Raw genomic sequence first — 65,823 nt, forward strand, 5'->3', positions numbered from 1 at the left:
CAACTCTTCAAAAGCAAAATCAGTGAAAAACTCAAATTTGTTTTTCTTTGATTAAAACTAAGTTGTTGTTTGTTACAAAATCTGAACAAACTATTTATTGCATTCAAAGACTGGTCAAAGCATTTAAAATTGGAGCGTAATCAGTTATAAAATCATGTAATGCTCAGTTAAAGAACAAAATAATTTTCTGTTATGGTCCCAAAACAAACAATCGGTTGAATGCTCGAATCAATCGGTTGTTTTGGTTTGACAGCTAGTCAACCATCAAAAACAGTTTTCAACCTTTCTAAAAACACCTAAGTATAAAACAATTGGTTGTTTCGACAAAACAACAGGTTGTTTTTCACTTAGTTTAAAAAACACTTTTCTTTTAAAAGGTTTGAGAATGCTTAAGCTTTGGATTCAATCAAGAATGGATTTACATACATAAAATCTACCTCAGATCCTATCTAAAGACAGCTCAGCAACAACAAGCACATCCATCCTTCCATCATCCTTCAAAAGGTTTGGATTCTTCAAAGCTTGAACACACTTGATTCAACAGTAGTGACCTTGAACCCTTCAAGAAAGACACTCCCTTTGGCAAAACACACCAAGAGTATTAGTCTTGACCACCTCAAGAGCACACAACACTCCTTGGCAACACAACACTAGAAATACAGTAGATTGGGATAGGATTACACTTGTTCACAGTACAAACTGAAATCAAATACAATTGCAATCCTATTCCACTCTCTTTGAAAACCCAAAGATTGATGTGAATGTTCAAATCTTAGAATCAACTTTGTCACAACTGAAAAACTCAAATTTGTTTTTTCTTGCTTGTTTGAAAACATAAACAAACCATTTTTATTTTCCAAAGATTGGTCAAAGCAATTAATGAAGGAGCGTATGCAGTTGAAAATCATTTAAAGCACATTCAACAACCAAAACAGAATTCTATTAGGATTTTCAAAGAAACAATCGGTTGAAACCACGAAACAACCGATTGTTTGGTTTGACAGTTAAGTCAACCAAACTAAAACAATTTTCAACCTTTTCAAAACTCCGAAGAGTAAAACAACCGGTTGATTCGACAAAACAACATGTTGTTTTTCATTTAGTTATAAAAACACTTGATTTCAAAAAGATTTTAAATCACATCAGTTTCAAATTCAACAAAGGAGTGGATCACATTCTATTCTACCTAGATCCCTCCCAAACACAACAACAACACCAGCCTTGCATCAAACACTTTGGATTTGGATTCTACAAAGCACTTGATCACTCTTGATCAAAACTTACCACCCTTTATCTAGGTTGTAACTAGGTCAACTTCCTGTCCCACAAGGATCTTTCCTTAAGTGGAATTAGGGTTACTGGTGAGGAATCCTGTGACGCGTTGCACAAGCTTAGCGCAATCACTACACAAGACTTGCCTCTTTTGGAGTGCATAATCTTAACAATATGGTTGTCAGGGTACCAAGTCATGCATCAACTCTGTGGGGCCACTTGTTCTGTGGGTGCCTTAAGTATTCATGTGCCATGCATGTAGTCTTTCCTTGGAAACCCTAACCCTTACAGGCCTTAGCGCCTCCAAGGATTATTTACTTGTGTTAGACCTGAACGTACTATACACACCACATGCATGAACCCTCTCGTGACTTAGGTCCTTCTTACGTCTGGATGACAACTTGTTATTATTTCTGAGGCCCACTTACGTGGCCCTCTAGGACGATCAGACCACCGAGGTCCGATGTCACGTCTGATGCCAATCTCTGCAGTTGATGTCTAAGGTCTGGCCAGTACAATTTCTAACCATAGAATAAGGAACTTAGGGTCTTTAGAAAAATGATTTTAAGTTTTGGATGATAAATTTTATATTAAGAAAGAGAAATTTTTGAAAGAAAGAGATAATAAAATTGCAATTATTGATGAAGAACTTAGAATTTTAAGGTAAAAAGAAAAGATAAAAGAGCTTGTAGAAAAAAGGAAGAAAATTTATAAAAGGATAAAAAATTATCTTAGAAGAAAAAAGAATTTAAAGAAGAATTACAAGCTTTTAAAGAAAGAAAGAAAGATGCAGGAAAGAAGGGAGAGTGAAGAAAAGGAAATAAAGGAAAATCCTTTGTTTGGAGCTGAACCAAACATTGACATAAACTATCCTTCTTTAGAAATATTTTATGAGGAGTTGACCAAAGAAGAACAATTCTATCTAGAGTTGAACCCGGCCATGATATAAACTTCTCTAGAGAAAAATCTTGTAAAGAGTTGATTGAAACAAAATGATCCTGCCTGTTGACCAAGACGCAAGAGCCTTGCCTCGTCAAATATGGATCGACTTTGCGCCGTGTTAGCTTCCGTCCTTCGCTTTGATTCACCTTAAGAACCTGCAAAAGACAGAACGGCGCCGCTGCGGCCGATCACGCTCCGACGCCCAAGTCAGCGACTGAACCACCAAAATACTAAGAGAAAACTAAGAACTTTCAGGAACCGTGCAAAATTCTCTCTCAGCGTACTCAAGTTCTCGCAAGCGTAAAAGAAGTGTTCTAAAACGCGCGTACCTCAGAAGTTCGTTAGAATCTCTTATATACCTGTGCACTTTCTCTCTCCTGACAGTTAGACATCTGGACACGTGGCTCGCATCCAGTTGTACACGTGTCACCATCTGGAGCATCCTTGACTTGGGCGTCACTTCTTACTCTTCAGGCTTTCAGCTAAGTTACTTATGCAGGAAACAACTCAGCGCATAACTGCCTTGGAGTGTGATCTCTTCTACGTGGCGAGTACGGGTGGCTTCATACACACCTTCCCTGTGGTCTCGCCGGCCGCCTTCATGATCTACTTTACTTGCTTCATCGTGCATGCTCGGGTAAGCTTTCCTCGACCTCAACCTCTGGCTAGCTAGGGAATGACCATCTGACGACTTCATCCTCTGCCTCGAAAGCCTGGGACAAGCCTCCCTGATCCTTCGGCAATGTCCTCCTTTCGGCGATCTCTGATCACATGGTCGTCTAGGTTCGCATCCGGCGACTTCATCATAAACCTAGTGACCGCCGGTTTAGGTATGCTAGAGATCGGAGCACGCCAACTTAAGGACTGGCGACTACACGAGCCCCCCGACTTCCTTCCCTTCTGCCAGCCAGGAGCCCTGCTCAACACGCCTACATAATAGCTTGCTGCCACGTCATCACTTCCGACTACCTGGGCGGTACACAAGCCCCCCAGTCTTAAGCGAAGACTTGTCCAGCGAAAAGACTAAGAGGTCACGTCACTGCCGATCTGCGTGGTGTTGGCACAGAATTCCAAACGCTCGTACCCTCTGCTTCTCTGACGCTCCACCAAACACCTTTTCCAATCGCTCGACACGTGGCTTCATCAACGGTCATCTTTAGCTGTCATTTGTGCTTCCAAAAACGATTGAAAAACCCTTAAACCCTTTCATTTTTACTGTTTCATCATCTCTCTGCCTTCTCAAAACACTCTGAGTTTTCTCTGCAAACCCACAACGCTCTTTAACTCTCTCAATCCCCAACTCCCTTCAACGCTCGTCTGATCATCGAAAGGTACCCCTTTTACTTCCTCTGTTGATATTTGCTGCATTTTAACCGATTCGCATCATCCATTATCTGTCTGGTGCATACGCTGTGGGTTGTTTCTTCTTCTTCACCCTTTTCGTAACTTAGGGCTTCGTCTTCCATTACTTTCATCACAACGAACTCTCGTTCGTTCGTTTTTCATCCTTCGTCCACAATCGAGTCGATCTCTACAACCTTCGTTCATCTTTTTTTTTTATTTTTCCTTTGCAGTTCCCGCGATGGCTCGTACAAAGACCACCGCGAATCCTCCTCCTTCATCACGAAACCCTCCATCCCAAGCGCATAACCTACCACGAGCATCTGGTGCTCCTTCTTCCCAAGCTGAGAGGCCTGCAACCTCTCGTCCCAACCTCGCCCAGGCAACTCCACCAGTCGCCGGAGGAGCCTCCATTCCCACACCAGATTACAAGAAACTCTACCCATGGGCCACCCCAACTTTGCTGAAGGAGACTTCTTCAGTAAACTCTGCGTTGGCGTTGCTACGGTTGAAGAAAGGGGACGAACCCAACCTCTCGTTCCACAAGGAGCACGACGACAAACTGATGGTGCTGCCTTGCCCTCCTGACGTGCCAATCTGCGCGGATGACAAGGGGAACAACGGCGAGTTGTTCTGCTTCATTTACACTACTCTCTTCAAGAAGGTGAAACTCAGGCTTCCCTTCACCCGTTTTGAACGGGAACTATTAACCGAGCTCAACATCGCCGCTGCCCAGCTCCATCCTAACAGCTGGGCATTCGTGCGGGCATTCCAAATTATGTGCGCGCATTTGGGACTACCGGCCTCGGTAGACGTTTTCCTTTTCTTGTTCGAGGCTAAGAACCCTGGAGACCGCCCCTGGGTGAGCTTAAACGGAATTGCTGGGAGATCGATCCTCTCTATCTTCCAGCAATCTTACAAAGATTGGAAGGGAAAGTTCGTCCAAGTGCGCCAAAATGATCAAGACCCTTCGTTGCTCGATGGCTTTCCCTTGTACTGGGTGAACAAGGGAAATAAGGACTCCAAAGAAAACTTCAGAAGGCCAAGAAGTCCTGACAACATGGGCGAGTTGGACAAGGACCTTTGCCTTTTCTGGAAAAGCGTGGCAGCCGCTAACATCACCTTTCCCACCTCTGCAATAATCTCCTTCGAGTTCCTCGAGGGCCAACTCGAAGCTCACATAGGTTAGCACTTACCTCGAGATTTTAGGTTTTCGTCTTGTGCTGCATCTCTGTTATCTATTATTGGGCATCCTGCTTGTTGCGCACTAGACCTGGTTTTTATTTCCTGCACCATTTGTTTGTATCATTCGCACCCGTACTCGTATATTTTACCTTTGCCTTCGCGCTTACTTGTATATTTTTGCACTGTGCAGATCTCATGTTGGGCAAAGGCAAATTGGTTGAACTGAGGGCCCTCGCCCGAACCCACAAATTGGCGTCGGGTTCTCAAACCGTGCCAAACTCGGTGGTGGAGATCGCCGCTGTCTCCAGCACCCTCTATAGCTGGATCCTGGTCTGGGCACGTGGCCTAGCGGGGGCCATGCTCCCTCTCTTCTCGGCGACCTCACTCTCATCGGCGATGTGGGCCACCGCAAGTCGCCTAACCTCAGTGAACGTGGCGGGGTGAGCCCTGATCAGTGCCTCGCAGAAAGGTCCCGGCAGCACGCCCTTTTTGAAGGCGTATACCAGCATCTCTTCGTCCTTGGCCGGCGAGCGGACCATCTCCGCTCCGAAGCGATTCAAGTAGTCCCTGAGGGACTCTCCCTGGTACTGCCTTATGTCGAACAGATCATAAGACACCCTAGGCAGCGCCTTGTTCACTATGTACTGCTCGACGAAAAGCTTCGAAAACTGCTGGAAATTGGTTATGTGACTTGTAGGCAGGCTCACAAACCATTCCAACGCTGTTCCCTGGAGCGTGCTCACAAACATCTTGCAATACACAGCATCCGAGCCTCCTGACAGCATCATCTGCGTGTGGAACGTGGTGAGATGCGCTTCAGGATCCTCCACGCCGGTGAAAGTAGCCTTCACGGGTACCACACTCGCAGGGATAGGCGTGTCTGTGATCGCCTGAGCAAATGGAATGGGGAAAACGCGAGGTGGCGACGACGGTGCGACCTCTTCAGCGACTGGGCGCCCTCTCTGCTCCTGAAGAGCTTGGCGCAATTCCTCAATCACTTTGTTGAGCTCTACATTCCTAGCCTGAGAGGCGACTAGGTCCTCATGCATCTTTGCCTGCTCTATGCGCGAGGCTTCCACATTCGCCTGCAGCGCACGCATGATCTCCACAATCTGCGCCATAGTCATGGCGCCTTCAGCAGCAACTGGCACAACTGGACTTGAACGGTTGCTTCTCATCTTTCTCATGAAAACTTTAGCAGACCACAACGATCGGCGAACAAAACCTCCTTCAGCAATGATCGATCCAGCAATCAATCGGTCAGAACTTCGTAAACTCCAAAGAACTTCAAGAACGCAATCTCAACAGCAAAGACCTTCGCAGAAACTTGCAATCTCAGCACGAACCTACCACTCCTCCACCAAAACTTCTGATTCACCGGTTAAAAGTCCGAACGAACGTCGAAGCTTCGATTCCACCGATTAAAATTCGCGTAAACAGCGAAAAACTTCTCCTCACCGAACAAGAACTCAAACAAACAGGGAAAAACCTCAATCCTCTGAACAAAACCTCGAATGAACGGTGGAAAACACGAATCTACCGAACAAAGCTTGAATGAACGGCGGAAAATGGTTGCACCAGCACACAACCACACAGAAACTGCAGAAACTCCAAGAACTCACGTTGTGGATGGGGACAGGTTTTACACGGCCCCACGGTGGGCGCCTGATGATCCTGCCTGTTGACCAAGACGCAAGAGCCTTGCCTCGTCAAATCTGGATCGACTTTGCGCCGTGTTAGCTTCCGTCCTTCGCTTTGATTCACCTCAAGAACCTGCAAAAGACAGAACGGCGCCGCTGCGGCCGATCACGCTCCGACGCCCAAGTCAGCGACTGAACCACCAAAATACTAAGAGAAAACTAAGAACTTTCAGGAACCGTGCAAAATTCTCTCTTAGCGTACTCAAGTTCTCGCAAGCGTAAAAGAAGTGTTCTAAAACGCGCGTACCTCAGAAGTTCGTTAGAATCTCTTATATACTTGTGCACTTTCTCTCTCCTGACAGTTAGACATCTGGAAACGTGGCTCGCATCCAGCTGTACACGTGTCACCATCTGGAGCATCCTTGACTTGGGCGTCACTTCTTACTCTTTAGGCTTTCAGCTAAGTTACTTATGCAGGAAACAACTCAGCGCATAACTGCCTTGGAGTGTGATCTCTTCTACGTGGCGAGTACGGGTGGCTTCATACACACCTTCCCCGTGGTCTCACCGGCCGCCTTCATGATCTACTTTACTTGCTTCATCGTGCATGCTCGGGTAAGCTTTCCTCGACCTCAACCTCTGGCTAGCTAGGGAATGACCATCTGACGACTTCATCCTCTGCCTCGAAAGCCTGGGACAAGCCTCCCTGATCCTTCGACGATCTCTGATCACATGGTCGTCTAGGTTCGCATCCGGCAACTTCATCATAAACCTGGTGACCGCCGGTTTAGGTATGCTAGAGATCGGAGCACGCCAACTTAAGGACTGGCGACTACACGAGCCCCCCGACTTCCTTCCCTTCTGCCAGCCAGGACCCTGCTCAACACGCCTACATAATAGCTTGCTGCCACGTCATCACTTCCGACTACCTGGGCGGTACACAAAACATGAAGATTTTAAGATTAGGCAACTTCATAAGGTGGAAAAGAGGAAAAATAAAGATAAAAATAAAAGTACTCATTGGGTCAACTATATCTATCTTTCAACAGTTAAGGGGTATAATGACCTTGGAAGAAGGTTTTGTCTTACGTTGACCTTGAAAGAAAGGTCATTTTTTTATTTGTATTATTGTACATATATCGTTTGTTTTACTGTTTAATTGTTGTTATAGGATGGTGTTTGGTCCTGGAGGATAAGCATAAGTCCCAGGAAATAATAAGGTTGTTGTCCAAAACCAACCCTATAGATCTGTCTGTTGAACTTGTAGCTTCAATGTCTCCAAATCCATGAAAATCGCTTGAAGACTAGGTTGCTGCTTGTGGGCATGGGTTCTGGGTAGATTAGAATTTGTCAATCCACTCTTAGTTTAATCCAAAACTGAATCAATCAAGTTCTTTAAAAGAAAAGTGTTTTTGAAAGTGAAAAACAACTTGTTGATTTGTCGTTTCAATAGGTTGTTTTACACTTGGTGGTTTTGAAAGGATTTGAAAAAGCTAAAATTGGTTGACCTACCAGTCAAAGCCAATTTAATCGGTTGATTCGTGCTTTTAATAGATTGTTTTTTAAAAACTTAACAAAAGTGGTTAAATCTGTTTTTCCTTGATTCAAATTTGTTTTGGCACCTGATTGAAAGTCTAAAATGACTATTTTTTAGGCTATATAACTGGTTTTTAAATCTCTAAAAAGATAGAGAGATCAGATTACAAAAGATTAAAATTTTTAACAAGATTGTAAGATTTCTTAAGGCTTTGCATTGGTTAAGAGTGGAATAGGATATGATGTATTCGTTTTGTATCAGGTGTGATCCTTCCTGTTCTCACTTGTTTTTCAATTAATATTTGTAAAATTATAAGATACTGGTGCCTACATTTAGAGGGTGTACTGACTTGTAGTGTTTGTGTTTCAAAGAGGGTGAGTGTTCTTGAAGGGTTCAAGATCACCTCTTTGGTGTTTATGTTGTGTAATTTGTGGTTGATTACCTAGTGGAATACACAAGGGTTTATGGGGACTGGATGTAGCTCAAGTTAAGAGTGAACCAATATCAACTTTGTGTGTTGAATCTATATATCCCTCACTACTATTAAAACTGTATGATTTGTGTTTTTGCAAAGTGCTGATAAAAACAATCGGTTGATTCGCATAAACAACCGATTGATTTTCTGGAATCAATTTAAAACAATTTTGTTTCTTGGCTGATCTAATTGCTTCTCCTGTGATTCTACATTAATATTCATCCTTGTCCAGAATTTTCGAAAATCTTTCATTAAACAATTTACTTCCCTCTTGTTTAAAGCCTTTAATTCTAACATTGATGAAAAATCTTCTCAAGAAGGATGGGATGATACCAACCATCTAGCCACACACAAGGAGGATGAAGACGTAAAGTTTGTTTATGGACTTACTTACAAATATGGGCCTAATTGGGTTTTTTGTTTATCTTTTGTAGGTGCACCAAAGAGGACAACTATAGGATGAAGGAAAATATAAAACATATTCAAGAAGTGCTCGAAACATCAACTAGAGTGTGGTCACAAGAATTCAAGAAGAGTGGTACTCAACAAAGACTGGTAAAGAGAAACTCTTCTATATTTTTAGGCCCTGATCTAGTTGTAAATAATTAAAATATGCTTTCCTTTCTTATAAATAAATTGGACCTAAATATTGGACCAAGTAGCATATGTTATTGGGTTTGTATTTGAGTCAATAGTAGAATAGGTCTAGTTAGAGTTAGAAGTGACTAGTTAGGGTTACATAAGCTCAATTGTAACCCTAAAACATCTAGGGTATAATATGGGACAAAAATTGCCTTGGACAGGAGCATATGGATGTCCACATGGAAGCATAGGACTGGAGAGGATTTAGCACGGAATGTGTAAGCTACACTTGGAAAGCATGAGTCCATATGACACCTTCTCATTGGAGATTTTTTTTTCAATTTTCAAATTTTGACTCCAAAATGTTCAACCTCTTACACTATAAATAAGTGGGCATATTACATGTAAATAAGCTTATGAATAGAGAGTGTTATGCTGTTAAATTGTAGCAAAAATACTTGCCTAAGCTCCCTCTATTAAGCCAACCCAACCTTCTTGGAGCATAACCAGGAACATGACACAAGACTCAGTGCTTGGCCAAGCACATCCCATTATTCCTCAAAGGATCCTCAAGAGAAGAACACCTGAGCATGCACCAAAATATCAAGTGTTCTTTCTTTTATTCTTTTTATACGACATGATTAAATGTAATAAATGTTAGAATGTATGGCTTTAAACTAGAGGGGGGGTGAATGGTTTAAAGAGGATTTTCGCAAACTTTTAAGTCTAGAATGAAATTACTTCGAGAAAACCTTCAATCAGAATTCAGTTTGCCAAAACACAAAGCAAATAAGCACAGCACCAGAAAAAACAATCGGTTGTTTCGCAGAAACAATCGGTTGTTTATACCAGTTCACAAATATAAAACTGAAATTAAAGAGTTTAAGGATAGAGAGAATGCACACAGAGGTTTATACTGGTTCACTCTTAACCAAAAGCTACATCCAGTCTTCCCAGAAACCACTGGGGAATCCACTAAGCAATCAACCCTAGATTACTTACAACACCACCAAAGAAGTGACCTTGATCCCCTCAAGACACACACTTCCTTTGGCTCAGCACAACACCACTAAGAATGTTGATCTAGACAACCTCAAGAATACACAGCACTTCTCAGTTATACACACAGAGTTTCTTTCAAAGTACAAAGGATTACACTAGTTACAGAACAGATTTGAAATCAATACAAGATGAAAATCCTATATCACACTCTCTCTTTGATCTAAGCAATCTCAAAGCAATCTCTAACTCTTTCAAAAGCAAAATCAGTGAAAAACTCAAATATGTTTTTCTTTGATTAAAACTTAGTTGTTTATTACAAAATCTGAACAAACTATTTATTGCATTCAAAGCCTGGTCAAAGCAATTAAAACTGTAGCGTATTCAGTTATAAAATCATTTAATGATAAGTCAAAGCACAAAACAGTTTTCTGTTATGGTCCCAAAACAAACAATCGGTTATTTTCACGAATCAATCGGTTGTTTTGGTTTGACAACAAGTCAACCATCAAAAACAGTTTTCAACCTTTCTAAAAACATCTAAGTATAAAACAATCGGTTGTTTCGAGAAAACAACAGGTTGTTTTTCACTTAGTTTGAAAAAAACTTTTAAATTAAAAGGTTTTGAGAATGCTAATGCTTTGGATTCAATCAAGAGTGAATTTATACATAAATTCTACCCCAGATCCTATCTAAAGACAGCTCAGCAACAACAAGCACATCCAGCCTTTCATCAACCTTCAAAGGGTTTGGATTCTTCAAAGCTTGAACACACTTGATTCAACAGTAGTGACCTTGAACCCTTCAAGAAAGACACTCCCTTTGGCAAAACACACCAAGAGTATAATTGGGCTCACATTGGTCTAAGAAAAATAACCTAGCTTAGGCTTCTAGAAACCCTAGCTAGAGGGGTACATGTGGTCACACTTCCCACATTAAACACATGCTTAATGTGAAAAACATGACCCTCCTAGATCCACTTTTAGTGGCACTAAATTAGGGACATAAACATGTTGAATTTTAATTTTGAATTTCCCTCCATACACTAAGAACATGGCACCTCATGCTATAAATAGGTGGCCTTACTTGTACACTAGATTTTGAGTAAAGAAACTCTGTTGGAGTGAATTGCTGAGTGAATGTTTTCCTCTGAGTCTTATCTTGGTAGAGAATGCTACAAGTGGTGACTCCCTTTCTCTCTCATCTTGAGCTCTCCTCCCCCAAGTGGCATGATTCCTTCCATCATTCCATCTCTATGAATGCTACAACCGCATAAGCTTTCCTTTCTCTTATCTCTTTCAATTATCTTCCACTTTTGTCAATTCTCTTGCAATTTTAATGTGTAATTTCGTTTTCATTGTTCTTTGTGTGTGTCTTTTCTTTTTGCTCTTTGAAAAGAACATTCACACTTACTTAACTACTTGATTAAGTTCGTGTCCAGTGGCAATCCTCACTAAGTCTTCACCATATTTTGCATTCAAAATCCTAATCCAAGAAAAATGAAAAACTTAATGTTTGTGTTTACTAAACTAACCCACATTACATTATTGGGCTAAAAAAAGCCCAATTGTAACCCGAAGTAGTCACTTCTAACCATAACTAGATCTATTATACTATTGGCCCAAATACAAGTCCAATTTATTTACAAGAAAAGAAATCATATTCTAGTTATTTACAAGTAGATCAATTCCTAAAAACATAGAAAACTTTTTTTTTGCCAGTCTCTGTAAAGTTCCACTCTTCTTGAATTCTTGTGACCAACACTCTAACTGATGCTTGGAGGTTTTCTTGAATATGTTTTATATCTTCCTTCATCCTAAAGTTTTCCTCTGTAGTGGGCCTACAAAGGATTAAGAAAAAGCTCAATTAGGCTCATATTTGCAAGTAAGTCCATAAACAGACTCTAGGTCTTCATCCTCCATATTTTGTTGTTGTGTGGTTGGATGGTTGCCATCACAAACTCCTCATCTAGTTCCCTATTGCTACCCTGTACACTTGATGCATGCATATGATTACTTATTTTGAATTAAAATGAAATGGTTTTCACACATAATTTGATTCAACGATGAATGATAAAAAAAATTCACAAATAGGTTTTAGAGTTGGAAGTCTCTGTCAAGGTCAAATAGTGATGCGAGTTGATTTTAGGATTGCACATTTTATGGTGACACTTTGTTTATGAGTTTTTGTTTTAGGCAAAATATGGTGAGAAACCCAAAGAATATTTCCATTAGACACAAATTTAACCAAGTGGTTAAGTAAGTGTGAAGGTTCATTTCTAAAGGGCAAAGAGAAAAACACAATTTATATGGTGAGATGATGGTGTGAAAATTTAAAACAATATAAGAGAAGTAGCAACAAGATGATGATTGAAGGTGAAAGAGGAAAACAAGAACATGAAAGGAAAGGTAAATGCGAAATTGAATAAATGGAAAAGTGAAGAGATTAAGAAATGTTTATGGGTAAGGAATCACGTCACTTGGAGGGGGAGGGGACTCCAAGATGAGTGGTGAAGAGCCGCCACTTGAATTGCACAATCCCAAGATAAGACCCAATTTCTAGGAGACAAATCTCACTAAACACTCCTACATAGTTTCCTTTCTATTTCAAAATTCAATTTGTAAATTACATGTGGCAAGACACCCTTTATATAAGATAGAGTGACTTGGGGAGCAAGAGTGAGAGGGGTAGAGGAGTCATTTGTGAAAAAACTTCTAGAAGGTAGGTCAAAGAAACCCTAAACCTAGGTGCACATGTCATGAAAGGTGGGTTTGACTGAAGTCCAAATTACAAAGCACACCTTACTCAAATTACTAAGCACACCCTAATCTATCTTATTCTTCTATTTGGACCTCCACAGTGAGCTCAATTTATTTACATAAACTTGTCTTTTTAAAAAGACCAGAAGAAAAAACATCTGATGCTTTGGCCTATGTCTATTTCTTCTTCTGTTGTGGTTCGTTTGAAGTTTGGTGGGGCCTTATCTTGGATGTTGAGATGACTGACTTAATTGTTTCTCTAGTCACCTGTTTGTCGAGATGGTTTATATCAAATAGTCAAGGTTTCTCTGATTTAACTCACAGGAAAGAGTGGTCAGTCACTTGGACCGCTTAAGTACCATTGTCTTTCCTAGCCAGAAATTTCTCAAATAAACTTAACTAGTTTCCCTCAAAAGAAACTTCAAAACATTTTTTTTAAATGTGTGTGCAAGGTTTCCTTGACACCAAAGAAAGGTCAACTACAAATTTTGAGAGAAAAACCTAAGTATCACGAAGACTTAGAGAATAAAAAAAAATAAAAGCAAGAAAATATTAAAAGTAAACTAGATGTGTCCTATGCGAAAGAGCAAGTTTTGAGCCCTTTGAAACACTTTCACTTACTAATCCATGGTTAATATTACAAAGTTATTAATGGAATTGCTTTGAAAGAATTTTCCCAAACAAAGAAAATAAGCAAAGAAGTAAAGTTTGAACACAAAAGTTATGTGATACAAGCCAAATTACAAAATAAAAATAAAAATTGCATTAAACTCTTTCACTTGTCAATTATTGAATAGAAAAAGCTCAAGTGGCACATGTCATCTTTTTGAAGCAAGCCTTATATCTTGGCATAACAAGAAACAAGTTTGTGTGGTTCTCTCGACTGCAGAAGTTGAATACATAGTTGTTGGTAGTTGTTGTGCACAAATTCTATGGATCAAACAACAACTAGAAGACTCTGGTTTGAAGCTAAATAATGTGCCTTTGCTTTGTGATAACACAAGTACAATAAACCTCACTCTATTAAGTCATTTACCCAGGGTTGCAGATTCTCCCGCGCTAAACCATCCCTGAAGAACATGTTCCTAGGGGTTTTTTTAAACCTCAGGGAAAGCCTTTCAGAACCTTTGTTAAATACCATGGATTTAAGAACCTTCGTAAAATACCATGGGTTTCAAAACCTTCGTTAAATATCATGGATTTAAAACCCTCTGTAAAATACCATGGGTTTAAGAACCTCAGTAAAATACCATGTGTTTTGAATTTTTTTTCGTAAAATGACTTACTGTTTGAAATAACCTTCACCCCATTTTCCATCATCTCTAACAATCCTCTTGACTTTCTCTTCCACTGTAGACACACCGCTCTCCGACACTAGCTTAATGGTTGCCGACGACAATCCTAACAAGGAATCACAATTCAGTTTCACTTATGTCTATGATATTTAAGGAGAAGAAACACTAAATAAGGCATTATCTTCTTCTTACTCCAATATTGCTTCTTCCATCACCTTATTGCCACTACTAGGATCATAAGCCACTGTTACCTACTCGACAACAACGAGTGTTTACCACTGCTTTATATATCTTAAATAATTGCATTATCTATCTGATGTAGGCTTCAAAGCCATGTGTGTTCTTCACTAAAGATTGTAAGAACATATTGCAAGGAGAAATTAACTTTATCACTTCTCACTTTCACAGTTAATTAATTATTATATGCATTTTAAAACAAAGGCCTTAATTTAAAGTATTTCAAAATTATGAGAATTAAATATGAACAATTATAACTAAAACTAAAATTTCACATAAAATATACGTACATCAAAAGCTAAAACAAAATAAGTGAAGTTTTTTGAAATATGAGCTCTTAAAAAAAAACTAGGAATTATATAAACCAACTACCATCAATCATAAAAATTATGCAAATGCTATTGAAATACTTATTATCCAAGATTAGTTGTTGATATACTTATTATCCAAAGTTATTTTGCTGAGTTTTTAAAATAAATTTTTGAAACTTTAAAATTTTTATTTGTAATGTAAAGTTAGTTTCAAAATTTTAGATAATTTAGTTATAAAATATAAAAATATATTAAAACTACGTATTTTTTAATTATTTATTAATAAATAGATTTAATTATATTTATTTATTGAAGTTTGAAAAATCTGAAGTGTTTTATTGAGATTTTACAATAAATCTTTGGAATTTAATGAATTTTAAAAAAACCTCCATTATTTTGCTGAGGTTTTGGAATAAAACTTTGAAATTTAACGAAGGTAAAAAAAAACCTCTGTTATTTGCTGAGGTTTTAAAATAAACCTTTGAAATTTAATGAAGGTTAAAAAACCTCCGTTATTTTGCTGAGGTTTTTGAACCTTTGGAACTTAACGAAGGTTAAAAAAAATCCGTTAATTAAATCAATTCCTGGGTTATATTAACCTCTGCTAAATAACTTCCGGTAAAATATTTTTTTTCTTGTAGTGATATATGCTTGTATATACTTTTATTTTTTCTTGTTATCTATACTTATATATAAAGGGGATTCCCCACCTTAACTGCTCTTAATGTTTTATTCCTATTTTATCCTTAGATTAATATTTTATTTTATTTCAGTATTTTGGGAATTACGCCATTTCTTTTTTTTAAAAAAAATATTTGAAATAAATGGAGCAACCGTTTTGAATTGAAAGATATAATTTATTTTAAAAATTAATTGAATAATGAGAGGGAGTGTCTGTTTTATGCGAGAGAAATAAATATTAGGAAACATGAGTAGTGGCCAAACGTGAGCAATTTTGAAAATTCTTGAGTATATTGTCATTTTGTCATTTTCCATTATTACTAAGCGGTTACAGAGGAGTAGCGGTTTTCAATCTGAAAAGGACCTGTTACATCCACTTCCTTTTCTCTTTTATATGCAGACTCTAGAAAAAAAAAACGAAAGAGTAGTTTTCATCAATTACATCCACTTCCTTACGAAGGAGTAGTTTTCACCAGTTACATCCACTTCCTTTTCTCTTATATTTCGACTCCAAAGAAAAAAATGTTCATAAATTTTGACACATCTTGAACCCTCTTCCTTCACGCTCCATGTTCTTCTCCTACTTTCACCTGTCTTAGTCCCTCTTCAATCACCACTGTACAACAACAACAACAACAACAATTGCTTCCTTCTCCTCACACTTCCCAAAGCGTCGAAGCAGAGATGACTTCTAGTTTATAAGGTAACTAAGAGGAGAGGAAGCCAATGAGAGATCCAGGATGCAAGAAGGCACCGCGAGTTCAATAGTGTTTAGACCAAGAAAGAGATAATTCACATATATATTATTATCATTTCATTGTCAACATGGAAACAATCAAATTGAAACCACAAATACTCATGAAAGAGTTTAACAGTGTCCCTCAGAGTTAGAGAATACCTAAAGTTAAAGATAAAGGAGAACCCAAAGAGAGAGGAACTACCGAAACAAATGGTTGTAAGTGCGAGAGAAAGAAAAAGGATATGAGCAAGTTATGCCCACTTTTTGTTCAAATTTGGTTACTTTTTAATTTTTATTATTGAAAAATAATATTATTTAATAGAAGGTTGTTTTTATTAGTCCCAGTGCACATATCTGGAAGAGTGATTCACGTGGGACACGTAAAGAGTTGAGTCGTTGATTGAATGAGGTGGATGCGAGAGAAGAAAGCGCATGGCATGCAATGAAGGTGGTTTGTATGGTGCAATGTTTCGAAGGCATGGTGGCAGGAATAGTGTGAGAGATTCTGGAGTATGCGAGGAAGAGAGAAAGGAGGATGTAACAGAGGGTTGTGTAGTAAAGTTAACCACTATATTCATGCATGTTTTTTGTATTTAAGGGTTGGAGCATAGGTGATTTAAAGTAAATTTTATTATTTGTCTCTCTACGTACGGTCAAAGCAACAACTTAATAAATTATTACTGGTGCCACCCACATTCCTAGAATGCATTTTCACCATTTTTCAGTGATCCTCACCTTTTTTATTGTTTGTCTCTCTGGTTGAATACAAACAGATGTTATCAAAACAACAACACATATTCTTAGATCTTAAGTGCTTCAACGTATGAATTTGCTCAACGGTTGATTATTGCCCCTGGACATAACGTATTTTACATCAAGATTTTTTTTTTTATAATTGTGATACTATTTAAATAAAATTGTTTTTTTAAAAAAAAATTAGTTGTAAATACGGTTTTTCTTATTAAATTTTCAAGTAAAATCTAATATGTTTAAAGGAATCTTTCATATATTTTTTATATTTTTATTATATTAAAGAATATATAACTTTAATATGTTATCTATACCTGTCTATACCTATATATAAAGGGGTTTCTCCACTTTAACTGTTCTAAATTCTTTTTCTATTTTATCCTTACTTTATATTTTATTTTGCTAATTAATTTTGGTTATTTGGACATTTTATAATTTCAAAAGTTAATAAAACAGTTTTAAATTTTAAATTTTTATTTTATTTATTGTCATTTAACTGGCAGGAGAGTAGAGAGATTGATACGTTACTTTTTGTTTTAAAGTGATCTCTTTTTCTATTAAATAAAAAATTCAAGATATTTTCTAAATTCTTTTCTTATTTTATCCTTACTTCATATTTTATTTTATTAATTTTGTTTTGGTTATTTGGACATTTTATAATTTCAAAAATTAATAAAACAGTTTTTAATTTTAAAATTTTATTTTATTTGTTGTCATTTAACTGAAAGGAGAGTGAAAAGATTGATAGTTACTTTCTGTTTTAAAGTGATCTCCTTTTCTATTAAATAAAAAATTAAAGATATTTTCTAAATTATTTTCCTATTTTATCCTTACTTTTTATTTTATTTTATTAATTTATTTTGATTACGTTACTTTTTGTTTTAAAGTGATTTCCTTTTCTATTAAATAAATAAAAAATCAAGATATGCTCTAAATTCTTTTCTTATTTATCCTTATTTCATATTTTGTTTTATTAATTTATTTTGGTAATGTTTTGATAAAATTTATGTGTCTTTTTAGATGAGTTCGTATTCATAATAAACTATAAATTTATACGGATAATATAAGTGTGTAGAAATAAAAAATTGAATACATGATAATAATAAAAAAAATACAAATACATGTTAATAAGAAAAATAAAAAATAATTGGATTTATCTTATATATTTATTTTAATTTTGTACTTTTAAGTAATTTGATTCTTCAATTTCAAAGTTTTAATTTATAATGATCTTTTGAAATTGAGAAAAATATGTTAGGTTTTATATTCGATATTACATTTTATTTGGATTGTGTTTAAATAATTTATCTTTGATATAAACTTTTGAATTAGGTTTGAACTTCATTTGTATTTGAACAATGTACTTTAGTAAGTAATAATGTGTTACTAACGTATAGTACTTATATGTAATATTATGATGAATGTTGTATTATATGATAAATTCGCATTTAATCTGTCGAAAATTAGAATTTTTTTTTTAAAAGATTAAAAAAGTGAACCTGACGTGAATCGAACACGCAACCTTCTGATCTGGAGTCAGACGCGCTACCATTGCGCCACAGATCCAAACTTAATAATTGAAATCTGTAACTACAATACCAAACAAATATTTATCGATATTATAGAACCAGCATTATTAGGTATCCATCAAGAGACATAAATGTTGACTCATTTTAGAAAACTTTCTCAACAGCATAAGCATGACAATCAACATTAATACTCACCTAATCTATAATGAAATTATCATCAGATGAATCTCAATAAAAGCTTGAAAGGAAAAAATGAAACACTTATCACAAATTTAAAAATAAAAAGAATGAAGACTTTTTATTCTTATTTATAGTGTGTTTGGATCAAAGGGGTGTACTATTCACACAGATGGATGTGAGGGTGCACTCCTGTTTGTATCCGTTGTAAGGGTGTCAAAAGATAAAGATATCTCATTTTCTTTGCCTTGCACCACTGTGGAGAAACATGAAAGAAGAGAAGAAAAAAACACGTAGAATATGTGATTTTATTTAGGTGCCTTTTTAGTATATGCATTTTTTTTGTGAATTGATCACTCACTCCTAGCCAGTGCAAAATGCCACTGTAGCTACAAACCTTCTTTATTCATCCAAGGAGAGATTCCTTATATTTCAGAGAATCTTGTTGACTAAGTGTGTTGAATGCATTGATTACTAGGTTAATATCATAAATACATCAGTAAATACACTCATTTACACTCAAGTTAGTCATTTTCAAGATTTTTCACGGTGTCTAATCGATTATGCATGAAACAATACACAGGACTTAATCTTATATTGATAATCGATTAAGCATACAACATAATCAATTAGCCTAAATTTTTAGGAGGGTAATCAATTATGTGGTGTGTGTTAAATGGACCTAATCGATTATATTATTCAGATATTTTACATAATCGATTAGGTTTATTTTTTAAGGGAAGGCATAGTCGGTTAGGCTCCTAAAAACAATGGATAATTGGTTATGTTGCCTTTTAAAGGCAAATCATAATCGGTTATGTTCATCTTTTTTTTTTCTCCAGGTTTTCCAAATTTTTTAATGATTTTTCCTTTGGTTTTTCAAGTGTTTTTGTTTATGTTTTTTTTTTCTGTTCTAATTTAATATTTTGTTTGTATTTATCTTTCGAAATATTAAAATATTTTTTTTTCTTATTAATCAGAATCAATAAAATACATTATTTGAAATTATAGGCTATTATTTTAGTAATTTTATTTAAATTATATTTTTCAGAATTCATTAATGAGAATAGAGAATCTATTTAAATATTTAAATTCTAAAAATATAAATAATAGAATTCAACTAATATATTATAGTAATTCTGATTTTGATTTATTAATGAGAATAGAGAATCCATTTAAATATTTAAATTCTAAAAATATAAATAATAGAATTGAATTGATTTATTATAATAATTCAGATTTTGATTTATTAATGAGAATACAAAATTCATTTAAATATTTAAATTCTAAAAATAGAAAAATAATATAATTATTTTATTAATGTAATTATTATTTTTTTTTATTAATAAGTATTCATTTTAATATTGAAAATTTAAATAATTATATTTTTTATATTACATTATTCATTTGAGATACTCATTTAAATTAAAAATATTTATATAATTATTTTTTATGAATATTTTAGTAATGAGAATCCATTTTATTGATTCAAATTTAAAAATTATAAATATTTGTTGTCATGAACATTTTTTTATACTAGGTTATAATTGTATTATTCATGACATTGTAATCCATGAAAAGGCATAAAACCCATAAAGGTAAAGGTCCAACACATAATGATGCAGTTCCTCCTACCTAAAGAATGGAGATTGAAGATGCTTTTGATTATTCACGATATTTTAGTATAAAACGTTAGATGGTGGTCTATGAGAGAAGGTTTCACGGCTATCACTGAAAGCCATGCATTTTCCATTTTTTGTCGCACCAGGGTTTCAATTTCAAAACCATTTAAATTTCCAAGGATTACAACCATTCCTTGAAATGAAACTTCCATATTATGAGGATTTGGTGAGAGTTTTTTTACACAAATCTTAAGTTCACACTTATTGGTGACCTTTCTATTGAGATTTGCTCAAAACAAATTGAAATAAGACAAATGGATTGAATGAATGTGGAAAATCTGAGTTGTGATGACATTAAGTTAACCCCTGGAACCATCCTTGAGGGAGCAAATTTTGATAGAACAATGACGCTATCATCTATGATTCGTGAAAAGGTAGAAGGTGAAAATATCATAAATACAAGTAGTCTGAATATGAATGACAGACTACTACATTACACATGTGTGCACATGTTGTGCCCTCGAGGTAGCAATTCCGTACAACTATTGAATGAACATATTTTCATGTTATGATGCATAAAAAAATGACATATTGATTAATTGGCCTCATTACATCATGCAACACATCATGAAATGTCGGGATAACATGATGTGATTCCAATAGCCACATAGAACAAGATTCTTGACATTCTTAGGAATCACCTTGAGCTGGAAAATATATAGGCACTTTTCTTAGAGTTGGATCATTGTTCTAAGACAAGAACTCACCAAAAACTAGTACCAAATCCCAAACTCATTTGGTTGAACCAAATATTGTCAAATTGAATCAACAAAGAGAATGAAAGCTGGAATGACCGAACAGAATTAAGCAACTAATCATATGAACCGAACAGAATTAAAAACAAAACAGAACATAGTGCTGGAAAATAGAAAAACCGAAACTAAACAACTCAAGAACACAAGGCAACATGAACAATTGAAGAAGAAGAAAGGAAGGAGAAGAGAATGCTCATGAAGATGGAAGGAGGATGGATGATCTCGCCACTAGAAGTGTGGAATGCTCCTAGATGAGAGTGATGCCGCCACTTGAGGACTCCATTGATCCATCAAGATAAGACTAGAGAAGAAGGCTCCAAAAGCTCTCCAAAGGTCACTCAAAATTTGAGTAGAGTTTTCTTAGATTAATTCCAATCTCAATTTTACAAAGAGAGCACCTCTATTTATAGCCTAAGGTGCTGAAAATGAAAGCTAAAACAAATTCAAAATTCCCTCCCAAATCATTCTAGAACCGGCGCCTATTCTATGCATGAGGAAGGTGTGACCCTTTCCTTCACTTTGGCACCTCCTATTCTACTTCTACACCTATCTACTAATACACCCCCCCAAAGCTCCTAACTAAAGCCTACAAGATGCTAAAACAAAAGAGGTTTCTAATGTTTCCTCTAAGCACCTTCAACTAAAGAAATTACAAAAAGAGAAAATAAATGTTCTCTAGCTCCCAAAGCTTTGAACATGCTTCTTGTAATCCTTTGAGGTGAACTTTGACCTCCATGGGCGTCTTCTATTTGTGCCTCCACCTCATATTGATCTTGTTGATTGGCCTCCATGTCCTCTTGAGCTTGATCTCCATCATACTCCCCGAGTTGGAGAGAATTCGACCACGAATTCTGGAGACCTACAGAAAAAGGAGTTAGATTGCTGATATTAAAAGTATGACTACCTAAGAATGTATCAGGCATATCTAACTCATAAGCATTGTCATTAATCCTCTTGAGGACTTGGAAAGGTCCATCCCCTCGAGGCATTAGTTTGGACTTCCTTTGAGTAGGAAAACGATCCTTCCTCAAGTGAAGCCAAACCCAATCGCCCTCATCAAACAACAATGCTTTTCTCCTTTTATTGGCAAGTTCAGCATACTTGCCAACCTTCTTCTCAATTCTCTTCTTGATGTCTTTATGCAAAGTTTTCACAAAAGAAGCCTTTTCGTCCCCATCTTTGCACAAGACATCTCCAAGAAGGGGAATAGGAAGAAGATCAAGAGGTGTTAGGGGATTAAACCCATAGACCACCTCAAAAGGAGAATGGGAGGTGGTAGAATTTACTACTCGGTTATATGCAAACTCAACATGGGGTAGTAAATTCTCCCACACTCTAGGATTCCCCGAAATAAAGCATCTCAATAGTTGTCCCAAAGTTCTATTCACCACCTCGGTTTGACCATCAGTTTGTGGGTGGCAAGTGGTAGAAAATAAAAGCTTAGTTCCAAGCTTGCCCCACAAGGTCTTCCAAAAGTGACTCAAGAACTTAGGATCTCTATTGGACACTATAGACCTAGGAATCCCATGCAAGCGAACCACTTCTTGGAAGAAGAGGTTTGCAATGTGGCATGCATCATCCACTTTGTGGCAAGGAATAAAGTGAGCCATCTTTGAAAAACGATCCACTACCACAAAAATGGAGTCCTTGCCCTTTGATGTCTTGGGTAAGCCTAAGATGAAATCCATAGATATATCTACCCAAGGCATTGAAGGGATAGGAAGAGGAGTATAAAGACCATGGGGATGCATTTTAGACTTAGCTTTGCGACAAGCTATGCATTTATCACACAAACTATGAACATGTTTATGCATATGAGGCCAAAAGAAATGTTCATGCAACACATCCAAAGTTTTAGCAACCCCAAAATGTCCCATTAAACCCCCCTCATGAGCTTCTCTAACAAGAGATAATCTAATAGAGCATTGGGGAACACAAAGACGTTTTCCTTTAAAAAGAAAGCCATCTTGAATAAAAAAATCTTTGTGTCCTCCTTTAAGACACTCTTGATAGATGAGAGAAAAATCAAGGTCATCATGATAGAGTTCCTTAATGTGATCAAAACCAAGATATTGAGAGGTTAAAAGATTTAGCAAGGTGTATCTTCTAGAAAGAGCATCCGCCACAATATTTATTTTGCCTTGCTTGTGTTTGATCACATAAGGAAATTGCTCAATGAATTCCACCCACTTAGCATGCCTCTTGTTAAGTTTGTTTTGGCTTTTCAAATATTTAAGAGATTCATGATCACTATGTATCACAAACTCTTTGGGAAAAAGATAGTGTTGCCAAGTAAACAAAGCCCTAACAAGTGCATATAATTCCTTATCATAGGTGGAATAGTTGAGATGACTTCCCTTCAATTTCTCACTAAAATAGGCTATGGGGTGGCCCTCTTGAAGGAGAACAGCCCCAATACCTATGCTTGAAGCATCACACTCAATCTCAAATGTCTTAGTGAAATTAGGAAGGGCCAAGATGGGAGCATTAGTCAATTTTTCTTTCAAAGTATCAAAAGCATTTTGTTGTGCTTCTCCCCAATGAAAGACCACATCCTTTTTCACTATGTCATTGAGTGGTGCGGCAATGGTACCAAAGTTTGGGACAAATCTTCTATAGAAAGAAGCAAGCCCATGAAAACTTCGGACCTCATTCAAAGATTTCGGTGTAGGCCAATTTTGAATGGCCACCACCTTTGTTTTGTCCACATGGACCCCTTTACAACTCACAACAAACCCTAAGAATTCTATATGATCAAGAGCAAACATACATTTAGCAAGGTTAGCATACAAATGTTCCTTCCTAAGGGTTTCCAAAACTTGCCTAACATGCAACCTATGGTCATTCAAAGATAAGCTATAAATGAGAATGTCATCAAAGTAAACCACAACAAACTTACCAATGAAAGGTCTAAGAACATGATGCATGAGGCGCATGAAGGTACTTGGTGCATTAGTTAAACCAAAAGGCATAACTAACCACTCATATAAACCAAAGTTGGTCTTAAAAGCCGTCTTCCATTCATCACCCGGTTTGATACGGATTTGATTGTAGCCGCTTTTAAGATCAATCTTTGAAAAGATTTTAGAACCATGTAATTCATCCAACAAATCATCTAGTCTAGGTATGGGATGCCTATACTTAATGGTTATGTTATTTATGGCCCTACAATCCGAACACATGCGCCATGTGCCATCCTTTTTTGGCACTAAGATGATAGGCATAGCACAAGGACTCATGCTATCTTGCACCCACCCTTTCTCAATCAAAGCCTCAACTTGTTGGCGAATTTCCTTGAATTCACTTGGATTGGTCCTATATGCTGGACGATTTGGTAAAGAAGAGCCCGGTATCAAATCAATTTGGTGTTCAATCCCTCTCAAAGGTGGAAGTCCATTTGGAGGATTTTGAAACACATCTTTGAACTCTTCTACCAAATTTTCCAAGCAATGAGGACTATCAACAGTGATTCTACTCTAAGAGTTCTAGGGATGGCTAAGAAAAGAGGATGATGAGCCACTATTTCCCTTTCAATGTCACGCCTAGACACTAGGAGTGTAGGCTTAGAACTCTTATCTTTTTTATCTTTTTCACTCTCCCTCTTTTTCTTCATGATAATTTGGTCCTCATGGACTTCTCTTGGAGAGAGAGATTTTAAAGTAACCTTGTGACCATGGAATTCAAAAGATAGTTTGTTGGTAAAGCCATCATGTAAAACTTTTCTATCAAATTGCCAAGGCCTTCCCAAAAGAACATGAGTGGCTTCCATGGGCACAACATCACATAATACCTCATCTTTGTATTTTCCAATGGAGAAATGGATGAGGACTTGTTTATTAACAATTATTTCTCCTACTTCACTAAGCCATTGTAATTTGTAGGGCTTTGTATGAGAGATAGTAGGCAATCCAAGCTTATCTACTACTCTTGTACTAGCCACATTTGCACAACTACCCCCATCCACTATCAAGGAACAAATGTTGTTTTGAATAAGACATCTTGTATGGAAAATATTTTCCCTTTGACTTTCATCAAAAGGTTGTGAAACTTGTCCAAGAAGTCTTCTCACAACTAACAAGTCCCCTTCAAGTGGACATTCGCTCTCTTCCTCACTAGATGCATGAGAATGCAATGAATGCTTTGGAGAATCCGAATCATGCTCACTAACTACAATGCCCTCATGCATGTACATACTTCGTTTGGAAGGACAATTTGCAGCAATATGACCATAACCCATACATTTAAAGCATTTATTGTTAGATGTTCTAGTGGGAGACTTAGGTCTAGAAGTAGATGGCTTAGATTCCTTGGGTTTGAAAGAAGAATCTTTGGAAGGATGTTTAGAAAAAGAAGTTTTGTTTCTCCAAGACTTGGAGTAGTATCCATCATTGGAAGCATTTTTAAAAGAGTTTTTCTTAGCAAGTTGGGCTTCCACCTTCATTGCAAGATGAACTAAAGAGCCCAATGATGAATACTCTTGTAACTCAACAATGTCTTGAATATCCTTCCTAAGACCACTCACAAACCTAGCAACCATGGCTTCTTCACTTTCTTCTAATTCAATTTTAAGCACAAGCGTCTCAAGCTCCTTATAATATTCATCCACATTTAGCGTGCCTTGTTGAAACCGTTGGAGTCTCAACATGAGGTCTTTCCTAAAATGTGGGGGCACAAACCTAGCGCGCATATGATCCTTTAAAGAGTTCCAAGAGTCCACGGGAGGACCCTTGTGATAGATAATGTCCTTTACAATTCCATGCCACCATTTCATGGCATTATCACTAAACTCTAGGGTGGCTAGCTTGAGCTTATGCTCATCTTGGATCTCATGGATCTCAAAAATTTGTTCACACTTAGCCTCCCAATCTAAATATACATTTGGATCACTAGAACCATTAAAACAAGGTAGCTTGACCGAAGGAAGCTTGGACTTTGCATCATGGTAGAAGCCATTGCCGTAGTGAATTCTTTCCCCTTGGTGATGATGTCTTTGTCCATGGACTTGGGGTGGAGTTCTCCTTCTCCTATGCTCATCTTCACGGCCAACATCATTGGAAGAAGCTCTTGTTGAAGGTCTATGATGCTCATCATGAATTGAAGGAGATGGTCTAGCTTGTTGCACCTCCATCTTTTGCAATTTCTCCTCCAACCGTCTAATGGTTCTTTGAGCTTCATGTAATTCACCAAGGATTGAAGCTTTGGAAGGAGAATTCTGCTTGTAGGATGCATCACTTGAAAATCCAGCCATTTGTAATTAAAAACAGCAAACACACAAAAACAGCAAACAAGTTAAAAATTAGCAAAAACAGTGAGCTTTGGCAATGAAACTGCTGAAGTGAAATGAGGCTGAAAAAAAAAGAGATCACTCTCAAAGAAATAATGTTCTTGCACCAATCTGATCTTGAGGCCTTGGAATCCTCAAATGAAATATGTCAAAGCAAGCACACCAATCTTAAGAGCAAACCACCACAAAACCAAAGAAACAATAAAGACAAACAAGAAAAGGTATAAGCAAGGAAAGGTAATTGCAAAAGGAATACTATATGTAAGACAAACTCAAAGAGTAAGAATGAAAGACAATCAAGAAAATAAAGAACTCAATGAGAAAAGTAGGCACACAAAAGAATACCTAAGGAAAAGCACTAGAGTAGATGAAGAAAACAAAAATTTAGCTACTGGAAAAAAAAAAATTTTAATGCAAACTGTGCTTGATATTCACTGATTTAACTGGAACGTTGTAGAGCGAACTGGATTATGAAATTTATACCACAGAAACTTCAAGATGTTAAATCAATAATGGCACTGGAATCAATTAAAAACAGTAAGCCAATTGAGAGCAATAAATTTTTCAAAATCGCTGCCAGATTACCGTATTTTTTTCGGCAGAAATGTACACTTTTTTATTTTATTTATCATTTTTTGTGTACTTCGTATTTTTGAATGATTCTTTTTTCTATTCTTTTCTAACACTTTTAATATTTCAAATCCAGAATTTCAGAATTTTCCAGTAAGTAAATCAATTGCAATAAGGAAAAACAATAAGCACTTTTTTTCAGAAACAGAGGAATCCTAATAGGAATAAAAAACAGAATGATGAACTAGCAAAGACATAATAGAAAATGATGTATTGGAACTGGTATAGGTCTAGAATACAAGTATGAACTCAATTCTAAAAAGAAAATGCACAAAGGATCAACATCAATTCAGAAAATTATATGACACCAAAGCAAGAAACAATCAAAACAATAAAAGTACTACTAGAAGTAATGACAATTATGGAAGAACATGACTAAGACAAAACTTGACATGATTCAAAAATTAAAAGACACATCACAAATTTTAACTACAAGTGAAAGGAAGCTTAAGGTAAACTCTAGGAAGGATAATGCCATTCCAAAAGAGCAACCATACTCATAAGAAGAATGAGTGCCATAAACCTTTTCACAAGCACTTGGTGGAAAAGAAAAACAGCAAGAATACTCAAGCAAAAAAATCTAAACAGAAACTTAAATTGCAAGAAAAAAATTAAAGAGCTCTTGAAATTAAAGTGCACACAACTCAACAATTAAACAAGAAGAACCTAAGACTCATGATAGCACATGATGTGATTCCAATAGCCACATAGAACAAGATTCTTGACATTCTTAGGAATCACCTTGAGCTGGAAAATATAGAGGCACTTTTCTTAGAGTTGGATCATTGTTCTAAGACAAGAACTCACCAAAAACTAATACCAAATCCCAAACTCATTTGGTTGAACCAAATATTGTCAAATTGAATCAACAAAGAGAATGAAAGCTGGAATGACCGAACAGAATTAAGCAACTAATCATATGAACCGAACAGAATTAAAAACAAAACAGAACATAGTGCTGGAAAATAGAAAAACCGAAACTAAACAACTCAAGAACACAAGGCAACATGAACAATTGAAGAAGAAGAAAGGAAGGAGAAGAGAATGCTCATGAAGATGGAAGGAGGATGGATGATCTCGCCACTAGAAGTGTGGAATGCTCCTAGATGAGAGTGATGCCGCCACTTGAGGACTCCATTGATCCATCAAGATAAGACTAGAGAAGAAGGCTCCAAAAGCTCTCCAAAGGTCACTCAAAATTTGAGTAGAGTTTTCTTAGATTAATTCCAATCTCAATTTTACAAAGAGAGCACCTCTATTTATAGCCTAAGGTGCTGAAAATGAAAGCTAAAACAATTCAAAATTCCCTCCCAAATCATTCTAGAACCGGCGCCTATTCTCTGCATGAGGACCCTTTCCTTCACTTTGGCACCTCCTATTCTACTTCTACACCTATCTACTAATACACCCCCCCCCCCCAAAGCTCCTAACTAAAGCCTACAAGATGCTAAAACAAAAGAGGTTTCTAATGTTTCCCTCTAAGCACCTTCAACTAAAGAAATTACAAAAAGAGAAAATAAATGTTCTCTAGCTCCCAAAGCTTTGAACATGCTTCTTGTAATCCTTTGAGGTGGACTTTGACCTCCATGGGCGTCTTCTATTTGTGCCTCCACCTCATCTTGATCTTGTTGATTGGCCTCCATGTCCTCTTGAGCTTGATCTCCATCATAACATGTCTCTACCGTATGCTATTTTGATAACATGGATCATACATGTGTATGGGTTAGACTTGTCAAATGATGCATCAATAATGCTAGGATGGAATCATTACTTTGGGAAGAAAACTATGAGAAAATTAAATATATTCCAGGTAAATGGTGTTTGGCAACTTGGTAGGACTGACTAGGCAGACGAAGAAGATGACGAAGACCTACCATTGCCACAAGAACATGTTCAAGGCGGTCAACCTCAGCTCGCAATCCCCCATGACGCTAAAATGTTAACCCAAATTTGGGGTGGGATACAAAACATCCAGAAAAGTATGAGGACCATGAGGTCGGACATCAATACACATTTGGACATGTTCGACACATGTTTTGGGCAGAGTTTATGAAAGGATGGAGCGACTGGAGGATCAAATGAATGAGATTGAACGTCATCAACACCAATGATTGTATTATGATTATGTTATTCTTATTCTTATTTTTTTTCATGTTGAACATTGTTAAAACTGCTATTTAATATTCAGGTTTTCATGATACTCATTATCATTTAATATTTCTTTCATATATCATAATATTGTTAAATTTTAAACATACACAAAAAAATTTCTTACCAAATTTTAAATATGCATTTACTTTTTAAAATATACTAACTTTTTCATAACAATAACAATGAAAATTATCATTAACATTGTTCTCACTGGCTGACCTAGATCGAGTCTTGGCGATGAACTCTAGGATAACTTTTCTTTTCTAATGTTGCTGCTTTGAGATGCTTGAAATTCACAGTGAGGGGAGGTCAACTTGTTGACAAGACTCCGACGATCAAGTCAGTGAGAGTATAAAATATATGAGTGTAGTGTATATTGCATGGAATAATGCTTATCTTTTGCTCAGGGTCTTAGGGACCTTTTATAGCACTTGTCAATCCTGTTTTAGGAGTTGGTAGCTGCATAATTAATTGGTTAATGTGCTTCCCTGTATTTGGGGTTCTAGATTTTGCAGAGTAACATCTCTGAATGAGTCTTATCTTTGGGTTGAAATGACTAACTGAATCGATTATAACGTTAATGTTCTTTTTGTTTATTGTTTTTGGAGCGTGTTAATTATTTACCAAAGGTCGGCCTTCTTTAGAAGCCATTTGGCCTATTTGTGTTTTGGGTCGACTTTAAATTATTGGGCCTGAAAGGAGTGTACCCAATACCTACTGCTCAAATTATTGGGCGAGGACTTGAGTGCTCGAGTTGTGGGCTGAGAATATCGAACGGTACATAACCCCTCGGCCTCAAGCCGAGCAGAGCGAGGCAAAGAGGTTTGTCAGTGTTTTAGGATGACAAAATGTTGGTACGTAGGGTAGGTGGCGCACGAGTTTCGAAGAGCCATCTGATGAGACAGTTATATCAAAGAAAATGTGATGTGTACACGTGGCTCTATATCAACAATTAGGAGTATCCAGACTCTTCCACTTTTTATTTTGAAAATAAGTGAACATTTCTTCTTCTTTGTACTTTATTTCGCACCTTACCCAAAATCAGAGAAGAGAAAAAACACCTCTTCGATAGTGCCCCTTTGTTTCCTTTACTAATCGATTATCAGGTATGTGAAACTCATTTCGTCTTTTTTACTTGAGTCGTTCTTACTTTGACTTACACTCTCTTTGGGATCTGTTGTTTCTGGATTGTTGAGTTTGCTATATTGCCTCTGTCATCCTCTTTGCTAAGTTATTCTTCTGTATTTTTTTTGTTTGTATGTGATAAATTTTTAGAAATGGATTATGCTTTCGCCTACCCTTGGGCCAGAAAAGAACTACTTAGGGAAACCTCTATATTTACTACCCATTTAAAAATACGGGACCTGAGGGAGTATGAATGTTTGAGCAAAATGAACGAGCACCTAATTAAGGTAGTTGTATATGGGGAGAGTGAACCCATATGTTGTGATGAATCCTTTGATCCTAAAGGCCCCTTTTGCTTTTTCTATACAACCATTTTCACCAAGATTAAACTACACCTTCCCCTTTTCGTTTTCGAGAAGGAGTTGTTGACCGAGCTCAACGTTGCTCTCGCCCAGCTGCATCTTAACAACTAGGCATTTTGTTAAGCATGGGAGCTTTGGTGTTTTCAAATCCAAGATGAAGCTTGAAGCCTGACTACTTTTGGTTTGGGTTTAGATTAGAATGTTTAGAATCTATGTAAAGATCAGTTCTTAATCCTTGCACAAAGCTTGACAAATCTGTTTTAAAGAAACAAAGTGTTTTTCAAGAAAAGGAAAAACAACCGGTTGAATTATCGATATAAAGGTTTAGGGTTTAGGGTTTAGTTGGCTTAAAGGTTTTGAAACTATTTTTGACTTGGTTATGTAACTGCCTAACCAATTCAACTGATTAAATTGTGGTTTCAACCGGTTGATTGTGTGTTTTCATAACAGTTTGTTGAAAATCTGTTTTAACTGTTTTGAATGTGATCAAAACTGTTTTAGCTCATTAATGTTGCGTTGAACAACTAGTTTTCAAGTGTTATAAATATAGCCTTTATTTCAAAACCAAATAACAACTTTTACAGAGTTTGAAATAGATATTGAGATTTGTTTTTTAAAGAAGTCTCAAAATATTTGCAAGATTATTGTTAAAGCTTTGCACTAGTACAAGATCTGATCATAGGGTTTCCTGTTTTGTATAATCTCAGGTGTTTTCCATCCCTTTCAAGGTTCTTGTAATTGTACTTTCATTAACTGTAAGTGTGTGTGAAAATCCTGCAAAGTTAGAGGGTGTTTTGACTTGAGGTGTGTGGTGTTGCAAAGAGGGTGAGTGGGTCTTGTGATTTTCAAGGTCATCTCTTTGTGGTATGTTGGTGTAATATGGATTTGATTACTAGTGGAACTCAAAGGTTGTTCTGAGAACTGGATGTAGCTCAAGGTTAAGTGAACCAATATAAAATTGTTGTGTAAATCTCTCTATCTCTAACTCCTTATAACTGTTGGTGTTAATTTTGTTTCTGCTGCTGGTATAAACAACCGATTAAAATGCAATTTCAATCGGTTAAAATTCTGAAAGCAGTTTTTGTATCATTGATTGATTGCTTTCCTTAATTTCTTATCTATGATTGTTTGATAAAGGTTAATTCATAATCAATCTTTGTGAAAATCTTTGACAAACAATTCACCCCCTCTTGTTTAATCCATCAATTCTTACATTTGACATCAAAAGCTAGGTTTTTGAAAAATATTCAAGTTTTTGTTTTTTTTTTTCTGAAAAATCTTTTTACATGGCTAAAAAGTTTTCCTTTGGGGAAGGTGCTTCTTTAAATAAACCACCTCTATTTTGTGGTCAAAATTACTAGCTTTGGTGTATAAGAATGAAGTTCTTTATTGAATCATTATATAAAGTAATTTAGAATGTTATTTCAAACAATGGCTTCATGCATATGCCTGAAAATAACTCTGCATCATCTAAAAATAAAAGAAACCACCTTGATTGTATAGCTAAGAATATAATTGTCTCTGCCCTTGATTATGGATGAATTGTTCAAGGTTTCAGAATGTATCTTAGCCAAAGAAATGTCGGATACTCTTGAGAAATGTCACAAGAACCCAAGGAGTGCTTGGCTGATCAAGGAAGAGTTCTTTGCTGCTTCATCTTCTTCAAAAAGCAAGATAGAGGGTCTGCCTTATGGCAAAAGAAGAATATGGATTAAACCTAGTAAGTACATCTTCTTCCAATGTGAAAGTTATTTCCAACTTCTTGATGCTTTCCAAGAAACTCATGAAGATGCTAAAAGATTAACCCTTTCAAATAACCGATTGAAAAGGTTGAAAGAGAGAATCAAAGTTCTGGAAAATGATTTGAACAATTCAAATGTTGACTTTGAAAATCTTGAACTGATTTATCAAAACTCCTTTTGCAAATGTGATTCAAGTTTTTGTAAAAATTGTGAATCCCTTCAAAAGAAAGTTTTATATCTTGTGAAAATTGTTGACACAATTGCAAAAGGCAAATCAAATCTTGAGAATGTTTTAGCATATCAAAAGTTTGTTTTTGGGAAATCTCGTTTGGGTTTTAACCCACAAAGCAAAAACAGTGGATGTTCAAAACCTTTTTCAACCATCATGAAAAATCAATCGGTTAAAAGGTTGAAACAACCGGTTGTTTGTTGTTTCTACTGTATGAAAAAGGGCCACTCTGTTAGATTCTGTAAAATTAGAAAGTTTTCTGTTCCAAAAGGTATATTAAAATGGGTTCCTAAGAATCCTAAGGTTCCTTGTAATCAAATTAACATTCATGGACTCAAATTTGTAAGGGGACCAGATCTTGCCACCTGATTTTGAATTTTGCAGGATTGCTTGGTGAGAAAACAACATCTATGGTACTTAGAGAGTGGCTGCTCCAAGCATATGACTGGAGACAAAGGGAAAAATCCTTGGTAAAGGTACCATAGGCAATGAAAACAACTTTCTAATCCATGATGTGCTCTATGTAGAAGGACTTAAGCACAGCCTGCTCAGTATCAGTCAGCTCTGTGACAGAGGCTACCAAGTTACCTTCAGAACAAACTCTTGTGAGATTCGGCTGCCAAACTCAAAGGAAGTTCTTCTTGTTGGTAAGAGATCAAACAATGTCTATTTGCTTGATATTTCTAACTCTACATCAATCGGTTGTCTTCTAACAAAACATAAGGAATCATGGCTTTGGCATAGAAGAATTGCACACATGCATATGCATCATTTGAATAAACTGGTTTCAAATGAGCTTGTACTTGGATTACCCAAACTCAAGTTCGAGAAGGAACATGTGTGTGAGTTCCTTCACACGTAGTGCTGGACCTTGTGGGCGATTATCTGCACAACTGGTTATGCTTCTATCCACTTGGTGAAGTACTTAACCACCACCACGAGTTACTTCATCTGACAAATCACCAAAGGGAAAGGACCCAAGATGTCTATTCCCCAAGTATGGAAAGGTCAGGGGCTATGTATTTATCGCAACTCCTCAAGGGGTGAGTGATGCCAACCAGCATGCTTCTGACACTGCTTGCATCGTTGTGCATACCTCATGCAGTCCTCCCTCGTAGTTGGCCAGTAGTACCCAACTCGAACGACCTTCAAGGAGAGAGCTCGCCCTCCTATGTGGCTTCCACAAATGCCTTCATGGAGCTCTGTCATGATACGTGATGGAGGAGGGCTCAAGCTCACCACACTATGAAAGCCAAGCTTCCAAGGCTAGACCGTCTAGCCTATGAAGAGGAGCGTCTAGACTCAAAGAGGAGCGTCTAGCCTATGATAAGGAGCGTCTAGGCCATGATGAGGAGTGGCTACATAAGGAGCATCTAGAAAGACCGTCTAGCTCACCACACATGGATCAAGCTACGGTTTGGGAAAGCCTTGTAATTGTTACATGGAGGCCCATTAGGGGTGCTTAGTAATTAGAGTAGTGTAGAAAGCATAAATGAGTGAACATTCTAGAATCTAATGTGGTGTGGTCGGTCATGAGCATGTGCCATGTGCCTCGTCATACTTGCATTTCATTTGGCTCTCATTTCATTTACACTTAGCTTAGCTTTTACGGTTTTATAGCCTATAAATTGGAAGGCTATCTCTTGTATTTTGCAAGTTTATTGTGAGTAAAGTTATGCTGCCATTTTGTGCCAAGCTTTGCTTCTCCCTAGAATTCTAGGCTCTAAACTTCATCTCCTTCACCTCTCCTTGGGTTGGCCGAACCTCCCTAGCTTCATACACATCATGCACCTTCAAGATCAACACCACTCTTAGGAGGATCTTGCTCTCACACCTTCATAGCTTCCGCACCACTTTTTCTTACATGATTCAAGAAGACCTTCATGAAATGCCATCATTTGGTATCATGAGCTATGGTTCTTCAAAATGAGTTGCTTTTGGTCTTTCATTTTTAGTTCTTCTTTACTTTCATGTTGTTCATCTTATTTTCCATAATTGTCTTGCTGTTTTTTACATTTTAATTGTTTTGGTGTGCTTTGTGGAAGATCCAACCGAAGCACTTTTGTTCAATTGATCTTGAACAAGTTCTTGTGCAAATTGTGATAGGATTCCATACACCTTTGAGTTGCTATTTTCTTTTAGGCTTTTGAGTCTTTATTGCTTTCTTATTTGGTTCATATTATTCTTTTGAGTCTTTAATTTCTGAATCTTATATGTTTTGTCAAGTCATGTTCATCCACAATGTCAACAATTCTTAGTAGTCCTTTATTTGGCTTGATTGTTTCTTGATTTTGGGTATCTTTAATTGCTTTGAATCTGCTGTTCTTTGATCTTTTGGTGCCTTTTTAATTTTAGTTTGAGTTCATATTGTGTTTAGATCCTACACAATTCTATTTCACAAATTTCCATTGTGTCTAAACTTTGGTATCTTGCTGTTTTTGTTTCCAGTTTTCAGAATACCCTGTTTCAGATTTTCTGTGCTGACTGTTTTGATCCAGAAAAACATTTACACTCATAGGAAAATTTTGATTCTCTGGAATTTGCAAATTTGAAGTGTTATAGAAAGGACAAAAAAAGAATTAGTCCAAAAGAAGCAACAGAAAAAAATCTTTTAAAATCAGTGTGCAAATCTGAGGCGCTACAGCTGGCGTAACTGAACACCAAAATTGCAAAATTTATTAAAAAAAATTGGTGCATGCGTTTTGAGTGATTCCAAAGCCAGATTTTAGCTAAGATCTTGAATATCTTGCATATCAAATTTCAGAATCATATCTTAAAAACACAGCTCAGCATAAATTGGGGAAAAACACGTTTCTTGCCCACAACATTTTCCAGTGGTGCTGTTTTTTTATTTGGTCATCTAAATCTAGTGCCATTCTTAGGATTCTTTTGTGTGCCTACCTTTATTTTGGTACCTTTTATTTGCTTGCTTAATATTTCTTGAACCTCTTTTTAGTTGTCATAATCTAACTCCTTTTGGTGGTACTGTTTTATTCAATTCAATTGTTTCTTGCTTTTGTTCTTTGACCTCTAATTTGGGTGCTGGAATTTCTTCTCTCCTTTGGTGCTTATGTGAATTGAAACTTGACTTGGTTAAGGTTTAGCCCTTTGATAGGTGCTGGAAATTGGAGAATCAAGACCTTTATTCTAAGGGGAAGACAAAGACAAAGCCGAAGCAAACTTCCTCAAAACACTACACACATTTGGAGGGCTAACAAGCAAAGACAACAAGAGGGAGTGTCACTAGCAAAAAGAGGATCAACAAAGGGGGTTTTTCTTAAATTCCTTACAACTTAATTTGTGTTAATTACTTCTTAATTACGCTTTAGACGGTGAGTGTGTCTTCAAGGGCTCAAAGTGTCCAAGAAGCCTCACCTAGGGCCGAATAGTATAGCATTCTTGTTTAGTAATTGTTACTTGTTTGTATTTGCTTTTCTATTGCTTTATTAGTGACGCTTTGCTTGGTTAGTTTTGTTTTAAAATTTGTGTTATAACGACTAGCTTTGTTGAATAGATAGCTTACATTGTTTTCTTGCATTTATTTCTCAACTTATTTGTGTTCTAAGTGCTTCACTAAGAGAAAGTTTGTGTGAAGACATTGGAGGATAGTTTTTGGCAAGGAAAAGGCTTGGTACTTAAGTAGTCCATTGTGACTCACCTCCCTTACCTGGAAAACTACCTTCTTTAACTTTCCTAAACTTTCTCAAAAGTAAAACACATATATACACAAAGTTTTTAGCCATGTCTTCTTCTTCTCATTCTCCAAAATCTATTGAAAGTGAAGTAAAATCTTTGAAAACTCTTTTGAAAGAAGTTTCACAAGCGGTACAATTAATCTCTTTTAGACAATTGGAGAATGAGAACAAAATCAATGAGTTGGCTAAGGCTCAAGAAGAGAAATCACAAAAAACACAAAAATAAAAAAAAAACGCTTACTCATGCATCTCAAAGTATTGAGTCTCTAGGGGAGGGAAGCCGTAGGATCAATGATTATTACCAACTACCCCCTAGAAGAACTAGGCAAAGGGAGCAAGAGAGCCCAAGGGAAGTAAGGGTAGACCTACCCCATTTCTATGGTAAGGAAGATGTAGAAGCCTACCTAGATTGGGAGATGAAAGTAGAGCAACTCTTTGCTTGCCATAGGGTGAGTGAAGAGAGGAAGGTACCCTTAGCAACCCTTAGTTTCCAAAGCAATGCCATGTATTGGTGGACCTCTCTAGAGAGAGACCGACGTCTTCATAGGGAGCCTTCCATAGAATATTGGAATGACCTTAGGGGAGCCCTAAGACGTTGCCACATACCTTCCTACTACCATAGGGAGTTGATGGACAAGCTCCAAAGACTCCAACAAAAGAACTTAAGTGTGGAAGAGTATAGGCAGAAAATGGAGCTCTACATGATGAGAGCATCCATTAGAGAGGAAGAAACCACCACCATATCTAGGTTTCTAAGTGGGCTCAACCTTGAGATAAGGGATAGAGTAGAACTATTACCCTACCAAGACTTGAATGATTTGGTTCAACTTTGCATTAAAGTTGAACAACAAAATTTGCGCAAAACTTCAAGTCAAAGGGTGGGTTCTTACTCCAACTCTTATCCCAAGAAAGACTTTAAAAGGGAAGGTAGTACACCTAGAGACGAATCCAAAGAAACTACCAAACCCTTAGTAAAAGATGCCTCCACCCCATACATCCGTGCTAGGGACACCAAGTGTTTTAAATGTTTTGGAAGAGGGCATGTGCAAGCACAATGTCCAAACCAAAGGGTTTTGTTTTTAAAGGGAAAAGATGAGTACACAAGTGGTGAGGATGAACCTAGTACACAAGGAAAGGGGGAAGGAGAGAGGATAAATCCTTTGGAGGGGGACTTATTGATGATTCAAAGAATCCTCCACAATCAACCTAGTGCATCCAGTGAGACACAACGAGAGAACATTTTTCATACTAGATGCAATATTTTAGAAAATATATGCTCTCTTATTGTGGATGGTGGATCATGCTGCAATTGTTGTAGCACTAGATTGATTGAAAAACTAAAACTACAAGTAGTTCCTCATCCAAAACCGTACAATTTACAATGGATCAATGAGGATGGAGAACTACGTGTAGACAAACAAGTGGAAATCGAGTTTTCTATAGGTAACTACAAAGACAATGTTTTATGTGATGTAGTACCTATGGAAGCTTGCCACATCTTATTAGGTAGACCATGGCAATTTGATAAGAAAACCTCGCATAATGGTCTAACTAACGAGATCTCTTTCATCTACAAGCACAAAAAGTTTGTACTTAGTCCTTTACCACATTCCCAAGTGATAAAAGACCAAATACAAATGAAACACAAAAGGGATGAAGAAAAAAAAGAAAAAGAAAAAAAAATTGGGAAACAAAAGGCGTGGGAGAATAGTGTTCCTTCCCACAAGGTCATTCAACAAGTCAAGCACATTGAAAATACCTTTACAAACATGCTTCTTGTTGAACAACCTAGCCTTTCCTATGGTAAAGGAACACTTGCAAGCATGAGCACAAAAGAAGAGTCTTTTAAAGAAGCTTGCATAGCTCAAGACTATTTCTCAAATGTGTTAAGATATCCCCAAAAGAATGACAAGTTATCTATAAGCACCTACCAATTTTTGTATGAAGTAGTGCCTAGAACAACTTGCCATGTCTTATTGAGACAACCATTGCAAAATGTACAAATTTTCATCAACCATGGTTGTACCAACGAGACTCTCTTTACACATAAGAGAAAAAGTCTACAAGAAGGAGAACTCATGGGGCAAATGAGAGTTGATGAAACTCTAGAGCTTTTAAGAGGAAAACTTTTGTCACCTATGAGAAAAGAGGTTCAAAGACATTACTGTAGGTACAACTCTTGTTTTCAAAATACACCTAAAGCAGAGTCTCAAGAACTCTATACTCCTTCACCTTTTGTAAAAGATCCTTGGGAAGACACACATTTCAAATTAGAGCTTCCTAGGACGACAAAAGGTCTTGCTTCATTCTTCATGGATATGGATAAACTCGTCCTGAGAAATGTGACAAGCCTCCATGATTTATTGTCAAATGATAGAGCTTCAAAAATAGAAAACATAGCTCTTTCTTCTATGCTTCAGGAAATCATGAAGGACACTCACAAACCTTGGGATAAGAATCTTTTTCCTTATAAGCATGCATACAATGGAGTAGTCGACGAGATTACTCATATTTCTCCAAATGAAGTTGTATATGCCCAATGTCCTCTTACCTATTTTAAGTTGTTACCATTTCTTAAAGGGATTATGCCTAAGGGAAACGTAACTACTTTTGAAAATTTTAGAAAACATAAGAGGATTAGAGGGCACCTACAACCCTCAAAAGGGAGGTATTGTGAGAAGTTGGCCAAACCAAGAGCAAAACAAAAATGGCAACTTCACACATTTCTTTGTTCTCCAAAGGCTCACCCTAACTCCTTTGCTTTGTTTCAAGATTCACATAGATTGATATTTGATCCAGGAGGACACATCTTGACGAAGCAAGAGGCTGCTATCCGAGATCAAGAATGCAAATCTGAGGATAGATCTTCTCAAGAAGGAGGAGATGATGGACACCATCCAGCCATAACCATTCCCTTAGCAAAAGCCTTGGATTTGAGGACAAATCCTTTTCAAGAGGGAGGGGATGATGGAGGAGGGCTCAAGCTCACCACACTATGAAAGCCAAGCTTCCAAGGCTAGACCGTCTAGCCTATGAAGAGGAGCGTCTAGACTCAAAGAGGAGCGTCTAGCCTATGATAAGGAGCGTCTAGGCCATGATGAGGAGTAGCTACATAAGGAGCATCTAGAAGGACCGTCTAGCTCACCACACATGGATCAAGCTACGGTTTGGGAAAGCCTTGTAATTGTTACATGGAGGCCCATTAGGGGTGCTTAGTAATTAGAGTAGTGTAGAAAGCATAAATGAGTGAACATTCTAGAATCTAATGTGGTGTGGCCGGTCATGAGCATGTGCCATGTGCCTTGTCATACTTGCATTTCATTTGGCTCTCATTTCATTTACACTTAGCTTAGCTTTTACGGTTTTATAGCCTATAAATAGGAAGGCTATCTCTTGTATTTTGCAAGTTTATTGTGAGTAAAGTTATGCTGCCATTTTGTGCCAAGCTTTGCTTCTCCCTAGAATTCTAGGCTCTAAACTTCATCTCCTTCACCTCTCCTTGGGTTGGCCGAACCTCCCTAGCTTCATACACATCATGCACCTTCAAGATCAACACCACTCTTAGGAGGATCTTGCTCTCACACCTTCATAGCTTCCGCACCACTTTTTCTTACATGATTCAAGAAGACCTTCATGAAATGCCATCAATACGGGTACACTAATCGCCACTCACACAGGTGAGGATAGGATGAGTGTAGCCATGACGAAACAACTTTTCGTCCACTAGGGTATACCTTCTTGCGTTCCTCTTGATCTCCTTTGTCTCTATGAGCTCTGCCAGGAGCATACCATCAGCAAGGTAGCACTGGTATGGCGTCAACCAGGTCTCCACTACGTCGATCCGTAAGACCTCCAACGACTATTCTCCCGACAAGCCATAAACGTTTATCTTGGGCACCTTCAACGTTTCTTGTGTCAACGATCGATGCCTCCTTCCTTTTACCGAGTTGACCTCCAAGGTCTCTACATGACTGACCTCTACTGCTCCATCTGCAATGGTCCTAGGTGACTTGAGGGTCTCCTGGATAACTGACCTTTGTCGACCTCCCTTGCTTGAGCTCACCAACTTGGCCAGCGGGTCTGTTCAGGCATTTTGCTCCCTTGGGACATGCATCAGCTCGAACGTCGGAAAAATTTCCCTCGGAAGTGTAACATACCTCAAGTACGAGGCCATTTGTGGGTCTTTGGCCTGGTACTTACCTGTGACTTGCCCGGTTACCAACAATGAGTTAGTTTTTACCAACAAACTTTGAGCGCCCAATTCTTTGGCCAACAACATCCCAACTACCAGTGCTTCATACTCAGCCTAGTTATTACTGGCCTTGAAGGCAAATCTAAGGGTCTGCTCCAGAATAATCCCAACACCGCTACCTTGCTGATTAGAGGATCCGTCCACAGAAAGGACCCACTGAAAGTCTCCATTGTCCACCTGGGTGGCTTATAAGGATAGTTCTACAATGAAATCAGCATATGCCTGACCCTTGATAGACCCCCTGGGTTCATACTGTACGTCGAACTCAGACAACTCGACTACCCAACGCACCATCCGACTTGCTACTTCAGGCTTCTGAAGGACCTTGTAGATTGGCAGATCAATCATTGCGATCACAGTGAAGCTCTAAAAATAGTGACTAATTTTATTGATGGATTTTACATTCGTTGTCATATGGATAATGTTATAACTCCCACAATACCGATTTTTGAACTTGGTGCTCAATTTATTGATGAATTTTATCGAAAAATATATTCACTATCATTTATCAATGAATACTATTGATGGATAAGGCTATCACACCCATAACACTGATTTGTAATCTTGATGATATATTTACCGATGAATATACACAAGTATTATAAAATTTGTTGTTGTTGCTATCTGTTGGTAAAATCCTTCAATAATCATATTTTACTGACGACGTATTTGTTGGTACATATTCGTTTGTAAATGTGTTATTTCTCATAGTGAACTAGTCTTAATGATGTGAACCCAATAACATAGAAATTTCCAGAATTTCAGAATTTTCCAGTAAGCATAGGAATTTTGATAAACCAAACAGTCAGCATGTTTTCAAGAAAAACAGAGGAAACCATTTCTGGAATTAAAAACAGAATTTGAGAAACTTCAAAAGACATAATGTAATTGATGTTTCAAGAACTTGTATAGATCTAAAATACAAGTAAGAACTCAAATCTAAGAAAAAAGGCACCAAAGGATCAAGAAAACAAACACATAAAACTGCACTCAATTAAAAATCAAGAAACCAAAATTATCAACAAAAGGACTACATAGAATTGATAACATTTTTGGAGAAACATGACTTTGACAAAACTTATAGAGATTCAAAAATCAAAATGACACAAACACAATGTATTAAGAACAAGAAAACAACAAGAAATACCCAAAAATAAACCTAAAACAGAAAGGTAAAGACAAGAATGTAAAGTTCTTGAATTAAAAGTGCCAAAACAACTCAAACATACACAAGAACACACCTAAGACTCATGATACCACATGATGTGAACCCAATAACATGATATGGATATGATATGAACATGTTATGCATTCAATAAGAGTTGGAAAATGATTAGGCACCTTTAGAATTGGATCACGATTCTTTACCCATTCAAGAACTTAATCAAGAACATAAGAACCAAGTCAAACTCACATAGAAACCCATCAAGAACAACAAACCCATGGATAGAAACTTAAGAACACAACATATAACATTTTTACCCATGGAGGTCGTGACCAAAACAACAAGAACAACCAATTTGCACCGATTAAAATTGAATATGAGGGCAGCAAATGAAAGAGGAAATCATAAGGAAGAGATTGCATCGATTGAAGGTGAAAACAAACAAGTAGAACATTGGTAATTTGGAAAGTGAAGGGGAAAATGGACTTATGTGGATGAAACTCTTGGAATTGTGCACGCCACTTGAAGGGGTGGATTGACTTCAAGATAAGTGTTGCCGCCACTTGAGACTCCAAGATCTCCCTAGATAAGACTAGAAGAGGAGAAGACACAAGTCTCTCACACTCACTCACCAATTTGGTAGAGATTCTTTACTTTCAAAAATCAATTTCAACTTGTTATTTCAAAGACCCAATCACCCCTTTTATAATAGAGAGGGCTGGTCACAAATGTACAAAAGAGAAGGAGCTTGAAAGGTCATTCTTCTAGTCCCTTCCCAAACTAGAGCCTAAAGAGAAGGAATTAAGAAGAATCACTTCTTCTAGCTTTTTCCTACAAACCAACGCCTAAGGTACTTTACAAAAGAGGTGTCTTTAAGGTTTCCCTCTTTAGCACATCCTAAAGCTATTCTATATTATTTACAAATTTATACAAAAGAAACTATAAAGAGAGATATTAATTGGAGCCTATTCTTGAATGCTTGTAGTCTTCTTTTAAGCTTGGTCCTCTCTTTATTTAATTTCTTCTTTATTTTGAGAAGACTAGAAGGAAGAACTTTAAATGCTTGGGTGGATGGCCTCTTCTTCCATTAGTGAAATCCTCTTCTTTTTTATCTCCATCACCTACACACATAAAAAATTATGAGGAACTAGCGACACATGACCCAACCAAGGGAAAGGGGAGAGGATCCTAGCTTATAGCAAATGCTCGATACAATACATGAGTTGCGATAGGAGAATGAAGAAAATTATCAAAGGAGACTCAAATAGAGCAAATTAATATCATTACTTGTACCAACAGCTCAAGAGGTATGCTCAAGAATGGTGTCAAACTATTTAATCTCATGAAATAGAAGAGGGACTATAAGCCAATCTAAGCTCATATTTAGATTTAAGAACTCTAGCTTTCAAGAGAAGAGACCAAGGTTTATTCCTATAAGCAAAACTGCAAGTACGCTTGAGAAGATATGCATTATTTCCATGTTGCAAGTTGTTAATCTTCAACCCTCCATTCTCAATAGGAGAGCAAATCCTAGCCCAATTAACAATAGAGGTTCCTTTCTTCATAATGGATTTGAACTATAATCTTAGCCCAATTAGCCACAACAATGGATTTGAAGTATATTTTATGTTAAAAATGACAAAGTAAATAATATGTTAAAGGCAAATAATAAAATATGTTTATAAGTTCAAATTTATAAAATTATTTAATGTATTTATTAAACAATAAAAAAATTCTCTAAACAGTCCTAAAGTTTTTCATAAACCAATAAGTTAAAACTAACTACAAAAACTAACAAATATTTTTCAATATTATTGAACCAACATTATTAGGTATCCATCAAGAGACATAAATGTTGACTCATTTTAGAAAACTTTCTCAACAGCATAAGCATGACAATCAACATTAATACTCACCTAATCTATAATGAAATTATCATCACATGAATCTCAATAAAAGCTTGAAAGGCATAAAAGAAACACTTATCACAAATTTAAAAGAAAAAGAAAAACGTGAATCTCTCTCACACTGGGCAGTATATTTTAGTTTGATAGGAGTTTTAAATTTTATTTTGTTTTGTTATTCCATTTTCAATAATTAAGTTTGGATCTGTGGCGCAATGGTAGCGCGTCTGACTCCAGATCAGAAGGTTGCGTGTTCGATTCACGTCAGGTTCAATATTCAATGTTTTTAAAAAATAATTCTAATTTTCAACAGATTAAATACGAATTTATTTCATCATAATACATATGCTATCCGTTAGTAACACATTACTTACTAAAGAATGTTACATTGTTCAAATACAAATGAAGTTCAAACCTAATTCAAAAGTTTATATAAAAGATAAATTATTTAAACACAATCCCAATAAGATGTAATGTCCTATATAAAATTTAACGTAGCAGTCAATGTAAATGAAATAAGTTAGTTGAAAAATACAAATGGATTCCTCTTTAAAATGTTTAGTAATCTTATTTTAAAATTATAAAAGTACTATTTAGTCATTCTTATTCAGCATATTTGATTTATCCATTATTATAATTTTTCACTACCCATAAATTACATATCCTACTTTTCTCTTTTCTTTTTATGTGCCTATTTTCCACATTTTTTTTTGTGTACCTTACTTCCCACTTTCTTTTTCTTTCCTTTCCTCTTTCCTTCTAAGGTACTTCCCACATTCTTTTTTGTACCATACTTTCCACTTTTTTTTTTCTTTTTCCTTTCCTCTTTCATGTAAAAGCATACTTTCATTCTTTTTTCTCTTTCTCTTTCTATATTTTGATTAATCTTTGCAAAATCCTAATTTGACATTTGTCTTATGAAATTGTAATTGAAGTTTGTGACTAGAGAATCATGAATAATAGTGATCCACATAAAAGAGTTGTATAACCCAATATCATCGTACTTACGTGCATCATTAACCAATGGGACTATAAAGCAGACACTAATATTAAGGATTGATGCATTTAAGTTAAAAGACCCGAAGTAGAAAACCCTTGGGTATAAAGAATACTTGGCCTTATTATTGTATCGAAATAGTAGTTTTTTCTAAGCAAAGAACCACATAAAAAAATAGAAAAAGTCCATGAAAGAAATATTAATGATTCATATAAATCACTAAATGGTAAATGGTTAGACAAAATTCAACGAGTAACTAACAATCCTGTGATACAAAAAAAAGTTATTATCATGCCTTTTTTGAACAAATTGTATAATCCTATTATTTCATTTCCTAATAATAAGGTTATCAAATGAATTGAAAATAAAAGAGATACGACCGAAAACGATATGAGTTATTATATGCTCTAAAGTGGAAAATACCATAACCATATTGAATGAAAAAAATAGAAATACTAGGAGTAGAAATAAGAATTCATTACATGACATATTTTTTAGAAGATAAGATGTCATGTCGCTACTCGAACTCGAATCGAGATGCTCTAGCACGGTTTCCTAAGAACGTGACTACCAATTTCACCATAACAGCTTACTTAAAAGTATAATAACCAAATTTGAGTCAATTGTCGAGATTCAAAGAATCAATTCAAATACAATATTTGTTTACTAAACATTTAATAATACAATTTTAAAGAATTATATTAGAATCTATTATATATATAATGTAAATATCCTAAATTTATAAATGAATATCTATTAGATATTCATTTTATATGAATATTTTTTGTATTTAAAAAAAATCGTTAAATCAAGTTAATTGAAATTATTCTAACGTTTGTATTTGCTATAGAAAAAGCTTTTAGAATTCCCCATAAAAATAGATTGCGCTAATGAAAAAACTTATAATGTTGTAAAATATCCCTTCTTTTCCATAAAGTGTTCCAAAGAGTGTTTTTTTAAATAGACGTACGCTGTTTTGGAAATGGCATATAATTAGTCTAGTTTTTATTGTTATATAATTTTATGTGAAAGAGATTTTCCTATAAATAAAATCATACAAAGCATTAACTAAAATATATTCTCATTTTCTAAAAACCACCTTCAAAATAGAAACAATGGGTTTGGTCACCAGATAACATTATGTAGAGAAGACATGTTATCGTGTTGTTAACTTTACTTTTTACATGCTATACTGATGTTTTATTTGTTCTTTATTTGTTTATTGTAGAAAGTTAATATTCAGACCAAAATAGAGGAATAAGAGAAGGAAAAAATTCAGAAGCAATAACAATATTCTCCCCATTTTTTTCTTTTTTTCTTTGTTTATAATAACGTATTCATAATTTTCAAACAGGGTTAAGTTATAGTTAGAAAAGTGTGGAAAGAGGAAAACACTAAACCCCAAGGCACGGTTTTGCTATCGCACTCACTTCCCCAATCGCAAGATTCTAAGCGAAGGAACATTATTCAGAGTGGTGTGTAACCTAGATTCGGGTGCAAAAGATAGGAATGAATCTCTATACGGGTCCAAGGCTAAGAAAAGAGAAGCGGATTTCATTGCATTTTCTTCTTTTGTATATAATATTTTTCATGATTAAAGTTGATTGAACAATTGATAATGAATTTTTGGTTTATTGTTTAACGATGTCACATGTATTGCAATGATTGTCATATATTAATGGTTGTGTGTAGACCTAATGAAAAAATATTTGTTTAATTTCGATAATTGATAAAATATTAAAAATTATTAAAAAATTATGAAAATCAAATTTTATTTAATTATTTTATCGTTGAGTTTGTAGCTTTAAATAAATTTTAACTATTACCAAATATATATCTTTTTACCCATAATTAATAAAATATTAAAAATTATAAAAAAATATGAAACTCAAATTCTATTTAATTGTTTTCTATCTTGAGTTTGTAGTTTTAAATAAATTTAAACCATTAAAAAAATGTTTTTAGAAGAGTGTTATCAACATTTTTCAAATTTCATTCTTATTTAAAATTTACTCACAGTGGTTTTATTTTAAGTATCTGTTCTCGCCGGTTGACTCGCCTTGCCAGTTGACTCCAACGGCTACTCTGTCTCTTCTATCCTTGCTTGAGAAACGTTCCTTCTTCGTCAAGAAACTTCTCACTTGCAAAGACAAAAGGGGCGCCCTAGTGGCCGTTTGCACTCCGACGCTCAAGTCAGTATTAGGGCAAAGAACACCAAATGTATAGAATAGCTTTAGTCTTAAAAACTGCGTACCTTACTAGGGTTTTGGACACCCTTTATATAGGCTGAAACTAGGGTTTACCTTTGTGTTGCCCTTGACTAGGGTTCCTTATAGAATGTCCTTGCACCATTATTCATAGGATCTTAGCGTATCTGGCACATGAACTTCCCTTAACTGGAGTACAACGAATAACAGAGTGGTCGCCTGGGTACCAACTTGTGCACCTAATCTCCCGCGCCATCTGTTTGTGGGTGCCCTAAGTGTCCACGTGCCATGCATGCAACTTCCCTGGAAACCCTATATCTAATGGGCCTTAACGCCTCCCAGGATTATCCATACGTGTTGCGCCTCTATGCGCCATACACACCAAGTGCATGGATCTCTCGTGACTTAGGCTTCCCACACATCTCTTGTCTTTAACTGTTATCTTAACAAAACTCTAGGGCCCACCTTACGTGGCCTTCTACTACATCTTCACAGTCGATGTCCGATCTTCTCCCTCTACTGACGAGGTCCGATGTCGATCTCCAACATCGGGCTTAGAATAGCAATACCAAAGACTAACCAATCCCCTAGTAGGTGCGTCTGGGGCCCACTTCACGTGACCCTCTTCCATTACCAAGCATCAGTGGGCGATGTCTAAGGTCAGGCTCTGAGTCGATGACCGAGGACTGATCGGGACACAAGCCCCCCAGTCTCGAGCTGTAACTTGTTTTAGTGAAGAGACTAAGTGATCGCGCTGCGCGACCTACATGGCACTGGGTAGCGGGTGTGAACAGTACACCGCACTGACGCCCCATCATTTTCCGCGTAATCGTTATACATGTGTTGAGATCGATGGCTGAGACCTATTGGCGCTCGAACTTCCTCATTCCTTGTTCAAACATTTTAACTCTTGTGCTCCCACCACTGTTTCATCACTTTCACTTATTGAGCCTCTTCTTAGCTTTCTGCGCAGAAAAATGCTTTCTTCTCTTTCCTTCGAAATTCAAGCCTTCGAACTTCAATACTCGAAAGGTATGATTTTTATTTCCCAATTGCCTTGCCACTTACAATTTTATTGTTTGCAACATGATTACACCTTCTTGTGACTGTTTATGATTTCTACATTTCTCTGTGCGTTCATTTCTACTGTTCATGCTTCGGGTCTCTATTTTCTGGGTTTCTTCTGATGTTGTTGAGTCGCGCCGCCTTCCTCCTCTAAAGTTTCTTCTTTCCTTTTCCTTTTAGCTTTCTCATCAATATAACGAATGAAGCAAGTTCCCAAACCTGCTTCTCCTTCGGACTCTAACTCTGCTTCAACTTCGTCATCGTCCTCTGCTTCTCCTTCTACCTCAGTTCCCCCCCTCCTGCCTCTTTCTATGAGTCTCTATACTGTTGGGCTCCGACGGACCTCTTAGGGGAGACGTCCACCTTCACTACCCTGAAAGGCATAACAACTTATAGAAAGAAACAATCGTGCCATCCGTCGTGCGTCTTTGGTAAAGACCATGATAAGTTCGTGCGGATGGTGGCTTGTCGCGAGGGGGAACCAGTGTGTTCCGATGAGGCCTCCGACCCCAATAGTCCTTTCTGCTTCGTTTACTCAACCCTCCTCCGAAGGTTGGGGTTTCGGTTGCCCTTTACCCCCTTCGAACGTACCTTGCTGACCGAGTTAAATGTTGCCCCCGCCCAACTTCATCCTAACAGTTGGGCGTTCGTGAGAGCATTTGCCATTCTTTGTTGCAGTCTTAGTCTTACGTCGTCGGTGGACGTCTTCCTTTATATTTTCGAGGCCAAAGTGATGGCATTCCTTTGAGCTCTTCTTTGCGTTTTGGTGATGAACTTGCGGAAGCTTGTGGAGGAGATGAAGCAAGGCCTTCCTAGGAAGTATGGGTGCTGATGGCAAATTCATGAAGTTCTTCTTGAATCATGTAAGAGATGGTGCGGAAGCCATGGATGTGTGTGTGCAAGATCCTTCTAAGAGTGATGTTGATCTTGAAGGTGCATGATGTGTATGAACATTGGGAGGTTCGGCCAGCCCAAGGAAAGGTGAAGGATGTGAAGTTTAAAGCCTAGAGTTCTAGGGAGAAGCAAAGCTTGGCACAAAATGGCAGCATAACTTTACTCACAATAAACTTGCAAATACAAGGTGTAGGCCTTCCTATTTACAAGCTAAATGGTCGTAGAAACTAAGCTAATGTCTAATGAAATGAAAGCCAAATGAAATGCAAATCACAAAGCACATGGCACATGTGCTCATGACCGGCCAAACAAAAGAGATTCTAGAATGTTCACTCAATTATGCTTTCTACACTACTCTAATTACTAAGCACCCCTAATGGGCTTCCATGTAACATGTACAAGGCTTTCTCTCTTCCATCCGTGGCTTCATTCAATTGGGCGTGAATGTGCTTAGCCATTGACCTTGTAATAGGGCCTAGACGGTCTAGGCGGTCTAGGCCTCCCCCTAGACGCTCCATGTGTAGCCTCCCCTCTTCACGTCCTAGACGCTCCTTCCTTGAGTCTAGACGCTCATCACGGTCTAGCTTTGGGTCTTGGCTTTCATGGTGGGATGTGCTTGGCCCTCCTCCATCATCTCCTCCCCCTTTGAAAGGATTTGTCCTCAAATCCAGCTCGTCATCGTCATTGGTACCTACAGATGGAGAAAGGTCAATTACATTAAAAGTGTCATGAACTCCATATTCAAGAGGTAGATCCAATTTATATGCATTGTTATTGACTCGCTTGAGGAATTGAAAGGGTCCATCACCTCGGGGACTTAGTTTGGACTTCCTTTGAGTTGGAAATCTATCTTTGCGAAGGTGAAGCCAAACTAAGTCTCCTTCCTCAAAAATTATTTCCTTCTTCCCTTTATTGTTATATTTTGCGTACTTCTCATTTTGTTGTTGTATTTGGAGTTTAATCTTCTCATGCATTTTCTTTACAAAGTCGGCTTTGATGAATCCTTCCTTATGCACAAATTCTTGTGGATTAGGAAGGGGTAACAAATCCATGGGTGTGAGAGGATTAAAACCATATACCACTTCAAAAGGAGAAGCATTAGTAGTCTTGTGAACTACTTGATTGTAAGCAAATTCAATGTGGGGAAGATACTCATCCCAAGATTTATGGTTGCCTTTCATGATAGCCCTGAGCATAGTCCCAAGTGATCTATTGACTACTTCAGTTTGGCCATCCGTTTGAGGATGACAAGAAGTTGAAAATTGTAGTCTTGTTCCAAGTTTGCCCCAAAGAGTTTTCCAAAAATGGCTTATAAACTTGGGATCTCTATCGGATACTATACTTCTAGGGAGACCATGAAGTCTCACCACTTCTCTAAAGAAGAGTCTAGAAATATTTTGAGCATCATCTACCTTGTGGCATGGAATAAAATGGGACATTTTGCTAAAACGGTCCACTACCACAAAGATAGAGTCATGGCCTCTTGCAGTCCTAGGAAGTCCTAAAATGAAATCCATGCTAATGTCTTCCCAAGGAGCATTTGCAATCGGCAAAGGGGTGTAGAGTCCATGAGGCATTGTTCTAGACTTTGCTTTTAAACATGAGATGCATCTAGAACAATGTCTTTGGACATCTTTCCTCATGTGTGGCCAACAAAATTTTGCTTTTAAAAGGTCTAGAGTCTTATCAACTCCAAAATGGCCTATGAGTCCCCCCTCATGTGATTCTTTGACAAGGAGTTTCCTATGTGTTCCTTGGGGAATGCAAAGTTTTCCCTCTTTAAAAAGATATCCCTCGGACACATTGATGTGATTCCACTAGCCACATAGAGAAAGGTTCTTGACCTTCTTAGGAATCACCTTGAGTTGGACATTATAGAGGCACTTTTCTTAGAGTTGGATCATTTGTTCTAAGACAAGAACTCACCAAAAACTAGTACCAAATCCCAAACTCATTTGGATGAACCAATTTTAGTCAAATTGAACCAAAAAAGAAGAGAAACTAAAAGGAACCAAACAAAATTGAAATTAAAAGGCGAGAACAGAACATAGGTGCTGGAAAAACAGAAAAACTGAACCAAAAAAACTCAAGAACACAAGACAACATGAACAATTGAAAGAGAAGAAAGGAAGGAGAAGAGAGTGCTCATGAAGATGGAAGGATGTTGGATGATCTCGCCACTAGAAGTGTGGAATGCTCCTAGATAAGAGTGATGCCGCCACTTGAGGACTCCATTGATCCATCAAGATAAGACTAGAGAAGAAGGCTCCAAAAGCTCTCCAAAGTTCACTCAAAATTTGAGTAGAGTTTTCTTAGATTAATTCCAATCTGAAAAATACAAAGAGAGCACCTCTATTTATAGCCTAAGGTGCTGAAATATAAGCTACACAGATTCAAAAAACTCCCTCCCAAAAAGCTTCTAGAATTTGCGCCTAAAACAAAGCATGAGGAAGGTGTGACCTCTTCCTTCACTTTGGCACCTCCTTTTCTACTCCTACACCTATCTACTAACACACCCCCCCTAAGACTCCTAACTAAAGACTAAAAGATGCTTTAACAATAGAGGTTTCTAATGTTTCCCTCTAAGCACCTTTCTAAACAATATTTATTTAATACTTGGCCTTGCCCTTCATGGGATGGACTTTGGGCTTTTGTGGGCTTTGGCCTTCTTGGGCTTGGGCTTCGGCTTTATCTTTTGCAAAGATTAACAAGTAAAACTTTAAATATGAAGGCGAATGATCTTGTTCTTCATTATAAAAAGCCACCTTTAGTTGATTCTCATCACACATAGTAACCTCCTTGCGCTCTATGTAGACATTGGGAATAGATGGATGAGAGTTCTTGATCTTCTTGGTAAAGCTCCCTTATGTGATCAAATCCAAGAATTTGGGCACCCAATTTTGAAAAGAGTGTATGCCGCCTTGAAAGAGCATCGACCACTATATTGGTGCTTCCTTTCTTGTATTTGATTACATAAGGAAATTGTTCAAGAAATTCCATCCATTTAGCATGTCTCTTGTTGAGCTTGTGTTGACCCTTCAAATATTTTAAAGACTCGTGATCACTATGGATGACAAATTCTTTGGACACAAGGTAGTGTTCCCAAGTCTTTAGGGCTCGCACAAGAGCATAGAGCTCTTTGTCATAGGTGGGGTAGTTGAGGGTGGCACCATGGAGTTTTTCACTAAAATAAGCAATGGGGTGTCCACCTTGCAACAATACCGCACCTATGCCTACCCCTGATGCATCACACTCTATCTCAAAAGTTTTGAAAAATTTTGGGAGAGATAGAATTGGTGCATTGGTGAGTTGATCTTTTAGCCTTTGGAAGGCTTGCTCATGCTTTTCATTCCAACAAAATGCAACATCTTTTTTAACAAGTTCATTCAAAGGAGAAGCTAGACTAGAAAAATTAGGCACAAACCTTCTATAGAAGCTAGCTAACCCATGAAAACTTCTTACATCACTTACATTTTGTGGAGTGGGCCACTCGCGGATGGCTTTGATTTTCTCGGGATCTACATGCACCCCCTTTTTGTTTACTATGAAGCCTAAGAAAACTACACTATCTAAACAAAAGGTACACTTATCCCTATTTGCAAAAAGACTATTTTTCCTAAGCACTAGAAGAACTTCCCTAAGGTGTCTTAGATGGTCTTCTAGGGTTTTACTATACACTAAGATATCATCAAAATAAACTACTACATATTTACCTATACAATCTCTCAAGGTGTGATTCATAAGCCTCATGAATGTACTTGGGGCATTAGTAAGCCCAAAGGGCATCACCAACCACTCATATAATCCAAAATTTGGTCTTAAAAGCGGTTTTCCACTCATCACCCTCCTTGATTCGAATTTGGTGATATCCACTTTTAAGGTCAATTTTGGAGAATAGAGTTGACCCATGTAATTCATCAAGCATATTGTCAAGCCTTGGGATTGGATGCCTATACTTGATGGTGATGTTGTTGATTGCTCGACAATCGCAACACATGCGCCATTTTCCATCCTTTTTGGGCACCAACAAGACAGGTACAGCACAAGGGCTTAGGCTCTTTTGAACCCAACCCTTCTCCAACAAGTCTTGAACTTGTGATTCTATCTCCTTTGTTTCCTCGGGGTTGGTTCTATAAGCAGGCCTATTTGGTAGGCTTGCCCCCGGAATGAAGTCAATTTGATGTTCTATACCTCTAAGGGGAGGAAGCCCAATGGGACCCTCATTAGAGAATAGATCTTCAAATTCACTTAAAAGGTTTTCTATTTGAGGAGGTAAATTCATAAGTTCACTACTTGTGGCAGTGCATGTAAGTGCTCCTTTACAAAAGATAAGGCTTGGTTGTTCAACAAGAAACAAATTTTCAAAAACGTTTTCAAGAGGCTTTTCTTGTTGATCAACTTTGTGGGAAGGAACACTCTTCTCCCACGCCTTCCTATCCCTAAGGATTTTCTCTTTTTCTAGCGCTCTTTTTTTTTTGTTTTCCTCATCCCTCTTTTGCTTCATTTGTATTTGGTCTTTTACCACTTGAGAATGTGGTAAAGGACTAAGTACAAACTTTTTATACTCGTGGGTGAAGGAAATCTCGTTAGTGAGACCATCATGCAAGGTTTTCTTATCAAATTGCCATGGTCTCCCTAATAAGATATGACAAGCTTCCATAGGTACTACATCACATAAAACCTTGTCTTTGTAGTTCCCTATGGAAAACTTGATTTCCACTTGCTTGTCTACTTGTAGTTCCCCATTTTCATTAAGCCATTGAAGTTTATAAGGTTTTGGGTGAGGAACTACTTGTAGCTTAAGCTTCTCCACCATCCTAGCACTACAACAATTACAACTAGATCCACTATCCACAATGAGGGAACATATGTTTTCTAAAACATTGCATCTTGTACGAAATATGTTCTCTCTTTGTGTTTCAATGGATGTGCTAGGGTGATTGTTGAGGGTTCTCCTAATCATAAGCAATTCTCCCTCTAGTGGAGCTACCCTCTCATCCTCTCCCCCCTCCTCTCTCTCACTAGGCTCATCCTCGCCACTAGTGTATTCATCTACACCCTTAAGAAACAAAGTCCTTTGGTTTGGACATTGTGCTTGCACATGCCCTCTACCATAGCACTTGAAACACTTAACATCTCTAGCTCGGATGGATGGGGTGGAGGTTTCTTTGGTGAAAGGTTTGGTAGGTTCTTTTGGTTTTTCTTTTGATGTACTACCCTCCCTTCTAAACTCTTTCTTGGGATAAAAGTTTGAGTAAGGGCTCACCTTTTGACTTGACGTTTTGCGTAAGATTTGTTGCTCAACTTTATTGCAAAGTTGAACCAAGTCATTCAAGTCTTGGTAAGGTAAGAGCTCCACTCTATCTCTTATCTCAAGTGATAGGCCACTAAGGAACCTAGCTATTGTGGTATACTCCTCTTCTCTAATGGATGCTCTCATCATGTAGAGCTCCATCTTTTGTCTATACTCTTCCACACTCATGTTTTTTTATTGGAGTCTTTGGAGCTTGTCCATCAACTCCCTATGGTAGTAGGAAGGTATGTGTCGGCGTCTTAAGGCTCTCCTAAGGTCATTCCAATATGTAATGGGAGGTTCCCTATGAAGACGCCTTTCTCTTTCGAGAGAGGTCCACCAATACATGGCGTTCCCTTGGAAGCTAAGGGTGGCTAGGGGTACCTTACGTTCTTCACTCACCCTATGGCAAGCAAAGAGTTGTTCTACCTTCATCTCCCAATCTAGGTAGGTTTCTACATTCTCCTTACCATGAAAGTGAGGTAGGTCTACTCTAGTTTCCCTTGGCCCCTCTTGCTCCCTTTGCCTATTTCTTCTAGGGGGTGGTTGGTAATAGTCATTAATTCTAAGGCTTCCCTCCCCAGAGACTCATTACTCCTAGATGCATGAGTATGAGTTTTCTTTGATTTTTGTGATTTTTGGGATTTCTCCTCTTGGGCTTTAGCCAATTCATTGATTTTATTCTCATTCTCCAATTGTCTAAAAGAAATCATTTGTACAGCTTGTGAAACTTCTTTTAAAAGAGATTTTATAGATTTGACTTCACTTTCAATAGACTTTGGAGAGTGAGGAGGAGAAGACATGGCTAAAGTTTTTGTGTATATAAGTGTTTTACCTTGAGGAAATTTAGGAAAGTCAAAGAAGGTAGTTTTCCAGGTAAGGGAGGTGAGTCACAAAGGACTACTTAAGTACCAAGCCTTTGCCTTAGCCAAAAACTATCCCTCAATGTCTTCACACAAAACTTCCTCTTAGTAAACTACTTAGAACACAATTAAGTTGAGAAATCAAAACTTTTTCTTTCAATGCAAGAAAAACAATGTATGCTAACTAATTAACAAAGCTAGACGGTTTTAAAAAAACTTAAAACAACCACACATACAAAGCGTTACTAATTAAGCAATATAGAAACAACTAAGAACAATTAACAATTGCTAATTAAAGAGTTCTATACTAGTCGGCCCTAGGTGAGGCTTCTTGGACACTTGGAGCCCTTGAAGAGACACTCACCGTCTAATAACGTAATTAAGAAGTAATTAACACAAATTAAGTTGCAAGGAAATTAAGAAAACTCCCTTTGTTGATCCTCTTTTTGCTAAATGCACTTCCTTGTTGTCTTTGCTTGTTGGCCCTCCAAGTGTTTGTAGTGTTTTTCAAGAAAGCTTGTTTCGGCCTTGGCTTTGTTTCCCCTTAGAATGAAGGTTTTAATTCTCCAATTCCAGCACCTATCAAAAGACTAGACCTTACCCAAGTCAAGTTTCCATTCAATTAAGCACCAAAGGAGAAATAAATTCCAGGACCAAATTAGAGGTCAAAGAACAAAAGCAAGAAACAATTTTATTGAATAAAACAGTACCACCAAAAGGAGTTAGATTATGACAACTAGAAAGAGGTCCAAGAAATATTAAGCAAGCAAATAAAAGGTACTCAATTAAAGGTAGGCACACAAAAGAATTCCTAAGAATGACACTAGAATTAGATTACAAAATAAAAAACAGCACCACTGGAAAATTTGTTGTGGGCCAGAAACGTGTTTTTCCCCAATTTATGCTGAGCTGTGTTTTTAAGATATGATTCTGAAATTTTATATTCAAGATATTCATGATCTTAGCTACAATCTGGCTTTGGAATCACTCAAAACGCATGCACCAATTTTTTTTAATAAATTTTTCAATTTTGGTGTTCAGTTACGCCAGCTGTAGCGCCTCAGATTTGCACACTGATTTTAAAAGATTTATCATTTTTTTTTTCTGTTGATTCTTTTGAACTAATTATTTTTTTGTCCTTTCTATAACATTTCAAACTTGCATATTCCAGAGAATCAAAATTTTCCTATGAGTGAAAATATTTTTCTGGAACAAAACTGCCAGCACAGGGAAAGTGAACAGGGGATTATGGAAACTGGAAACAAAAACAGCAAGATACCAAAATTTAAACACAATGGAATTTGTGAAATAGAATTTGTGTAGGATCTAAACACAAATAGGAACTCAAACTAAAATTAAAAAGGCACCAAAAGATCAAAGAACAGCAGATTCAAAGCAATTAAAGATACCCAAAATCAAGAAACAATCAAGCCAAATAAAGGACTACTAAGAATTGTTGACATTGTGAATGAACATGACTTGACAAAACATATATGGATTCAGAAATTAAAGACTCAAAAGCATAATATGAACCAAATTAAAAGTGCAATAAAGACTCAAAAGCCTAAAAGAAAGCAGCAACTCAAAGGTGTATGGAATCCTATCACAATTTGCACAAGAATTGTTCAAGATTAATTGAACAAAGTGCACCGGTTGGATCTTCCAAATAGCACACCAAAACAAATTAAAATGTAAAAAACAGCAAGACAATTATGGAAATAAGATGAACAACATGAAATAAAGAAGAACTAAAAATGAAAAGACCAAAAGCAACTCATCTTGAAGAACCTAAGCTCATGATACCAAATGATGGCAAATTCATGAAGTTCTTCTTGAATCATGTAAGAGATGGTGCGGAAGCCATGGATGTGTGTGTGCAAGATCCTCCTAAGAGTGATGTTGATCTTGAAGGTGCATGATGTGTATGAACATTGGGAGGTTCGGCCAGCCTAAGGAAAGGTGAAGGATGTGAAGTTTAGAGCCTAGAGTTCTAGGGAGAAGCAAAGCTTGGCACAAAATGGCAGCATAACTTTACTCACAATAAACTTGCAAATACAAGGTGTAGGCCTTTTTATTTATAAGCTAAATGGCCGTAGAAACTAAGCTAATGTCTAATGAAATGAAAGCCAAATGAAATGCAAATCACAAAGCACATGGCACATGTGCTCATGACCGGCCAAACAAAAGAGATTCTAGAGTGTTCACTCAATTATGCTTTCTACACTACTCTAATTACTAAGCACCCCTAATGGGCCTCCATGTAACATGTACAAGGCTTTCTCTCTTCCATCCGTGACTTCATTCAATTGGGCGTGAATGTGCTTAGCCATTGACCTTGTAATAGGGCCTAGACGGTCTAGGCCTCCCCCTAGACGCTCCATGTGTAGCCTCCCCTCTTCACGTCCTAGACGCTCCTTCCTTGAGTCTAGACGCTCATCACGGTCTAGCTTTGGGTCTTGGCTTTCATGGTGGGATGTGCTTGGCCCTCCTCCATCAGGTGCCTTGAAGGTGCATGAGAATGGGGAATTGGGGAGGTTCGGCCAGCCCCTTTGAAGGTGATGAAGTGAAGATTAAAATCTAGATGCTAGGCAAAGAGTAGTGTATGGCACAAATTTGGCAGCATAACAATACTTTATTCAATCTTACAAAATGAGAGCCAAGCACCTCCTTATATAGGATTGGAGGGCTGGAATTTGAAGAGCCAAATACAAATGAAATGTAATCTAAATGACATGCAAATGAAGGAGCTCATGGAGGCACATGGAGCACATGGCACATGGGTGCACATGGCCTTCTAACTTGCACATGGACGTCCTAGATTAGTGGAGAGCTTCTAGAAACCGTAGCTAATCTAGGTTAACTCCTCCTTAATCCTAATTTGCAAAATTTAAACAAAGGTTCATAAGGCTATGCTATTTACACCACAAATAAGACTAAGCTACACTTTGTTGGGCTTTCTTGGACATCACCCTTCTTGGATGTCAACTCTTTTAGACGCTCCTTGTGTGGCCTAGACGCTTCTTGTGGGTGCCCTCTATGCAAGGTTGGTCCTAGACGCTCTCTTGGTTGCCTTTCATGCAAGGTTGGTTCTAGACGCTCTTTTGGGTGCTGGGGCCTCTTCCATCATCCCCTCCCTCTTGAAAAGGATTTGTCCTCAAATCCAATGCTTTTTCTTCAACTAGGGGGATGAAAGTGGCTGGATGGTGTCCATCATCTCCTCCCTCTTGAGAAGATCTATCCTCAGATCTACAGATTTGATCTCGGATAGCAACCTCTTGCTTCGTCAATGGTTAGTCCTCCCGGATCAAATGTCCATCTATGGGAATCTTGAAACAAAACAAAGGAGTTAGTGTGAGCAATTGGAGAAAACTTAATTGTGTGAAGTTGCCATTTTTGTTTTTCTTTTTTTTTTGGCAACTTTTCACAATATTTCCCTTTTGAGGGTTGTATGTGTCCTCTAATCCTCTTATGTTTTATAAAATCTCCAATAGTAGTTACTTTTTCCTTAGGCATAATTCCTTTAGGAGGTGGTAACAACTTAAAGAGGGAAAGAGGACTATGTTCACATACAACGTCAAATGGAGAAATATTAGTAGTCTTGTTGATGGCAAATTTCATGAAGGTCTTCTTGAATCATGTAAGAAAATGGTGCGGAAGCTATGAAGGTGTGTGTGCAAGATCCTTCTAAGAGTGATGTTGATCTTGAAGGTGCATGATAGGTATGAACATAGGGAGGTTCGGCCAGCCCAAGGAAAGGTGAAGGATGTGAAGTTTAGAGCCTAGAGTTATAGGGAGAAGCAGAGCTTAGCACAAAATGGCAGCATAACTTTACTCACAATAAACTTGAAAATACAAGGTGTAGGCTCCTCCTTTTATAGGCTAAGGAGGACCATAACGCAACCCTAATGCTAGCCAAATGAAATGTAAATGTGAAGCACATGGGTGCACATGGCACATGGGTGCACAAATGAGCACATGGGGAGGGGTGTGTCTAGTTTTTATGCTCACCCTCTCCATGGGCTTTCTAGACCGGCCTTGGTAAATTTAGAGGTTTTTTTAGAAACTCTAAGTTTACCTAGGTTGGTGTTTTAGGTGCCAAAATTAATTCTAAGAAAATTACAAATAAAGTTCCTATGCTAATTTTGACAAGAAATTAAAGTCTACTCTACACTAGAGTTTATGGCATTTGAACATGTAAAAGAACGTCTTCTTGGATCCTCTTGGCCATAACTCTATGGTTGGCCCAAATCTACCCTTTGGTGGCTTGCATGTGGGCTTGTGCTTGGGCCTCTTCCATCATCCCCTCCCTCTTGAAAAGGATTTGTCCTCAAATCCATTGCTTCTTCTTTTTCATGGCTAGGGGAATGGATGTGGCTGGATGGTGTCCATCATCTCCTTCTCCTTGAGAAGATCTATCCTCAGATCTAGAGATTTGATCTCGGATAGCAGCCTCTTGCTTCTTCAACTATGCTTGCCCTCCCGGATCAAACGTCCACCTAGGGGAATTATCAAATAAAGCAAATGAGTTAGTTGAAGCAGTTATATACAAATCAATTTTATGAAGTTGCCATTTTTGTTTTTCTTTTGTTTTTGGCAACTTTTTACAATATTTCTCTTTTGATGGTTGCATGTGTTCTCTAATCCTCTCATGCTTTGTAAAATTTTCAATAGTGGTTACTTGTTCCTTAGGCATAATTCCTTTAGGAAGTGGTAACAACGCAAAAAGAGAAAGAGGACTATGTTCACATACAACTTCAAATGTAGAAATATTAGTAGTCTTGTGGACTACTCTATTGTATGCATGCTCAATAGAAAAAGGATACTCATCCCAAGAATTGTGGTTGTCTTTCATGATTTCTCTAGGCATAGTAACAAGAGCTATGTTTTCAATTTTATTTTGACCATTCTTTTGAGGATGATAAGAATTTGAAAAGGACAACTTAGTTGCAAGTTTTTCCAAGAGAATCCTCAAATGATGGTTTTCAAATTTTGGAGCTCTATCCAACACTAAGTTTGAAGAGAAATCATGAAGACTTGTCACTTCTTTAAGGAAGAGTTTATCCATGTCCATGAAAATGGAATCAAAACCTTTTGTTGTCCTAGGAAGATCTAATATGAAATTTAGGCTTATGTCTTCCCAAGGATCATTTGCAAAAGGTGAAGGAGTATAGAGTTCATGAGACATCGCCTTAGATGTATTTTTAAAACACGGAATGTATCTAAGGTAATGTCTTTGAACATCTTTTCTCATGGGTGACAATAATTTTCCTTTTAAAAGCTCTAGAGTTTTATCAACTCTAATTTGACCCATGAGTTCTCCTTCATGAAGAATTTCTCTTTTATGTGTGAAGGTAGTCTCGTTGATACAACCTTTGTTCATGGAAATTTCAATTCGTTGCAAAGGTTGTCTCAATAAGACATGACAAGTTTCTTTAGGCACTACTTCACATAAAAAATTGTCTTTGTAGATGCCTATAGATGACTTGACCTTCACTTGGTGATATCTTGGCATGTATGTAAAATAATCTACTATATTTTTATCTATGCAAGCCTTTTTTAAGGATTCTTCTTTTTTTTCTAGGCTTGCAAGTGTTCCTTTACAAAAGGTAAGGCTAGGTTGTTCAACAAGAGGTATATTTTCAAATGTATTTTCAACTTTTCCTTCTTGTTGAATGACCTTGTGGGAAGGAACACTCTTCTCCCACGCCTTTTGTTTCCCAAGGGTTTTCTCTTGCTTTTCTATTTTTACATTTTCTTCACTCTCACTAGCTTCTTTTTCTTGGCTACTATTCTCATTTTTGTCCCTTAAGATCATAGATCTTTCATTGAAACATTGAGATGCTAATTGATCATTGCCAAGGTATTCTAAACATGGAATTTCTCTAGCTTGAGTGTGAGAGATATGCTTGGTTAGGTTTTCTTGTCTCTCTTTCCTAGCTCTCCTAGGGAATTGTTGATGATATTCATTTTTCCTAAGACTTTCTTCCCCAAGATAATCATGATGTTTAGAGCTAGATGCATGAGAATGTAATTTTTTTTTGAAAATTGAGACTTCTCATTCTTTGCTTTAGTCATTTCATTAGTTTTGATCTCATTCTCCAATTGTTTAGATGAAATTGATTGAATATCCTTAGTAAGTTGTTTCAAAAGAGATTTCAAGGATTTCACCTCACTTTTAAGAGATTTAGAGGAGTGAGAAGACATGACTAAAGCTTTGTGGGTAGAAGTATTTTACCTTGAGAAAAATTTAGGAAAGTCAAAAAAGGTAGTCTTCCAGGTAAGGGAGGTGAGTCACAGTGGACTACTTAAATACCAAGTCTTTGCCTTAGCCAAAAACTATCCCTCAATGTCTTCACACAAAGCTTTCTCTTAGTACACCACTTGGAACACAATTAAGTTGAGAAATCAGATTTTAATGCAAGAAAACAATGCATGCTAACTAATTAACAAAGCTAGACGGTTTTTAACAAAACTTAAAACAACCACACATACAAAGCGTTACTAATTAAGCAATATAGAAACAACTAAGAACAATTAACAATTTCTAATTAAAGAGTTCTATACTAGTCGGCCCTAGGTGAGGCTTCTTGGACACTTGGAGCCCTTGAAGACACACTCACCGTCTAATAACGTAATTAAGAAGTAATTAACACAAATTAAGTTGCAAGGAAATTAAGAAAACTCCCTTTGTTGATCCTCTTTTTGCTAAATGCACTTCCTTGTTGTCTTTGCTTGTTGGTCCTCCAAGTGTTTGTAGTGTTTTTCAAGAAAGCTTGATTCGGCCTTGGCTTTGTTTCCCCTTAGAATGAAGGTTTTAATTCTCCAATTCCAGCACCTATCAAAAGACTAGACCTTACCCAAGTCAAGTTTCAATTCAATTAAGCACCAAAGGAGAATAATTTCCAACACCAAATTAGAGGTCAAAGAACAAAAGCAAGAAACAATTTAATTGAATAAAACAGTACCACCAAAAGGGGTTAGATTATGACAACTAGAAAGAGGTCCAAGAAATATTAAGCAAGCAAATAAAAGGTACCAAAATAAAGGTAGGCACACAAAAGAATCCTAAGAATAGCACTAGAATTAGATGACCAAATAAAAAAACAGCACCACTGGAAAATGTTGTGGGCCAGAAACGTGTTTTCCCCAATTTATGCTGAGCTGTGTTTTTAAGATATGATTCTAAAATTTGATATGCAAGATATTCAAGATCTTAGCTAAAATATGGCTTTGGAATCACTCAAAACGCATGCACCAATTTTTTTAATAAATTTTGCAATTTTGGTGTTCAGTTACGCCAGTTGTAGCGTCTCAGATTTGCACACTGATTTTAAAAGATTTATCATTTTTTTTCTGTTGATTCTTTTGGACTAATTCTTTTTTTGTCCTTTCTATAACACTTCAAACTTGCATATTCCAGGGAATCAAAATTTTCCTATGAGTGAAAATATTTTTCTGGAACAAAACAGCCAGCACAGAAAATCTGAAACAGGGGATTCTGGAAACTGGAAACAAAAACAGCAAGATACCAAAATTTAAACACAATAGAATTTGTGAAATAGAATTTGTGTAGGATCTAAACACAAATAGGAACTCAAACTAAAATTAAAAAGGCACCAAAAGATCAAAGAACAGCAGATTCAAAGCAATTAAAGATACCCAAAATCAAGAAACAATCAAGCCAAATAAAGGACTACTAAGAATTGTTGACATTGTGGATGAACATGACTTGACAAAACATATATGGATTCAGAAATTAAAGACTCAAAAGTATAATATGAACCAAATAAGAAAGCAATAAAGACTCAAAAGCCTAAAAGAAAATAACAACTCAAAGGTGTATGGAATCCTATCACAATTTGCACAAGAAATTGTTCAAGATCAATTGAACAAAAGTGCTTCGGTTGGATCTTCCAAATAGCACACCAAAACAAATTAAAATGCAAAAAACAGCAAGAAAACTATGGAAATAAGATGAACAACATGAAATAAAGAAGAACTAGAAATGAAAAGACCAAAAGCAACTCATCTTGAAGAACCCAAGCTCATGATACCAAATGATGGCAAATTTCATGCAGGTCTTCTTGAATCATGTAAGAAAATGGTGTGGAAGCTATGAAGGTGTGTGTGCAAGATCCTCCTAAGAGTGATGTTGATCTTGAAGGTGCATGATAGGTATGAACATAGGGAGGTTCGGCCAGCCCAAGGAAAGGTGAAGGATGTGAAGTTTAGAGCCTAGAGTTATAGGGAGAAGCAAAGCTTGGCACAAAATGGCAGCATAACTTTACTCACAATAAACTTGAAAATACAAGGTGTAGGCTCCTCCTTTTATAGGCTAAGGAGGACCATAATGCAACCCTAATGCTAGCCAAATGAAATGTAAATGTGAAGCACATGGGTGCACATGGCACATGGGTGCACAAATGAGCACATGGGGAGGGGTGTGTCTAGTTTTTATGCTCACCCCCTCCATGGGCTTTCTAGACCGGCCTTGGTAAATTTAGAGGTTTTTTTAGAAACTCTAAGTTTACCTAGGTTGGTGTTTTAGGTGCCAAAATTAATTCTAAGAAAATTACAAATAAAGTTCCTATGCTAATTTTGACAAGAAATTAAAGTCTACTCTACACTAGAGTTTATGGCATTTGAACATGTAAAAGAACGTCTTCTTGGATCCTCTTGGCCATAACTCTATGGTTGGCCCAAATCTACCCTTTGGTGGGCTTGCATGTGGGCTTGTGCTTGGGCCTCTTCCATCAGTTGTGGACTACTCTATTGTATGCATGCTCAATAGAAAAAGGATACTCATCCCAAGAATTGTGGTTGTCTCTTATGATTACTCTAGGCATAGTAGAAAGAGCTAGGTTTTCAATTGTATTTTGACCATTCTTTTGAGGATGATAAGAATTTAAAGTGTACAACTTAGTTGCAAGTTTTCCCAAGAGAATCCTCAAATCATGGTTTGCGAAATTTGGAGCTCTATCCAACACTATGCTTGAGGATAAACCATGAAGATGTATCACTTCTCTAGAGAAGAGTTTATCCATATCCATGAAAATGGAATCAAAACCTTTTGTTGTCCTAGGAAGCTTTAATATGAAATTTAGGCTTGTGTCTTCCCAAGGATCATTTGCAAAAGGTGAAGAAGTATGGAGTTCTTGAGACATTGCCTCAGGTGTAGTTTTAAAACAAGAAATGTATCTAGGGTAATGTCTTTGAACCTCCTTTCTCATGGGTGACAAAAGTTTTCCTTTTAAAAGCTCTAGAGTTTTATCAACTCTAATTTGGCCCATGAGTTCTCCTTCATGAAGAATTTTTATCTTATGTCTAAAGGTAGTGATATGATTCCAATAGCAAGATATAGATGATTCTTTGACATTTTATGGAATCAACAAGAGTTGGAGATTGAATAGGCACTTTTATAGAAATGGATCAATGTTCTATGTTTCAAGAACTCACCAAAACTTACGCCAAACACCAAAGCTCACATGGAAGTTCCATTTCTTGTCAATTGAACCGATTAAAAGGTGCAATAAAGCAAATGAACCGATTAAATTGCTTAAGAAATGAAATGAACCGATTAAAATGCCTCACAATTGAAAAGCACCGAACAAAAGTAAGGAAGAAAGAAGATGAACCGATTAAAGCATGAAACTAAGCTTAAACATCGAATAGAAAGAACCTAGACATGTTTATCAATTCGTATGGACATGGAGATGAAGGGAAAAGATGGAGAAGAGAGAAGACTTATGTGGTTGAAGAACTTGGTTGATGAACACGCCACTTGAAGTATGAATGCTCCAAGATAAGTGTGAAATGTCGCCACTTGAGGGAACCAAGGCTCTCAAGATGAGACTAGGAAGAGGAGAAGACAAGTTCTCGCAACACTCAATCACACATTTGGGAGAGTTTTGATACTACAAATTCCAATTCTAAATTATGAAGGACCCAAGCCCTCCTTTTATAGGAGCAAGGGCCGGTCATTAGCTTTACAAAGCTTGTATCCTAAGCTACTCAAGAGTCTCCTAAGCTAACGCCTCTCCTAAGCTAACGCCTAAGCTTCTAGAATTTTCTAAGCTAAAGCCTAAAGATGCTTTACAAAAGAGGTGTCTAATGTTTCCCTCTAAGCACCTTTCCTAAAGACTATGTATTTAAACATTCTACTTTTTATACAAGAGACACTATAAAAAGAGAAAACAATCTACCACTACTTCCTAAATCCTTAAACTTGCTCCTTGTAAGCCTTTGAGGTATGGTAGTGTCTCCTTGAGCTTCTTCAACTTCGGCCTCTACCTCCTTTTGTCCTTGATCTTCGGCCTCTATTTCTTCTTGAGCTTGATCTCCATCATACTCCCCGAGTTGGAGAGAATTCGACCACGAATTCTGGAGACCTACAGAGAAAGGAGTTAGATCACTGATATTAAATGTACGACTACCAAGGTATGTATCAGGCATATCTAACTCATAAGCATTGTCATTAATCCTCTTTAGGACTTGAAAAGGTCCATTACCACGAGGCATTAGTTTGGAATTCCTTTGAGTAGGAAAATGATCTTTCCTCAAGTGAAGCCAAACCTAATCACCTTCATCAAATAACAATGCTTTTCTCCTTTTATTGGCAAGTTCAGCATATTTGCCAACCTTCTTCTCAATTCTCAACTTGATGTCTTTATGCAATTTTTTCACAAAAGAAGCCTTTTCATCCCCATCTTTGCACCAGACATCATCAAGTATGGGAATAGGAAGAAGATCAAGAGGTGTTAAGGGATTAAACCCATAAACAACCTCAAAAGGAGAATGTGAGGTGGTAGAATTTACTACACGATTATAAGCAAATTCAACATGGGGTAGTAAATTCTCCCACACTCTAGGATTCCCGGAAATAAAGCATCGCAACATTTGTCCCAAAGTTCTATTTACCACTTTGGTTTGACCATCGGTTTGAGGGTGACAAGTGGTAGAAAATAAAAGTTTAGTACCTAGCTTTCCCCACAAGGTCTTCCAAAAGTGACTCAAGAACTTGGAATCTCTATCGGACACAATAGTTGTAGGAATCCCATGCAAACGAACCACTTCTTGA

At 37.1% G+C, this 65,823-nt stretch overlaps 2 non-coding genes across 2 annotated transcripts; one reads left to right on the forward strand and one right to left on the reverse strand.

Moving 5' to 3' along the window:
- Positions 1–18,239: 18,239 nt before the first annotated feature.
- On the reverse strand, positions 18,240–18,311 carry TRNAW-CCA (transfer RNA tryptophan (anticodon CCA)). Its single transcript has one exon. It is a non-coding gene; the product is annotated as a tRNA-Trp (tRNA).
- A 25,317-nt stretch (positions 18,312–43,628) lies between these two features.
- Positions 43,629–43,700, forward strand: TRNAW-CCA (transfer RNA tryptophan (anticodon CCA)). Its single transcript has one exon. It is a non-coding gene; the product is annotated as a tRNA-Trp (tRNA).
- The last annotated feature ends 22,123 nt before the right edge of the window (positions 43,701–65,823 follow it).

Source organism: Phaseolus vulgaris, chromosome 8 (assembly GCF_051622355.1).
Source record: "Phaseolus vulgaris cultivar YP4 chromosome 8, ASM5162235v1, whole genome shotgun sequence".
NCBI lineage: Eukaryota > Viridiplantae > Streptophyta > Magnoliopsida > Fabales > Fabaceae > Phaseolus > Phaseolus vulgaris.